At 36.4% G+C, this 72,089-nt stretch overlaps 1 protein-coding gene and 2 pseudogenes across 1 annotated transcript; 2 read left to right on the top strand and 1 right to left on the bottom strand.

Annotated features, from left to right (window-relative positions):
• The first annotated feature begins 9,074 nt into the window (after positions 1-9,074).
• LOC149826667 (uncharacterized) lies at positions 9,075-13,519 on the top strand (annotated as a pseudogene).
• An 8,186-nt stretch (positions 13,520-21,705) lies between these two features.
• Positions 21,706-27,001, bottom strand: LOC149826666 (uncharacterized). The gene is made up of 2 exons (XM_090018932.1): positions 26,572-27,001; positions 21,706-22,680 (listed from the first exon to the last, which is right to left on the bottom strand). Exons 1-2 carry the CDS (start codon positions 26,813-26,815, stop codon positions 21,977-21,979), a joined length of 948 nt encoding a protein of 315 aa, XP_089875058.1. The 5' UTR covers positions 26,816-27,001; the 3' UTR covers positions 21,706-21,976.
• A 7,310-nt stretch (positions 27,002-34,311) lies between these two features.
• On the top strand, positions 34,312-46,889 carry LOC149826665 (putative plant SNARE 13; annotated as a pseudogene).
• Positions 46,890-72,089: the final 25,200 nt, after the last annotated feature.

Genomic DNA, 72,089 nt, shown 5'->3' with positions numbered 1-72,089 from the left:
ACGCAAAGGCGAAGCCTTTCTAATAGGGGCTTCATTTGTCAAGTAGAATCTTGATCGAGGAGCGGTAATGAAATCGCATTGGTGATTTGAAGTTGATCTTTATTTGAACGCTCATTTATGCGCATTATATATAGTATAAACAGAAGCTTGAGCTTTATATGGTGGCGACGTAAAGGAGACAAAATATAATATACACAAAAATCAATATCGAACGATAGTCGCAAGGCGAGCGCGTGAACACCGAAGTGTCCTAGAGGGTTCAACCAAGGACTAGGGCGAGATACCATTTTTAACAACACATATACTGTGCATTCAAACATATATATCCGACGATAGTCACAAAGCGAGCGCGTGAACACTGAAGTGTCTTAGAGGACTCAATCAAGGACTAGGGTAAGATACTACTTCAAAAAGTATATGTCGTGTACAAACAAACAAATACTTGAGAGAGATGGATCAATGAAGTGAACTTGCTTCAAATCGGGGAAGAAACGACTCTAGAATGCTTCGTCTGCTTCAAACTGAGTTAGAACCTTTCTTCGAGAGGTCAGACTAGGTCAAATGGGTTCGACCTAGTTGAGAAAGAGGAAGAGCAGGTCAAGCTGCTAAACCTAAGTGGTTTGAACCAAACCGGGTTCGATCCAAGTCAACTGGGTCAAGCAGGTTCAGACTTAGCCCAAGTAGGCTAGGTCTAGGCTAAGTGAATCAAACCAGGTTTTAAGACCAAAAAAGACTTTGACTTTGACTAAACCCAACTAGGCTTCAGCCAAGTCAAGTGGGTTCAAACCAGTCAGGCAGGCTTAGACCAGGTCAAGTAGGCTCAGGAAGGTAAGCTAGGTAGGGGAGGTTTAGGAGAGAGAGAAGAGGAGAGAGAATGAGGGTTTGGCGATTTTTCAAGGAGGGGGGCACCTCTATTTATAAGCCAAGGAAGCAAAAGCTTCCTTGGCTTTCTAAAGGATAAGGCTTAGCCGATTTACAAAACCATCCCTTGCTTTAAAATAAAGACAAGAGGTTCCTTTGGCTGTGGGGCCCACATGAAAATTTCATGAGATATTTTGTGGGCCCCACAAGATATTTTTTGAAGAATATTTTTATGGGTCCCACCAACATTTTTGTGGGTCCTGCAAAAATCTTGAGTTTTCAGCGATTTTTTTTTTTCAAAAAAATCTAAGTATGCCATTCTCTCTTTACTGACGTAACTAAGAAAGTTGACTCGTACAAATCTTTTGATTTTACTCAGAAAGGAAGTTATGACTCCCTAGCGGTTTGAGCATATATTCGCAAAGATACGAATATCCTAAGTATAACTGGTTCGTAGAAATCGATTCATTTCGTATTTTGAGTTCGAATGCTATTTTCACTTGAAAATGCCTCATAAATTTATTTAGAAAGATGCTGAAAATATGCGGGTCTTACAAATATGAAACACATAATTTTGCGTTCTTACATAACTTTAGATGGCTATATTTTTGTTTCTAGCATGATTGGATGTACATTTGCTTTCTTACATGTGTTTACAGTATGAATCATGCCTTTATAAATTTATTTCATGTGTTTCATGGTGTTTTCTTATGCTAGCATCTTAAACTAGTTATTCTTTCTAAAAATTATGATTTATTTTGATAGTTTAGATTTCAAAGCACGCGTTATGATCATATGACATCTTTTTATGACTGTCTAAGATGTTTAGATATTGTTCATGTGTTGATGCATGCTTTAAAGTAAATATTCACATTTATACTTCAGTTTCCTTGTATTTATCATGATTTATACTGTGTTTTTCATGATGACTTGATTTTTTTGACAGACTATTTGCGATAGAATAATTATAAATCTCAAATTTGATCACCATCAGTCAAACCCTTTTATGGAAGCCTTTCAGACTTCTAGGAATTATCTCAGAAAAAAAATTGGGATTCATTGGTGGTACAAAAGTGAGGGTTATGACTGCTATAACCCAAGATAATTTTTTTCAGTGTGTAGAGCGATTCTTGATAGGTGGTTTTGTAGAAAATCTAATAAACCAAATTCAAGTTTATGGCTGATTTTTTGATATATTATGAATATCATATGAATAAATTTGAGAATAATAAAAGAAAAATAAGTTTTGTTTTCTATGAATCTTGGGGTTTCATACAAGTCATGTAAAAATCAAGATTCTACAAAAAATCTGGATTTGAAGCTATCATAGATAGGGTTCAGTCCAGAAAATCTAGAAAATTCATATAACAGAGTTTTTATGTAAACTCAGATGATTTTGAAAGATAACAAATATGGCTATCACCAAAAAATTTGCTCTCGGATTGGGTCTCGCGACTAGTTCTTCATAAAGCAATTTTCTGTTAGAATCTGACAGAACGTAAAAATAGTCTCTAGTCCGTGAATTTCTATGGGCAAACAAAATTATTTTTCTGAGATCTATCACTTGAATTTGAAAGTTAATACATTATAGTACGGCTGTGATTTTTTATGGAAACGTATCTATTAGGCTTGATGATCTGACAGACCCGTAAACAACATACAAATTCTAATTTTATACAATTCTTGATTATGGATAATATCTTGACTTATGAACTTATTTTGTTAAAATCATATGCTTGCTTATGATACGAGATGTCAATCATGTATATGCTAATATGTGATGTTTCCTGGATGTACTGTATGCAAACATGTTGATTATTTGTTTATAATGGCATATCAGACTGCATGTTAAAACATGAGAGTTAAGCATGATGTTTGGGTCACGTAATATGCATAAGGATGCATGTGTTATTTTATGAAATTCATGGTTCATGCTAAATCGAAATGAGTCTCATGCATCATGGAGTATGGTATGTGGCATGTGATATGTTTTAAGTCAAGTGAGGCATGCATATATGGGGCTTGAATGTGAGTCAGGTTCGATGAAACCAAGGGGGTGCTTGTGAGTACCTAGTTCAGCTATAATAAACATGCTTATATATATACACCTTAACTGAACTCTTTGGTGCTCATTATAAGAGAGTATGTACCTTGAGTTAGGTTCAAATGAGTTATGTTAGGATACCTCAGTAACTGTAAGAGGTGTGAGTTTATGCTTTGTGAGGAAAATATTTGAACTGCCCATAGTGCAGCTTGAGCTTATTGAGCCTGGTGCTGAGTGCACCCAGTGTTGTAGTTGAACCCAATATAATTAACACTTAATAGATCATTTGTTCCAATGACCTACTTTAGAAAGGGTAGCAAGTACATACATCGATTGACATGTTTTGAGGGAACAAACACTTCTTAAACCTGAGTTTTCGGTGTAGGAGGCTAGGGCCATCAATTTTTTCCTAGGTAGGTAGTCAGGCTCTGCAGAGTAGGAATTGATTCTCTAGACCACTGTTAAGTCTATTTCGATTAAAGACCACTTCAGTTGATATTTGGCGTGATGATAATCCATGAAATGTGCATCAATCTAACCTTTTATTCATGCATTTAGGCATCATTTATAGGCTAAGAACCCATACATAGGTGCATTTGAGTATAAATGAGCTACGGTTCGAATTTCAATTGAATCAGAGTTAAATTGAGTAAGATATTGCATTTTTAGTGTATGGGTTCGGATTTCGAGGCCAAACGGATCAAGATCAGACCCAAATAGTCATTTTAGGTCTTGGATCAGTGCATAAACACCAAAATCCAACCCACACATGATCCAACCCCATTTTAAAAAGTATTTAAAAATGACCCCCTCCAAAAAAAGGCGTTGAGCTATATTTTTCTTTTTAATCTTGTTTTTGGAATTTCGTAAAAATGGTTTTAGTTTAAATAATGGCTCAAAACCCTAGGTAGATCAGTTTTTCCCTGAGATTTGCGCAGCTGGGCCCTATTCTCTCTCCTCTCCATTGTCTTCTTCATCTTCTTCATTTTCTTCTTCTCCATGGCTTTGAGTTTTAGTTTTTTTTTTCCTTCTATTCTCTTTTGTCGCTTTTTTCTTTCCCCTTTCTTCTCCTTCTTCTTCTTCCATCTTCTTCCTCTCCATTGTGTGAGCTACCTAACGTTATTGTGCTGTGTTTTGCAGGTTTAGCAGACCAAGGAGGGCGCTTCTTCCAGCCGATGTGACATCTACACCGCTAGGAAGGTCGGTCTCTTCTTGTCGGCTTCTTCTCAACCCAAGCATGACTCAGTTTCACCCCACCATTCGGCGCACCACTTGGATGCAACCATTGTAGCACACAGCATGTTAGCATGACAGCAACAGCACCTAAACAAACCTATTGGCGCAGTTCTCTTGGTTCAAACCGCTCTCTTCTACCCTTCCATTCGTCGGACGGCCCATTTGAAGTGCGTTCTCTCTTCCCTTCTCTTCTAGTTAAATCCTATTGTGTTAGCATTTTTGTTTATTTGTAGTTTCTGAATTTTTTTTAGCCTTAGTATAGTGGTTTGTGCTTAGACCAGCACACTAAAATCGAGTCTAAGTTGGGTCTTGTGATTATTTTGACGTTTTAGTGCTAGTGGTAGTCGATTCCCCTCTTGCACCAAGATCGGCTAGAGTTCTTCTAGCCAGTTTTTGTCATTTTTCAAGAGAAATCCGTTTTGAGTATTTTTAGTAGTTTAGCATTATTTTTTTTAGCATTTATCAGTAGTTTAAGTCCTTTATTTTGTTGTTTTCAGATGCTATTTTCATTCGAAGATGCATGTTAACCCCTATGCCAAAATCGGCTAGAATAAGTCTAGCCGATTTAGGCATTTTTCAGTAGGGAATATTCTCGGTTATTTTTCGTTTGACAGCATGTTTAGTTGTAATTAGCAGTGTAACTAGTTAATACACAGTAGGGTGTGTGTTGAGTTAGCGTAATTAGCATTTTATTATAGGTAATGTGTTCGTTTTACTCCTTGTCAATCAATTTTTATGATAGACCACTTACAAGAATTTGACTGAACTTGTGACGCTTGTATCTGGAGTTTTCGGAGTGATATTAGCATTCCGTAAAATCCAGTGGATTCCTGAACAAATCAGAAATCTAACGAAACAAAAATCGCTCCGTTTGGACTTCGTTTGGGTATCCATCCGTTCTGTTTTCAAAAGTCTGCCAGGAATTACGTGTGAATGTTTGCACGAGGGTAAAATAGTCAATTCCTTTCGTAGTTAGGTGTAGCAAATTTCTGTAATGTTAGCTGCAGGTTAGCTTAGTTACAGTGGTATTTTACTATTTTACTCAGTTTATGGTGTTTAGTTAATGTGCTTAGTTCATGTCATTAGATGTTCATTTTAGTGTAAATATTGCCTTAGCATAATAGTTAATTTTTAAGCATTAGTGTAAGTTTATTTTTTGCACTTATTGTTCTAATGCATTACTAACTTTTGATTTGTGTTTTGTAGATTATACGAAGCCGAAGGTTGCCCTACGACCCATGGCTTGAGTTAATTAGAGTTTTTACTTTCGTACTTGTTCAATTTGTCTTCATTGTATAATTTCTTGCAATTGAGCAAGTGTAGACATTGTTAATATTAATGAATTGCAAATGTTAGATTTAAGTAGAATATTTCATGTTTTCTGTGGATCGACCCGTACTCACCATGAAAGTGGAAAGTTGGTTTTATTATTTGGTTGTCGATTTTCCAAAATATTTCTATTGAAAATTATGTGTTAAAAATACCAATTACAAAAGAGCAACCAAATTTTTGGTGTCGTTGCCGGGGAACGGCGAATATATTCTTTTTATTTCTAATCTTTCTGTTTATTGATATTTGTTTAGTTAGTTGTTTTATTTGTTTTAGTTAGTAGGATTAGTAAGTAAATATAGGTTTCACATAGTTAGTTCATATAGGATTCACGTGTTGTTTATTTAGGATTCACAATATTGCATGTTGCAACAGCGATTAGACAGGTGAGTTCTAGAGAACATAGTCGTGATTTCTTGAATATATACTAATTTTGTGATTTAGATTTAGCTTTGCTTTTGTTATTAGAATCATGTTTAGCATGATTAGAATAGTTTAATTATGCTTAGTTTAATTCTTGTTTTTGTTACTGCTTTTTACTTTTTGCTTTCTGCTTACGTGGGTGGGTAGCTAGATAGATTAGGTTAGGGTGCGTATATCTGGACTTAGTTCCAGTGTATGCAGAGGCGAAGGACTTTAGGTATCCTGTTGCATCCTTTCGTTGAGGACCCAGAGAGAATTTTATATTCTCCTTGAGGTTCAATCGAAATGGGGGATTTAGAACCTGAGGTTCCTACGCATCCATTGAGGGAGTACTTCCTTCCTACGGAGTACACCGAGGCGTCCTGCATTCAGAGACCTGATATAGGAGCGCCACATTACGAGATTAAGGCCAGTGTTATTCAGATGCTTCCATCTTTCTATGGCCTTAGTCACGAGGATCCCTATAAGCATTTAAATGAGTTTCTCGAAATCTGTTCTACAGTGAAGATACAAAATTTTGGGGATGACACGATGAAGTTGACCCTCTTCCCATTTTCATTGAAGGATAAAGCCAAGTATTGGCTAAAATCCTTAGACACGATAGAGATAGGGTCATGGGATCATTTACAGCAGGAGTTTCTAAAAAAGTATTTTTCCATAGGCAGAACCAACCAATTTAGGCGAGCTATAACCAGTTTCTCCGAACTAGATGGCGAGCAATTTCATGAGACGTGGGAGAGGATGAAGGATCTTCTGAGGAAATGTCCCTATCACCAGGTGCCCAGATGGCAACTGGTGCAGAGCTTCTACGATGGATTGTCTGACAAGAATCGCCAGATGATCGATGCTTCATGTGGGGGGACATTTATGTTGAAAAGCGAGGATGTGGCATGGCATTTGTTTGATACTCTTGCAGAAAATTCCTTACACCATGCCTCTACCTCTCGTTCTGAGAGAGCCACACCCAGCGGAGCCAAGCGGGGTCGTGTTTTAGAGATTGGCCCGACTGCTGAGCTGCAAAGCAAGGTAGACATGCTTTCTCAGAAGTTGGACCAACTTCTCTCAAGCTCGTCCCAACCTCATCCGGTGTGCACATTATGTGCCAATTTGGCACATGTCATCGCTGAGTGCCTGTCGACAGCTTAGTATTCTGAATTTGTCGAGCCAGGCTATCATGAACCCTAAGGGCAAGGAGCAGATGTCAGGTAGCCTATACATGACAGATTCACATCAACAGGCCAAAGCAGTTATGGCCCTTAGGAGCGGATGTGAGTATCATGTCGAGAGTAGACCGGTGACTGATGAGCCAAAGTCGATCACACCATCTTCTGCAGCCCAGTCATCATCCCCGATAGAGGCTAAGGATAGTGGTGAGTCTTCTCATAAGAAAAAGGACCCCTCCGATGTATATTTCCAAACCACCCTATTTGAAAGCCTTAAAATCTCCAATAGGTAGAAGAAAGCAAGGTATGAAGGTTCAGGACATGCTTGAGATCTTCAAGAAGGTGCAGATCAACCTACCTTTGCTTGATGTCATTCAGTAGGTGTCAGTTTATGCCAAATTTCTCAAGGAACTATGCACTCAAAAGAAGAAATCTAGAGGAAGAGTTCCTACTAAGGTCCTTCTGACTAAGCAGGTGAGTTCGGTGCTTCAGCACCAGACACCACCAAAGCTTAAGGACCCTGGTGCCTCGATTATTTCATGTATCATAGAAAATATTCGGATAGAACGCGCTTTGCTCGATCTTGGAGCAAGCGTGAATATTCTGCCTGGATATTTCTATGATTCATTTGGGCTAGAAGAAATGAGACCGACCCCGATTACACTGCAGCTAGCAGATCATTCAGTCAAGGTGCTTAGAGGTATCTTGGAGGACGTGCTAGTGAAAGTGGAGGATTTCTATTTTCTAGTCGATTTAATTATCCTTGATATGGAGGGAGTAGATAGCCAACACCAGACTCTGATCATTCTGGGTAGACCATTTTTGGTGACTGCCAATGCATGTATTAATTGCAGAACCAGAGCCATGGATTTATCGTTCGGAAACTGAAAGGTTATGCTGAACATTTTCAATGCCGCAATGGGTCCAGTTGGAGATACAGAGTGCTTCCAAGTTGATATTGTCCAGGAGTTAGTGGAAGCACATCCCGAGATGTACATGACAGACGATTCCTTAGATTTGTATTATACTGTAAAAGATAGTTATAGCAATAGTGTAGATGTATCTTCGGTAGAATCAGGTGCACGTCCCTGGAGAGGGAGTTTAGAACCTCTCCCACCACTTGTCGAGACACCAGCTAGGTCGTCGATAGAGTCTCCCCTAGAGCTTGAGTTGAAGCCCTTGCCAGATTCACTCAAATATGCATATTTGGGAGCGGGGGAGACATTGCTTGTGATCATCTCTTCGCAGCTCACTGAGGAGCAGGAGCGTAGATTGATTGATATTTTGTGAGAGCACAGGGCAGCTATTGGCTGTAGGTAGCAGATTTGAGAGGGATAGACCCTTCATTCTGCATGCACCGGATTCATTATGATGAGGAATCCAAACCAGTGCGAGATATGCATAGAAGATTGAATCTCAACATAAAAGAAGTGGTGAAGAATGAGGTGGTCAAGTGGCTGGATGTTGGGATCATATACCCCATTTCTGATAGCCAGTGGGTCAACCCAATTCAGATTGTGCCTAAAAAATTGGGACTCACTGTTGTATAGAATGAGAAGGGGAAAAGTATTCTGATAAGAACCACCACGGGGTGGCGAGTCTGCATAGATTATAGGAAGTTGAATGTTGCAATACGGAAGGACCACTTTCCGTTGTTATTCATAGATAAGATTTTGGAGAGACTTTCTGGACAAAGCTACTACTGATTCTTAGATGGATACTCTGGATATAATCAAGTAGTTGTCCATCCTGATGATCACAAGAAGACCACATTCACATATTCGTATGGCACCTTCGCATTCAGACGTATGCCGTTTAGGCTATGCAATGCCCTGGTGACATTTCAGAGGTGTATGATAGCTATCTTCTCTGACATGGTGGATGATGTCACGGAGGCATTTATGGACGATTTTTTCATGTATGGCTCTTCATTTAAAGATTGTCTCCAAAAACTTACTCGAGTACTGAGTAGGTATATGGAGACTAATCTGGTACTCAGTTGAGAGAAGAGTCACTTTATGGTCCAGGAGGGGATAGTACTTGGACACATTGTGTCCAAGAGAGGAATCGAGGTGGATAGAGCCAAGGTTGAGTCAATTTCATGATTGACTCCACCTACTACGGTGAGGCATGTACGATCATTCTTAGGGCATGCTAGATTTTATAGGCGGTTCATCAAGGATTTTAGCAAAATCTCTTGACCGCTTTGCACGTTATTGGGCAAGGATCAGCCCTTTGATTTTGATAAGGATTGTATAAAGGCCTTTGAGATACTCAAAGATGCCTTGACTACTGTGCCAATTTTGAGATCTCCAAACTGGACGCTATCATTTGAGATTATGTGCGATGCGTCCGACTATGCTATGGGAGACATTTTAGGACAGCGGATTGATAAGAAGCCCTACATGATCTACTACGCTAGCAGAACTCTAGCTGATACACAAATGAATTACAAGATGACAGATAAGGAATTGCTAGTTGTAGTGTTCACATTGGATAAGTTTAGGTCCTATCTTCTTGGTTCCAAGGTGGTTGTCTATTCTTATCATGCTGCATTAAAATATCTTTTCAGCAAGAAAGACACCAAATCTAGACTCATTCGGTGGGTTCTGCTACTACAAGAGTTTGATCTCGAGATTCGAGATAAGAAAGGTAGTGAGAATGTAGTAGCAGATCATCTTTCTAGACTGATCGTGGATTTCACTCAGGATCAGAGACCGATCAGTGATTCATTTCCGGATGAGCAGATCATGGTTGTAGGGACTTTGCAGTTACCTTGGTTCGCAGATATTATGAACTATCTGGTTTCGAGGCAGATTCCTGTGCATTGGACTAAGAACGTGCAAGAGCGATTTCTAGCACAGGTGAGACATTACTATTGGGATGAACTAGAGTTGTTCAAATATTGTGCAGATCAAATCATTAAGAGGTGCGTCTCGGAGGAGTATGAATCCATTCTTCATTTTTTTCATTCGTTAGCATGTGGAGGGCATTTTAGTAGTAGGAAGACAGCTGCAAAAGTTTTGCAGTCTAGATTTTTTTGGCCGACACTCCACAGAGATGCTCATGAGTTTTGTAGGAAGTGTCTTCGATGTCAACAGATAGGGAACATGTCCAAGAGGGACATAATGTCCTTGCTGTCGATTTTAGTAGTAGAGATTTTTTATATTTGGGGCATAGATTTCGTGGGTCTGTTTCCGCCATCATTCAGCAATCTATACATCTTAGTGGCAGTAGATTATGTGTCCAAGTGGGTCGAAGAAGTGGCAACCAAGACCAATGATCATAGAGTGGTGCTTAAGTTTATTAAGCACAATATCTTTAGACGTTTTGGTGTGCCACGAGCGATGATTAGTGATGGTGGCAAGCATTTCAGGAATGTACAAGTAGCTTCTCTTTTGAGAAAATACTTTGTCAATCATAGATTCGTCACCCTCTATCATCCTTAGACCAGTGGATAGGTTGAGGTTTTAAATAGGGAGATCAAGCGGATTTTAGAGAGGACAGTCCGCCCGGACCGCAAGGATTGGTCCCAGTGCTTGGATGATACTTTATGGGCATATAGGACTGTATTTAAGACCCCTATTGGCATGTCACTATACCGATTAGTATTTGGGAAAGCATGTCACCTCCCTGTCGAGTTGGAACATAGGGCTTACTGGGCGATTAAAAAGTTTAATTTTGATATGACCCAAGCTGGCAAAGAGCATTCGTTGCAACTCAATGAGCTAGAAGAGCTTAGGAATGATGCATATGAGAATGCCAAGCTTTATAAGGCTCGCAGTAAGGCCTTTCATGATAAGCATATTATCAGAAAAGTGTTTGAGCCTGGGCAGAAAGTATGGCTATTCAATTCTCGTCTGCATATATTCCCAGGAAAGTTGAGATCACGATGGGATGGACCATACATTGTGAGAGAGATGTTTTCGCACGGGGCAATGATATTATTTGACCCACGTACCAAAGGTGCATTCAAGGTTAATGGGCAGAAATTGAAGCCCTACATTTCAGATGTCTTACAGGCTGGTGAGTGTGAGGTCTGGGATCTCGCAAAAGAATAGGATCTGAGCGGGATGATGTATTATATGTATATAGTAAGATTAGGATTTTGAGTTTCTGTATTTTCATTCGTTTGTTGAATCTATTTTTACTTAGATCTTTTTTGTTGTCATGAAGGTATAGCTAACGCTTCAGTGTGTGAGTACAGGTTACTAGACTCAGGACACGGCTTTAGGAGCAGATAATTGGCAAGATCAGCAGAAAACTAAGCATTTGCATATGCTTAGTGGTGGTGTGAAATCAAGTCAATCATCAGCTCCAGAGGCCTTGCGCATATCAGGTTGTATCTATCATTTCTCCCGTATTTATGTTATTCTTTTTAGTGTGCATCTACATTGCATTCTTACATTTTTGCATGCCACTAGGGACAATGTCATTCAAGCATGGGGGTGGTTTTAGATACACACTATTTGTCCTGTTTTATTCTGCTTAGGTAGCTAAAACTCATAAAATTAGGTGTTTTAGAAAAAAAATTTAGTATATATGAATGTTTTTAACATAATCTGACCGTTTAGAAATTTTTAAAGCCCCATGAGGGAAATTTTTTCTGAACAAAGCTAAAAAGAGTGATTATTTATGTGAATTTCAAAGAAAAGACTGTATTTGAATGTGAAAAGTTTATTTTGAATCACAAAGTATAAGTATGCATAGTTGCGATAAACTACCAAGTAAATGAAAAATAGAAAGAAAACGTATGAGCTTAAAAGAAAAAGCACCTACGTTTAGTCGTTGATGTTTTTATATTCCTCAGTAGTTGGTCTCAGACATGAGTTGAAGTGTTTGAGTTCCATGACGAAAAGGATAACAAAGGAAATTGATTCTTGGTCTAAGTCGGCATTTGTGGCCTATTTTGTTCAAACAAGTAGAGTCTGAAGGGTATTCTACATCTGGTGCCCTAAAGCCATTTGGTTTGGGAGTCATCGGCTTAAAAGTTTGTTACATGAACTTCGTAGAAAGCCTAAGAGATGTAGACATTGCATTAGACAAGAAGAAGACTATACGTAAACTATGAAAATGGAAAGTCTAGGGGCTCAAGCAATTAAGTCTGAGGGATACTCTATATCTGATGTCCTAAGGTCATCTGGCCTGAGAGTCATCAACCCAAAGCTTGTTACATGGGCCGCGAAAACTGGAAATTTGAAATAGTGCTTAATTGAAAGAAAAGAATTAAAAAATGAAAAAATTGAAAATCCAAAGAAGAAAGAGAATGAGAGATTAATGAAAAAATCATTGCTAGAGGTAGTATGAAAGACTGTGCAGAAAACATACAAGTGATGAAAAATGAACAATAACATGATAATACATGATTTTCTGAGAAAGAATCATAGATAAATGCAATTTTTAGAAAAGTGAAAGGAAAGTTTTTACCATGGAGGCGTAGAATCTCTAAATGTGTTCTGAGAATGAAAATTACATGAAGTATTTGCTAAAATTAATTTCTTAAATTGCCTAACATTTTTTAGAAAGAATTTGAATTTCTGCATGACATTGATGTTTGTGAGTAGCATCACTGCAAACCCTCACGAGACCTTACTCGTCCACTGGGGTAACCTAGGGGTTTAAAAAGGGCTTATTGTATGAGCTAAATGCAACCGTGATTCCTACAAAAGTGAGTTAGGTCATTAAAAATTTATATTTTATTTGTTTGCATAGTTGTTAATTTTGAGTTTTCATAGCTTGGGTAGTTCATTGTTAGGGACTAGCAATCATTCAAGCATGGGGGTATTTGATAATGCATGAAATGTGCATCAATTTAACCTTTTATTCATGCATTTAGGCATCATTTATATGCTAAGAACCCATACATAGGTGCATTTGAGTATCAATAAGCTACGGCGCGAATTTCAATCAAATTAGAGTTAAATTGAGTGAGATATTATATGTTTAGTGTATGGGTTCGAATTTCGAGGCCAATCGGATCAAGATCCGACCCAAATAGCCATTTTAGGTCTTCGATCAGTGCATAAACACCAAAATCCAACCTACACATGATCCAAACCCATTTTGAAAAGTATTTGCAAAAGACCCCCTCCAAAAAAAGGCGCCTAGCTATATTTTTCTTTTTAATCTTGTTTTTGGAATTTCGTAAAAATGGTTTTAGTTTAAATAATGGCTCAACACCCTAGGTAGATCAGTTTTTCTCTGGGATTTGTGCAGCTGGGCCCTGTTCTCTCTCCTTTCTATTGTCTTCTTCATCTTCTCTATTTTCTTCTTCTCCATGGCTTTGAGATTTAGTTTTTTTTTTCTTCTATTCTCTTTTGTCGCCCTTTTTTTTCCCCTTTCTTCTCATTCTTCTTCTTTCTCTTCGTTGTGTGAGCTACCTAATGTTATTGTGTTGTGTTTTGCAGGTTTAGCAGACCGAGAAGGGCGCTTCTTTCAACCGGTGTGTCGTCTACACCGCTAGGAAGGTCGGTCTCTTCTTGCCAGCTTCTTCTCCACCAGAGCACGACTCGGTTTCACCCCACCATTCGGCGCACCACTTGGATGCAACCATTGTAGCACAAAGCATGTTGGTGTGACAGCAACAACACCTAAACAGACCTATTGGCGCAGTTCTCTTGGTTCAAACTGCTCTCTTCTACCCTTCCATTCGCCGGACAGCCCATTTGAGGTGCGTTCTCTCTTCCCTTCTCTTCTCGTTAAATCCTATTGTGTTAGTATTTTTGTTTATTTGTAGTTTCTGGATTTTTTTTAGCTATAGTATAGTGGTTTGTGCTCAGACCAGCACACTAAGATTGAGTCTAAGTTGGGCCTTGTGATTATTTTGACGTTTTAGTGCTAGTGGTAGTCGATTCCCCTCTTGCACCAAGATCGACTAGAGTTCTTCTAGCCAGTTTTTGTCATTTTTCAAGAAGAATCCGTTTTGAGTATTTTGAGTAGTTTAGTATTGTTTTTTTAGCATTTATCAGTAGTTTAAGTCCTTTATTTTGTTATTTTTAGATGCTATTTTCATTTGAAGATGCATGTTAACCCCTATGCCAAAATCGGCTAGAATAAGTCTAGCCAATTTAGGCATTTTTCAATAGGGAATATTCTTGCTTATTTTTCGTTTGACAGCATGTTTAGTTGTAATTATTAGTGTAACTAGTTAATACACAATAGGGTGTGTGTTGAGTTAGCGTAATTAGAATTTTATTATAGGTAATATGTTTGTTTTACTCCTTGCAAATCAATTTTTATGTTAGACCACTTACAAGAATTTGACTAAACTTGTGACGCTTGTATCTAGAGTTTCCAGAGTGATTTTAGCATTCCATAAAATCCAGTGGATTCCTGAATGAATCAAAAATCCAACGAAACAAAAATCACTTCGTTTGGGTATTCAACCATTCTGTTTTCAAAAGTCTGCCAGGAATTACGTGTGAATGTTTGCAAAAAGGTAAAACAATCAATTCCTCTTGTAGTTTGGTGTAACAAAGTTCTGTAATTTTAGTTGTGGGTTAGCTTAGTTACAGTAGTATTTTACTCAGTTTATGGTGTTTAGTTAATGTGCTTAGTTCATGTCATTAGATGTTCATTTTAGGTTAAATATTGCCTTAGCATAATAGTTAATTTTTAAGTATTAGTGTAAGTTTATTTTTCGCACTTATTGTTCTAATGTGTTACTAACTTTTGATTCGTGTTTTGTAGGTTATACGAAGCCGAAGGTTGCCCCATGACCCAGGGCTTGAGTTAATTAGAGTTTTTACTTTCATACTTATTCAATTTGTCTTCATTGTATAATTTCTCGCAATTAAGCAAGTGTAGACATTGTTAATATTAATGAATTGCAAATTTTAGATTTAAGTAGAATATTTCATGTTCCCTATGGATCGACCCGTACTCGCCATGAAAGTGGAAAGTCAGTTTTATTATTTAGTTGTCGATTTTCCAAAACATTTCTATTGAAAATTATGTGTTAAAAATACCAATTACAAAAGAGCAACCACCTGACTCTTCGAATCAATGGGTTAATTAAAATGCATTGCATAATAAACCCTCATCTGATTGCTGAGTTAGGATTAGGTCCTGGGTGTGTACTCCTCAAGATATGAAAGAAAAACAATGCATTAGATCAAGTTCATAAGTGTTTAAATGATTCATTGAATGTTGACATAAAATTCTATGCATGTCATGTATAATTTTTAGTTCATGCATATGTTGGTATATATGGATCTATTTTATTGTGATCTTGATTACTAATGATATAATGCAGGTTTGTTACTTGATGGTAAGAATGATTATTGTATAATCTTGCATGATTAAATTATCATTGTTGTGATCATTAACTTTGTTATATTTATATGTTATGACATGCTATGATTTGTTGCATTGGAAAAGATGAACGCTTTATGTATTTATATTTTTTTCATGCCCATGTACAGGGCGTTTTCCTACTGAGGCTATGGCTAATGATCTTGCTTTTAATATTTCATATAATAAATAAGCTGAAGGTTGATGACAGGAGGCTCGGGGTGGTGCCAAGAGGGTCACACTCCTTTAGGTTAATGGATGGATTGTATCATTTTTATTTACTTTATTATTTCATTAAGTCTTGTAAACTCTGATATTTGAAAGACTAGTATTTGATTTATTGCAATTCAAATGATGGCTTGATTCAGTTATTCTAGTCTTACACGTGTGAGTTGTAAATTATAACTCACCCAAGGCTTGAATCGTACTTAAAAGGAGTTTTCGTTGTTTCTTGAAAATCATGTTAAGAAAATTTTTAAAAAAATCCCTAAAATTTTGATTTCAAAACATTTTTCGTTGGTAGGCGAAATCCTCACATAGTTTCACGTTCTTATGTAATTTTAAATGGTTATATCTTTGTTTTCAGCATGATTGGATATATATTTGTTTTCTTTCATGTGTTTACAGTATGAATCATGTTTCTACAAATTTATTTCATGTGTTTTATGGTGTTTTCACATGCTAGCATCTTAAACTAGTTATTCTGTGCAAAAATTATGATTTATTTTGATAGTTTAGATTTCAAAACATGTGTTATGATCATATGATGTTTTTTTATGACTGTATATGATGTTTAGATAATGTTCATGTGTTGATGCGTATTTTAAAGTAAATATTTCATGTTTATGCTTCAGTTTTCTTGTATTTATCATGATTTATATTGTATTTTTTATGCTATCTTGATTTTCTTGACCGACTATTTGCGATAAAATAATTATAACTCTCAAATTAGATCACCATCGGCCAAACTCTTTTATAGAGACCTTTCATACATCTAGAAAGTATCTTAGAAAAAAATTGGGATTCATTAGTGGTACAAAAGTGAGGGTTATGACTGCTACAACTTAAGACAGAAATTTTGTCCTATATACAGAGTAATTTTTGATAGTCAATTTCGTAAAAAATCTAATAAACCAAATTTGGGTTTATGGCTAATTTTTGGATATGTTATGAATATTATATGAATAAATATGAGAAAAATAAAAGAAAAATAAGTTTTATTTTTTATGAATCTTGAGGTCTCACACAAATTGTGTAAAAATCAAGATTCTACAAAAAATCTAGATTTAAAACTATCGTAGATAGGGTCCAGTCCAGAAAATCTAAAAAATCATATGATGGAGCTTTTCTATAAACTCAAATGATTTTGAAAGATAACTAGTATGGTTATCACCAGAAAATTTGGGAGGATGAAATCCTTCTCAGATTGGGTCTAGTGACTACTTTTTTATGAAACAAGTTTCTGTTAGGATCTCACAGGACAAAAAAACAGTCTCTGGTCCATGAATTTCTATGGGCAAACAAAATTATTTTTCTGAGATCTATTACTTAGATTTGAAAGTTAATACCTTCTAGTACGACTGTGAATTTTTATGAAAACATATCTGTTAGGTTTGATGATCTGACAGACCCGTAAACAACATACAAATTATAATTTTTTATAATTCTTGATTATGGATAATATTTTGACTTGTGAACTTATTTTGTTATAATTATACGTTTGCTTATTATATGAGATATTAATCAAGTATATGCTAATATGTGATATTTCACGAATATAATGTATGCAAGCATATTGATTATTTGTTTATGATGGCATATAAGACTGCATGTTAAAACATGAGAGTTAATCATGATGTTTGGGTCATGTAATATGCATAAGCATGCATGTGTTATTTTATGAAATTCATGGTTCATGCTAAATCAAAATGAGTCTCATGCATCATAGAGTGTGGTATGCGGCATGTGATATTTTGTAAGTCAAATGAGACATGCATACATGGGGCTCGAATGTGAGTCAGGTTCGATGAAACCAAGGAGTGTTTGTGAGCACCTAGTCCAATTATAATAAACATGCTTATATACACACAGTTTAACTAGACTCTTTTGTGCTCCTTATAAGAGAGTATGTACCTTGAGTTGGTTCAAATGAGTTATGTTAGGACACCTCAGTGATGGTAGGAGGTGTGGGTTCATGCCTTATGAGGAAAATGTTTGAATTGCCCATAGTGGATCTTAGAGATGTTGAGCCTGGTGTTGAGTGCACCTGGTGTTGTAGTTGAACTCAATATAATTAACACCTAATAAATCATTTGTTTTAATGGCTTATTTTGAAGAGGGTAGAAAGTACACATGTCGATTAATACGTTTTGAGGGTATAGACACTTCTTGAACCCGAGTTGTTGATATAGGAGGCTAGGGATGCCAATTCATCCTAAGTAGGCAGTCAGGCTCTGCAGAGTAAGAATCGATTTCTTACGCCATTGTTAAGTTTATTTCGGTTAAAGACCGCTTCAGGTGATGTTTGGTTTGACTCTTTGAATCAATGGGTTAATTAAAATGGATAGCATAATAAACTATCATCTAATTGTTGAGTTAGAATTAAGTCCTGGGCATGTATCCCTTAGGATAGGAATGAAAAATAATGCATTTGATTAGGTTCACAAGTGTTTAAATGATTCATTGAATGTTGGCATAAAATTTTATACATGTCACGTATAATTTTTACTTCATACATATGTTGGCATATATGGATCTATTTTACTGTGATCTTGACTATACTAATTATATAATGCATGTTCGTTACTTGATGGTAAGAATGATTATTGTATAATCTTGCATGATTAAATTATCATTGTTGTGATTTAACTTTGTTGTGTTTATATGCTATGATTTGTTGCATTGGGAAAGATGCATGGTTTATGTATTTGTGTTTTTTTCATGCTCATGTTTAGGGTGTTTTTCTACTGAGGCTATGGCTAATGTCTTTACTTTTAATATTTCATATAACGAATAAGCCGTAGGGTGATGACAGTAAGCTCGGGATGGATTATATCATTTTATTTACTTTATTATTTCATTAAGTCTTGTAAATTTTGATATTTGGAAAACTAGTATTTGATTTATTGTAATTCAAATGATGGTTTGATTCAGTTATTCTAGTCTTACACGCGTAAGTTGTAAACTGTAACCTGGCTTGAACCGTACTTAAAAAGTGTTTTTGTTATTTTCTTGAAAATCGTGTTAAGAAAATAATAAAAAAAATCCCTAAAATTTCTATTTCGAAACATTTTCCATTGGTAGGCCAAATCCCCACAAGGACAATTGTTCTAAAAATGTGTACCCTGTTTGAATCAGGTCAATGTGTATTGGACAGATCCGATCCAAGATATATCAGGTGCTTTTTGTCCTCGAGATGAATGGCAGCAAGGGGTCCATGGGCTGAACACTGACAACCATCATCACAGTCGATGGCTTAACAAACTTAACTTCACCATCAGACTTATTTTGAAAGAAAACAATTCTACTCCACTACAAAAGCTGTTTCACCCATTGATTAGAAAAACTTAATTAGCTACGTTTTCAAAGGCAAGCTGGGGTTAGGCAGACCCCTACCAGTTACACAACGACACCATTGGGATTTAAACTTGCAACGTGCACTAGCTGCTCCTACCAGACAAGCGGAGGCTTCACTTGCTCCAAAGACAATCTTAGGCCCTTCCTTACAAGAAATGAAATAAGGTTGAACAAATCCAAGAAAGTAGATACAATGATCTGGGCCCCAACCATGTATTGCTCCTTGCCCACCACCACCACCCCACCCCCCAAGGAGGGGACCCATGCTTGCCTGCCTATTCAAAAGGGCCCAACACCTATAAGGTTGCCGATCATACAATCATGTCTCTCCACGTCCACTGTTTAAATGTGGGTTTGGAGAAGATGTCCTTGCTCTTTTCTTTTCTTTTGGCTAGGCCAAGTCTTTCAGTTGGTAAAAACCCTTGAAGCATAGGCAGAGCTGGGGGGGGGGGGGGGGGGGGGAGGGCAGGACTGGGATGTAGCCCAGTCCTGGCTCCTGAAACAGTTAATTTTTTTTTTTGTAAAAGCCCAGTCCTAGCCCAGCCTTGACTGCAGCAAATAGTTTGATTTGTCCATATGAAATAGATTTTTATTAATAATTGTAGCCATTTTTTTATTTTATCTCAAAAAAAAAATTGGGGGGGCACTACCCCCGAACTCCCCCCCCCCACCACCACACACACAGACATGAATCCTAGCTACGCCACTGCCTTGAAGTCCCCTCTGCCCACCGAAGAGTACACCTACTTTTTTTTCGACAAAGAAAGCTGGGTTAGTCTGACCCCCTGCCAGTTATACAACCATAGCATTGGGATTTGAATGACGGGCATTAAATATATGAGTCTTATGAAGGTAGAGGTGATGATTTAGACTGGACGTAACCCCAAGGAGGTGTCAGTTTTTTTGCACCAATTGAGGTTCCCCCTCTATTGGGACAGTTAAATTCACCATTGAAGCCTTCTCAAGTTGGCAATTTTTAAACCAACAGGGGCTCCGCTTGTCTGGTCCCAATGGTATAGTTGTATAACTGGTAGGGGTCTGCCTAACCCCCAGCTGGACTTTCAAAAAAAAAAAATATATATATAGAAATTTTTAACATTAAGCCATGAATTGTCAATTAGGACCAATGTTACCAGAATTGGTTTGAATCAGCTGGTCCGAATAAAATCAGCACTTCACCTATTCAATTGAAAATCAACCTGGAATATCTAAAGTTTTCCAATGAGTTCTTTCTTTCTTTCTTTCTTTTTTGGATAAACAAGCCGGGGTTAGGCAGACCCCTACCAGTTCATTTCAACAAAACAGTACAAAAAATGAGCTAGAAGCTCTTACAATTGCCCTTTGGAAGGGTGCCAATCAGGTGGCTTGTCCTTCCATTGACGTATTCCAGCTGAAGAAGCCACAGTGTGGACAAAAAAATTAACTACTGAATTACATTGAGACTTGGCTACAGAATTTCTAAATCTGTTGAACCTGTACAAAGACGATAGAATATGCTACGGTATTAAACCGGGCCTTTAACTGCAATTTTCATAATTTTAGTCATCTCACTGAGCCCATGCCTTTCATTGTTGAACTAATCTTCTGACCCCTGTTTTTCAACCCGATTTGGTTCTTCAAGTCCCCAAATTGAGTTTTGAGTCTAGCACAACTCAGCTCTCTGCATTACACTTTCAAATTCCCTCTTTTACCGATCTGCCATTTTGTTTGATGGACCGGTCTCTCAATGATCATCAACTTACTCGTGCCACCCACCCCAAGGGAGCTTGGCGTATTGAGGTGAGGCCTAGGCTTTCAAATGCGCAGGCGAGGTTCAATTCCTGAGTGTCAAACTCCCTTGTGCTAGCCAACGTTCAACATAGGCCTTGGGGGTGAGGGTCCTAGCTTCAGAGTTTTACGCCTCTGCAGCTGCCACCGATACGGTTTCATCGTACCCCTCAGGGTGCAACAAAACTGTCCCACCAAAGTGGAACTCAAGGACCTCAAGTCCTGCTTTGGTGGGACATCCATGTCCCTTGTTTAATGCAGGACATGGAGCATATGATACTATAGACCATCGTGTCCCACCTATCAAAGGTCACCTAAAAGTAGTGGTGGCAATCGGGTCGGGTTGGCGGGTCAGCATACCTCAACCCAAACCGACCCGTTTATTAAACAGGTCAGCTGTGGCAAACACGAACCCTACCCGTTTATTAAACAGGTAACCCGACACAATCCGCCAACCCGCTTAATAAACGGGTTGGGTCGGGTAAACGAGTTGGTGGGTTAGCGGGTCGGATTGGCGGATGGGTTAGCGGGTTGACCCGCCCGCCTAACCCGTTTATTAAACGGGTCAGCCGGGTTGGCATAACCCCTAACACGAACCCGACCCGTTTAATAAACGGATTAAGCGGGTTGACCCGTTTATTAAACGGCTTCGTTTTTGCCAAACCCGAACCCACCTAAGAGGCGGGTTGGCGAGTCTTGTCAGGTTTTGCCACCCCTACCTAAAAGAAGAATGAGGGGCAAAATTTTTGAGTTCTAGCAAAGTGCAATTAACTTTGCATCCAAATCCGGTCACACTTGCAAGTGGTCTATTTGCATTACAAAGCAAATGCAAATATGCAAATATTGGTTTTGCTGGCATCTGAACATCACGAGTACAGCTGGCCTGATAATACCAGAGATTAACCACCATGGTTACACATAGTCAACCTTTTCTTCGATGCTCATTAGTTAATTAAGCCATTGATACTAAAAAAAAAAAAGCAGCCCTTATAAAATGGAATGCCTTAAACTAGCTTAAATTCTGATATCAAAATATGAAGGTAGAGTTTTTAATATTACATAAAAGATAGAAATCCAAATTACACTGACAAGATAACTAATCCATAGAAAAGCTAACTAAACCGACCATTCATGAAATTGCAAATAAAACATATCCAAATGTGCAAAAAAAGGGAAGCACTATTACTGCTAGTCATTGTGTTTCTGTAATGCACAAAAATGCTATAATATGCATAGAGCATTCAAAGAAGCAAGGTGGTAAGGTTGATCACTAAAGCATACAGGCTTACAGCTTATTTTGATTAGGAAGTTTACTTTGCTGCTTGACCTTCTTTTTCTTTGAATCAGATGGGGCATTCATTTGATTAGGAATTTTACTTTGCTGCTTGACCTGCTTTTTCTTTGAATCAGATGGGGCATTCATTTTATCAGATTTGTCCGAGCTAGTGTTTGCATATTGAGCTCTGAATTGAGCTGGCTGACTTTTAGGGCTCCCACTTTTTGGAACATTTGATTGTCCTGTGTTTCTTTTGACTTGTTTCCCTTTAGTCTTATCAGTAGCCTTATTACCATGGAACTTCTGACTACCTGAAAAATACTGTGTATGTTCAGTTTCTGAATGCACAGACTGCTTTTCTTGCTGAGTTTCAGGAAATGCAGTTCTGAGCTTATCAGCGTTGTACGCATCGACTGGTTGCACTAGGTCACCTGATACACCTTGTGGTGCTGATCCTGCACCATTTGGCAATGTTGGACCACCAGCCAACAGGCTTGCCCATAACCATACAGTCTTTGCAGCAGCAAGAAGGGGAGCAGAAACATTCCGAGGCTGTGCTAGTAGAATATTATATCTTCTCATGCGTAATTGGTGGAGTGCATTTGAGAAGTCCCGATCCCCAGAAATCAACAGAAAATTTGCAGGGGCAGGATTATCTACTGCCCAGAACAGCATATCCACCAGAATTTTCTTGTCGCTTGCATCTTTAACACCTATAAGATGCCACAAAGAAAAATACTACTAAATCAAAATGACTAAACATCAACAAATCGTATAAAAGAAAATCTACAGTAGAACTGAACTGCTAAAGACTAGGACCAAGTAGTGTCGACACCAGCACCCAAATGCCCAATTTTAGAAGAGTATACAAAATGTCAGTGGTTTTCATTTATGTTAAAATATAAACAAAACAAAAAAACTTATCAGTAAAAAAAAAGCATAGTAGAAACACAGAATAAACGGATGGAGATCCTGGAGGGAAAAAAGGAACAAGTAAAAGATGCAACACACATCAGTAAAAGTAAACACAGATAAGATGAGCTATGGTGAACAATACCAAAGGGTCCTGCTCTAGCAGAATCAGGTGCAATACCAGAAAATAGATCTTAATCCACAATCAAAATCAAGTGTATGATAGAAAAATAGCCAGAGTAAGAAAGAGCTTGAGGACCCAGCAGGGACAAAGAAGGGATCATGCCTCGTGCATGTATGCTCCAATTTACCATAGGAGGAATCAGATATTGGGTGTTGTCAATGTGCATGAGAATGCCAGTGCACATGCAACAGAAAAGAAGCTCAATGAAGCTAAGGACATTATTTCATAATTCAGCATTAGCAAGGGAAGGAATGTGTGCTGCCTAGGAAGGGACACAAAGAAAGAGAGTGGTTTTTCATCAGACGCCTGCTGTGAGCTGGTCATGCCCCAAAACAGTGGCATCCAGGAAGTACTGTGTGTGCACCAAAAGCAAAATGCAACAAGACTAGCATAATATAAGATCTAGTCAGAGGGCATATGGCAGCAGTTGGAGCTGAAGTCAAAAGAGAAGAGAAGGGAGAAAAAATAAAGATATAGCAACAGGCAAACCTGAAGGGCCACATAAATAGAACCCAATCAAAGAATTGCTAGTTAAGCAAGCATACCATGACAAATATGGGAGAAACGTTAGAGGCAAGGAAAGATCAGATAAGCCAAGGAATATATGACCCAACTTGATAATGAGGTTAAAGCTTGGACTATTTCTTCTCAATATCAAGGCTTCTGGCATTTGAAATAAAATGGTCTCACTGAAATTGAAAAACTAACTCCAAAATCAATCCAAACAACAGAAAGAGAAGAAAACAAAGAACAAAATGGTTACCATCTGACTCTCATAACAAGCAGAAAGATAAATTGACAAACTTTCAAATTAACCAACTTTTGTGACATGCTAACGGTCAACCAAAACAAAAGCCAAGAGCAGCATCCAAAGGTCAAAAATCATCTAGAAACAAATGCAGATAACCTACTATGTCGAGGTTGGATTCTGTCAATTCTGTTAATGGCTTAGGCTGACCATAAAACACACTTCATTTTCTTCAACGATGAAATCTTAAAGGATTTTTAGTGATTAAAGATCCTCCTTCTGACAAAGAAATTAATCACCAAAATACAGTCACCTACCTACACAACCGCATCTTCTAACAATCACACGTATCAACCTGACATTCTCCTTGAGGATTCTATTGGAACCCTGATCATACGGTGATTCACACATTGAATGGTGCCAATTAATAATAATTTCCTTGCATCCTTTAGAAAACCTCGAGGCAGAATAACAGAAAAAAACTCTTTGTTTTTACAGCTTTCAAAATATGGAACTGACTTTTCCCTCCAAACAGAAGAATAATACTTTTACATACAACCATCACGGTAACAAGAGAGAAGGCCCAGGTATATCCAAGAAAAGAACTATCAACACAATAACTAGGACAGTTTTAAAATACGTCCAAAGTTTCAAATGACCAAAAAAAGTGAATAATTTGAAATCTAAATAACTCTATATGACCAAACAGTAAAGCTTCCAAACCATGAATGAGAAGCATGTCTCAGACCATATATTGCTTCTACACCAATAAGACCATTATTAAGTCACTTTCTGAATACCTTGAAGGTTCTTCCACACATGCTTCATCCAAACTTCCAACACCTACTTAATAGAACTCCCATCTTTCTGTCCTAATTGTAAAAAAAAAAAATAGTGCATATGTAATTAACCCATTTGGACAAAAGAATAAAATGCCTTATCCTAATCAATTCCTTCCTCACAACTACAGCATCATGCTACTAGCCATGCATTACAATGGTCTACTATTTCATCAGTTATGAATTTAATTTTGTAAACCACTTGCACCCTTCAGCATTTCTTGTCAATGATACCATCTACTATTGCCTCATGGAAGGCTTGTATTTCAAGATCTCCTGCATTCCATCATTAATTTAGATGTCTTTTAACATTGTGGGTTATATGTTTATTTCAACACCAGGGAAATGTTTGAATTTCAACTCAAAGGGTTATTATGATCACCATATATCTAATGAATGTCTTGCACATCCAAGTCTTAGCATATAGCCATCCATTTTTAATCATGCAATTTATTTGAAGATGGTATTATCTACTATCTTAAATGATGTGTTATTACCATTTGTTGATTTACCTCTTTCACACAAACAGGGCAGCTTATGTTTTCCATGTTGTGCCATTTTTTGTTACCATTGTCCATTGGACTGACAGCATTCAACATTTGGTGATTTGTTGGCCAGTATGTACACTCTTCTTTTGAACACCAAGACATTCAATTGCCATCCAATGCACGAGCTGTGTCCAGTCATACATCTAATTCCTTCCACGTTCCCCAACAACCATTCCCAACCCCTGCCACAAATGCCCGGGGAACCAAATGAAGGAATGATCATGCACATATCCCAAAGGACAGAAGTGCATCTAGACCTTTCACAAAACTCCCAAGTTGGCATCTCACACACTGTCACACGGATACTCCATTTTCACTCCCATACCATATCCCCTTATATCTTAGTTATATTGGATAAGTTAAAAAAAATGGTTGCATTCCCGTATCCACACCCATTATTTAATAGAAACTCCAATACCGAACCTTGACCTATTGTATCGATTTTTGAACTTAGCATAGAAAAGAGAAGAGAAGAGTGGAGCACTGCAACTTATTTTGACCCAAATCTCTAGATCTCATATCAAAGACAGTAATCTCAATACTTTTGTTCAAGAAAATCTGCATAAGGTATATAAAATGTCCTACCAACTAAGGATGTTCATCAACGAGATTCATATACCTATCTAACCAGTTACGGTCCACCACACCAACTACCTGTAACCATTAAAATTCATAGGAATTCAAATATTATTCCCTAAAACACACATCTAAGAGCTACAGTCTTACCTTTCCGCACTTTTTTCCTTTTTATGGGAGCAGATCAAAAGCATCTACTGCAAAGATAAAATTTTCTGTTTATAAATTCCGTTATAATCGGTTAAGCATATGTGCAAAGTTATGAGACCAAAACATGTACAGAAAACTGGCCAACAGGTCAGACCTTAAAATCAGAATGAAATGAAAAAAATTATCTCCTCTACACTCTCTCGCCCCAGTTATCAAATAAAACAAATAAGATAGCAAACAGAACGAAAAGGGAAATACAGCATCTCGTTACTCGCTGAAGAACCAGAAAGTTAGGGTTTTGCCGAGCTAACGAGAGAGAGTAAACGATAATCACAGCAACCTGCCATCTTACCTAGACTAAATTCCCGGAGAATTAGGGTTTAATTATGCAAATCAACCCCTAGAACTGCACAGGGCATTGCAAAATCAACTCATGCAAGTAATAGATAGAACGATCCAGAAGAGCAGAATACCAGAAATCAGCGCCTCTCACCGACCGATCGCACATTCAATTCAGGAAGAAAGAAAAGGGGACATGAACTAGGGTTTTAAGGAAGCAGATTCGCCGACCGACCGATCGATAGATCGGGCGGAACCAGGGCATATAGATATAGGGTTTGAAGTGGAAAGGGGAAGATGGAATTTACCGGCAGGGACGTGGTTGAGCCCGACGCCGGTGCTGGAGAGGGCGTGCTGGACGGAGGACGGGATGCCGGTGGTGTCTCCGTAGGCGGAGATGGAGACGGGGCCCCTGTAGCCGACGTGGGCGAGGCCGGAGCTTATGTTCTGGGCGATCACGTGGGGGTCCGCCCCCCTCGGCACCTGGCAATTCTCTATGTCCCACCACACTGACGTCTTCGCCGTCGAATACTGCGCTTCCACCATCGCCATCTGCTTCTTCGTCTACTGTAACTTCATCGACTCTCTCTACTGCAACTCCACCATCGACTCTCTCTCTACTGTAACTCCGCCATCGACTCACTCTCTCTCTCTCTACTGTAACTCCACCATCGACTCACTCCTTCTCTCCACTTTCTCTCTCTATTGTAAGTACTACGCCCTCGACTCTGTTTTCTAAACGACGCTGTTGGTTGGGCTTCCTTTCTTTTAATGGGCCTCCTTTTCTGTAATTCACGAAAAGCCCAATAAACATCAAATATTTACATAAGGTAGCAAAAAATTTGCTTATTATGTTTAACCTGCCCTTTTAGTTTAATTAATTTCACACAGCCGACTATCATATAAAGATGACATTATTGTACTTACCTACTAAAATTTTCTCGACAAATACTTTATCTTTATCTAACTAACTAAATAAAGGTAAACTGTGAATGGAAAAAAGGAAAACAAAAGATCTGGCTAAACGTAATAACTGAAACGTTGTTCAGTTAGTTTTCTTAAATTCTTATTCTTTTCTTAGCCACAACGTTAACGTTAAGGGTAAGTTTGATAGCACATTCCGTACAGGGATGGCAGTAGACCGGAGCGGGGCGGGGGACAAGGTCTCCACCCCCGCCCCGTCTCTAAAATGTAACCTTGATCTTGGGTCCACCCTTATGGTAGGGGAGGGAGACTTTAGACCTCCACTCCTGCCCCGTCTCAAAATACTAATCTCCATCCTCGTCCCCTGCCCGTCTCCATCCCCTACTTATGCAAGCCATCTAATAAGTTGGCCACAAGTCATCTAATAAGTTTTTTTGGAGTCGGGAGAGGAGGATGAGGTGGATGCCGAGGAAGAGGATTCTCGATGTTGCTTGGTCTGGGAAATGGGTGGCGGGTGTTGCTGGCCATTTATGAAATAGAGAGTCGGAACTTTGAAGATGAAGGTCATGAATTTGAAAAAAAAAATTGATGTTGGTAGTTTGAATTTTGAAGGAAAAACGAAGATGTGGACCAAGAATTTGAAAAAAAAAAGATGAATAGCAAACAACATATAAGTTAAACTGATAAAAAAAATGAAAATTATTACTAGAAGGGGACATAATCTCTTCCAATAGTTCAGAGCCTTTTAGAATATACTCGTTCCCATTTGTGGGGTAGATCAAATCGTCTTCATAGAGATCGTGCCACACGAACCCGTTATAGCCTATGTTTTTTTCGCAAAAACAAAAGAAAGATTCACAAAACCCTAATCTTTCCAATGCAATATTTAAAGAAGAAAAAAGAGAGACAAAAATACCTAATTAGCATTGCTAGCCACAGAATCAAAGAAAATAGAGGTGTCTGAGAATAGCATTAAGTGGGTACGAGAATTTTACATTTAAAAGATGAAAGAATGGAGAAAGAAATGGTGCCAACTAAAGAAATCCCAGTTTCGTGTGTTCATTTTCATACCTTTTGCAGGACCACGAGTATAATGCAGGCATCCCCTTCCCTCTTAAAACATTTAGACGGCATACAAAATCTGAAACAAGATAACCACTGGTAAGAATCAAGAATCTTGAAAGAAAAAAAAAAAGTAAAAACATAGAAACCCATCTTGAGAGTTCCTGTTTGGGGACTCGATTCCGTTCATGATCACCTTTAAGGAAGAGGCCGTGGGAGGAGGAAAGGGGGATCTCGATGAAGTGCGGGTGTTCGAGATGCTGGTTCTTGCAGAGGTAGTAGAATGCAGATGGGGAAGGGAAAGATGCAACGGTGACGGCTCCGACTGATAAAATAGGGTTAGGGTTAGTAAGAGAAGATAAAATATGAATGGGCGGGGCGGGGGAAAGTGTCAGTCCATCTCTGCCTTCATCTCCCTTTCCTCCTCTCTGGCATTTTCGTCGCCGAGTTCCGACAAGTTGAATCGCTTCTCCATCTACAACAAGCGGGTGGGTCTAACGGAGTTCAAGTGCAGGTAGCACATTTTGTGCATCGCATCGCTTGCCCGAGAAGCACGTCTGCGTGTTCGACTTAAAGGTTGCCGAGCTGGAAGCCATCGCGAAGGCCAATCCCGTAATCAAAGTGAAGAAACTCGAAAAGGTTTGAATCTCCGAAAGTGTGAAGAAGAAAAAAACTTAGAGATGGGAATTGATCGATCCCCTCTTATTCTTCTTCTTCGTTCCTTCTTTTTTTTGGGGGGGGGGGGGTTCCTGAGTGGAAATTATGGTTTCCTTGGTGATTGAATAAACTGTGTGTACACTTAAAAGGCTTGTTGGGTTGTCCATAGATGTGCTAGCTGGTGTAGGCCTTTGTTGTACCTTGGGAAAGGGAGTTGAAAAAAAATGAAATGGGAAGGGAAAATGAAAGTGAGTGAAATGAAATGGCTGCTAATGTGAAAATTGGATTGAATTTTCAGATTGAAGAAGAGTTCCACATGTTAAAGAGGATCTGATGAAAGCATTGTGCACAGCTTCAAATTAAAAAAAAAAAAGAGGAAAAGAAACGCTTATGAGAAGATAATATAGAAATTGAATAGGGTCATTCAATCCAAAACAAAGTAATTTGACCCATTATCCATGACTGTCAAAGTGATCGGCACTTTGTCATCAAACAACCGACATTTGGAACATATAATATGAGTATAGTCAAAACGAACATTGAACTTGAAGCAGTTGTTAGGGAACGATCAGAACCAATGTTATGTTCCATCTTTTTTGTTCATTTAGTCCAACCCTTGACAAGCCATCAAACATACCCTAACGGGATGACTACGGTCCAGTCAGTCCCACACCAAGAGGTCAAAAACATTACGATATGAAAAGTGATGTCAGATTCTTAAGAGTGCCTGTCAGGTCACACAACCACTAACTAACCCACCAATGCTTGCTCTGATGCCGTTCATCCATCTCATGAACGGCATCCCAAATGAAATAATTTTCAGCCGTTCATTGGGGACATCACCAGCTGTAAAAAAAAATGTGGGACCCATCTAGATACCGTAGAATCGATGTTGTTCATCGCATGGATGAACGGCAGCCCCTCAGTGCTTTGCTCTGACCTGATACGACTTAAATCTTAAAAACATTGATACGAGATTGCGGGAATACAAAAAATTCTTTACTCAATAATGAAGTTCCTTACCCACCCAGACCAGCACCCTACCCACCACTGAAATCTACCAGTCCTCATCTTTTCACAAATAACTAGTTTGCCATTCCTGCCGGCTATTGTACTAGATACTACCATAGAAGCACTCACATATATATATATATATATATATATATATATATATATATATATATATATATATATATATGCATTTCTTAAGTTTCCTTTTTACAAAATGGTGATAAAGTTATCAATTTTTTCTGGCTCAAAAAAATATGTTTTTTCTTTGAAAAAACATGATCCAAAAATCGATTCTCATTAAATAGAGCATGCTAAACACATCTAACGGTTAAGATCTATCATAAAACACTTTTAACTTACCAAGCAAAAAGAGGCATTACAAGAAATAAGGCCTAATATATATATATATATATATATATATATATATATATATATATATATATATATGAGTGTGTGTTTTAAAAGCTTACATATTCAAAAGGACTATCCTATCACTTTGCTTTGTGGTTCTAAAGTGGATACACACTCATTAGTGGTGGTATCTTAACAATAAGGGTTACCTTTCTCTTTGATGTATTCGTTGGCAGTGGCGTAGCTAGGATTCATGTGAGGGGGGGGGGGGGGGGCAAACAGGGGTGTAGGAAAAAAAACTGGTTTGATAGTCGGGGGTTCGGGGGCAGCGCCCCCATTTTTTTTTTTGAGATAAAATAAAAAATGGCTACAATTATTAATAAAAATCTATTTCATATGGACAAATCAAACTATTTGCTGCAGTCAGGGCTGGGCTAGGACTGGGCTACAAAAATGGATAAAAATCTATTTCATATGGAATCCGGGCTGGGCTAGGACTGGGTTTTTTAAAAAAAAAATTAACTGTTTCGGGAGGCATCCGCCTATGTTCGTTGGATTCATCTCATTTTCGCTAACTGCCCTGATCTTCTTGTAAAGCTAGAGTCGATACCTCATCACCCTAAGCTTTTTTTTTTTGAACTTATCTTTAAATAAAACTAAGTTTCCTCCCTCAAAAAAAGAAAAAAAAAACAATAGAAACTACCTTTAACAGCTAACACTGTCGTTGCTTTTAGGTCGGCGGGAACACCTAGTGATGTTAATTAGTATCTTTGTCAATCGATCTAAATCAGCCCATTCTTGTTATATCAGCTCAAAATTGATATACATATATGTAGGGAGTAACTGCCTACTTTGATCTATGCCAGTATACCGAGCTTCTAATTAAAGTGTTTTATTTCACGTTATTCTCAATCTGACATGTTTGATTTTATAAAATTAACTCTCGGGTCCTCCAATTTCAACACATGAGTAGGTATTTATAAGGTTTGAAAATAGACAGTCTAAAATTTTCTTAAATATTCAAGCTTAAAGTTTCATGTTTTTTCATTAAAAAACATGATCTAGGTATAGTTTTTTAGCAAATCAATGTATATTGAATCTATCTTCAGATTTGAAAAAAAAAACCTAAAAGCCATTGTTCACTTGGGTTGGGTACCTCTCTCTCTCTCTCTCTCTCTCTCTCTCTCTCTCTCTCTCCACATGCAGTGCATTAATTAAAAAAATGGTTTCCAATAAAACTCAGCAATAACTGTAGCCGTCAATAAAATGATGCACTTTTGCTTTCTTCGACAAGGAGTATCGTCGTCCATGGAATTTTATGACGAAAATTTCAAGTTCCCACTATTTTAAGGGCCTGTTTGGAATCTAAGAACTGGGATAAGAGTTAATGCATTTCGTAAAAAGTTGGTCAAAGAGTTAATGCATTTGAGATGGAAAGTGGCATTGTATTTATACTGAAGCAGCATCAAATTGACAGCTACGCACCTGCTAAATCCAGGATTTAGGAGCTGCCAAATCCTTAAATGCCACTACTTTCCAAAGATTTTAGTTGAGTTAAGTAAATGAGACCCAGATCACTTACCGCCCTAATTTTCTTTACCTTTTTATGAAAAAGTAATCAATCTATCCATGTTAAGATAAAGCTTTCTTAAATGAGAAAAGGCTTGCTTTTAGAAAAGTTGCTCAGCCCAAAGTCTGTCTCTTACACAAAAAGGCTTGCTTTCAGGAAAGTTGATCAGCCCACGTCTCTCTCTCTCTCTCTCTCTCTCTCTCTCTCTCTCTCTCTCTCTCTCTCTATATATATATATATATATATATATATATATATATATATATATATATATATATATATATAAGAACTCAACATATTAGGCTTCATTTTCTTGTTTTGCCCGGTTCTGCCATATGTTTTGAAGTGTTTTATGATAAATCTGAACAGTTAGTATTTTTTAGCTTAGAAAAATTGATGCTTTCGTAACCATTGATTTTGGATCACTGAAAACCTCTATACAGGTTAGATTACGGTGATCCAAAAGTCTGTTCCCACTAAAAAACCTATAGATCATATCTATGGTGTTAGATGTGAGAAAAAAATATCAAAAAACTATGATTTTGAAGGAGCAGAATGGGTCAGAATGAGAAAGTGGGCAGAACCAGTGCATTACTCTCTCTCTCTCTCTCATATATATATATATATATATATATATATATATATATATATATATATATATATATATATATATATATATATATATATATATATATATATATATATATATATATATATATATATATATATATATATAGTGTGTGTGTGTGTGTGTATGTGTGTGTGTGTAAATTGGATTTGGATCCAATGGCGCTGCAATTTGTTATGATGATTTTGGTGAATGCGTACACCAACTTATTAACATTTCTTAAAAAACAGTTTTAGAAAAAGACATTTTCCAATTAATGACAAAAATTGAAGAAGCAAATATGACAAATATATCTAACATAAAACTATAATATCATCATATAAAGAATGAGTGTAGAAGGATTGGATCTTACCATATTGGCGGGCTTAGAAACATAATTCTTTTGTATAAAAAATTTATGTTCTACCAAATTTTAACAGATGATGTGCAAGAAGCTAAGGTCCTACAAAAACTTATAACTTCTGATATTTAAGTTGGATATGGACCCAAATTTAAACCCAATTTTCAAGAAAATGAATGTAGTATTGGATCAAGCCCAACTCGAGCCCATATACATCTCGCTTTTTTTTCATATCTAAAAGGTAACTTATCTATAGGAATTTCACATTATATAGTGCTTCTATTCATGAACATAGAAAAATCTTGCATGTATTTGTTGTAAAGGTAAAATAACAATTCTGAACCATAAGTTTAGGCATCTAATGATCTAAGGTCAATCAACCTAATTTTTCAATAGGGTAACTGCGATTGGATTTCTACAGTGTGGCGAAAACAAATAATTTTAATCAAACATGAACCCTATGTGTTATTTAATTATTCAAGGCTAAAATAGTATTTTTTTGAATATGAGTTTATTGCTAACTAACGTCTGTTTATGAATGGGGGTATTTGATTAACAATGAAGAAAACTTTGATGGGACATTGTAAATCTCCAAAAGCTTGGTGTAGTCATGAATTAGACTAAACATTTTGGTGGGCATTTGAAAATTTTCCAAATTCATGTTAACCTACTACTGAAAAATAAATGTAAAGAGATGTCACGAGCATACAAAATATAAGGTGTAGCTTTCATGCACAACTTGTCATGGAATATCTAAGCTGTATCTTTCATGCACAGCATGAGCTTAACTATATCCAAAGCTCGTTAAAGTGTTTCTTTTATTTTTTTGATGTATGGAAAAAAAAAACTACATTTCATTCATTGTGCTAAGCATGAGCTTAATTGTATCAAGGTTCATTAAAGTTTTCTTGGATAAGAAGAAAGAAAAAATGCCTTGCTCGCCAAGTTCATTGGTGTAAAACCCTAGGTCCTCTCTCTTCACTAGAGAATACAACTAGGCCTAGTCATTAAAGTTGGATAGAGATGAATGTCCAACGTGTCATCTCTTTATAATGTGTTATGGTCAAAGGTTTAATTACAATAATATCCTTGCAATACAAAACTTCTATTAACATCGACAAAAATAATAACAATGCAAGGGTAAAACTATAACAAAAAATAAACATTTAGAATTTGAGTGATACTTTAGTAGCAGCCGAAACAATAGTTCCCACTCACAACACAGCTGCATTCTTTGACTTGGTAGATGATTAAGAAATATTTGTCCTAATATACATACAATACTTTTTTTTTTAGAGAATGTACATGCAATACTTGAGCTTAGATGAAGAATTAAATTTTATGCAAGTATGTTATATGTCATGTTTTATTTTATTTTTATATAAGTTATTGTTAGTTGTTTAATAATAATATTTTTTCATAATGATATATCTATTTACCGAAAGCATATGATAAAATTGTATAAACATGAGAGAAAGAAGATATGTTTACAGAAGGTCAAAGAGATGTATGAGGAAAAGGAAGAGAAGGCATCAAACAATGAGGTGTCAGATGGTGAGGAGAAGTTAGTTGAGTTTTGGACAATACTTGGTCATGTATATTATATTTTGATAATAAATAATGTGGATATAATTTTGACCGAATGAACAAAAAGTTAGATGTCATTTGGATGTAAAGTTTATTCATGATTATATTTAAAAACTTGGTTATAATTTTGCATACTATATTGAAAGAATTTGTTGTTTTTTGTTATGTTTAGGGATGAATTTTAGTTGTAAATTTTAGTAGTTATGTTAGTATGTATTGTTATTTCTATAATCGTAAAATTTAAAGAAAAAATATTGCACATTTGATGAAATTTTGTACATAAGTAAGAAATTTATATATATATATATATATACGTATGAATTTGCATAGAAAATTTACATATATATGTGTACATTTATAAAAGAAATTTGTCTGTATACGTATGAATTTGCATAAGAAATTTGCATATTTAGTTAAAAAATCACATGTTTTTTATATGTGCAATATGTTTCGTATATGTGCGACTTTTTTACCCTTTTGTGAAATTTTGTACATAACGAGAAAATTCGCTAACAAGATAATTTGTATAAAAAATTTCTATATTTAAGAGAATTTTTCATGTTTTATACACGTGATATGTAACGCCCCAATTTTTTAAAGAAAAAAATTAGGATTTTTTTTAAACTCCTTTACATGATTTTCAAGAAACAGAACGAAAACTATTTTTTAAATATGGTTCAAGCCTTGGACTGGTTACAAATACAACGCACACACAAGTAAGGCTAGAATAACTCAATCAAACCATAATTTGCATTGAGATAAATCAAATACTGATCTCAAACATTATTAGAGTTAACATCACTTAATCAAATAAATAATAAAATATCAAGCCCTTTCAAAGTTGTAAAGAACTGTGACCCTCTTGGTGCCACCCTGAGCCTACTTATTATCTGAAATATTATAAGTAGAGGCATAAGTCCATAGACTCAATAGATAATCACCAAACACGTGAACATAAATATTTTGATCACAAAAATAAGCATTGTCATATTTTCAGATAACATGTAAATCTTGCAACATCACAATATCAAAATTAAGCATAATTTGCATATACATAACTAATCATGCTTGCATTCATGTTACAGAAATAAATATGTTGCAATGCATCATGTAAATAAAATAACAATTTAGGCACAAACTAAAATATTTCAATGATTCCATTTTGATTTCTTATGTTTCACTTTTTCTCTTGGCCGAAAGTACATTCTTGGGTTCTTAAATTCGATCCAATCAATCCAATAAGGGGTATATTATGCAATATATTTTATTAACCTTATTAAACTGAAGAATCTGCAACCTCATACCGAGGTTCTAGTGGAGTGGTCTGTAACTGAGAGAAAATCTCAGTGGTCCTATGCGAGAATAATTCCTACTCTATAGAGATTTTGGACATACCACCTAGGACACATGGTAGTTTGAGCCTCCTACGATCAGAGATAGGGGACCAGGAGATGTCGCTGCTCTAAAAAATAAAACAATGGTCAACCGGTTGTGTGTACCTCCACTCTCTTCAAAATAAGCCTCAGTCCAAATGACCTATTCTGAATGGGTCATGGGTGTTATTTAATTATTAAGCTCAAAAATTAAATCATATGTGCTCATAGCACACGCATCCAGACTCACAAGCCCAATTTCTCCACTGGAGATTCCATAAGCGAGTCTATTTTGACCCAATCAGATCCTACAGTTCACACTGTGAGCCTAGCCCCCATGAAGCAATTATGTGATTATGTGCATGGATATCTTTTATGTCGATGGTGCACCACAATCACTCCTTCATCAGAATATTAAAAATCAACATCTAATGTTAGGACATCAAGAAAATCAATATCCACTGATGTCACTTTCTTGGTATACCAATAACTACAGATGAGTCAACAACACCCCTAAGCAAAGTGGTTGAATCTCCCTAAAAACATGTTCAGGAGGTAAACCATAATATCAGGTTCAAGCACACAATCACACATGAAGTTTTAGTATCCTCAAGGTTTTCCAAAATCGTTATTCAAGATTCTCACATTGTACAAGGGACATCAAGGATGAGATTAATTACATTGTTTGGTTTTTTTTACCTTTTTTAAATAATTTTAAGTTCTTTACATAAGAATCGTTTTGCAAATCAACATGCAAAACCACTTCGGGCCCTGGCCCACCATATTTTAATAGTGCAATTAATTTGAAAAACCATTAACTTTCTAGAAATAAATTTTACAATGCATAAATAAGATCAACACAAGTAGGGCAACACATGCTCTTGGCTTATACGACCCGCAGTGGTTCACATTTGACCACAAAAGCACTTCAAAAGTGATTTATGCATCTTTTATCAAATTTTAGTTAACATGCAACACACACTTTGTTTCAAAACATGTTTATAATGCACATTAAAACACACAATATGAATGCACATTTTAATGCCTCAATTTTTTAAACAAAAAAATTAATTTTTTTTAATGTAATAATGCAACGGTCTCATCAATAAATTTGTTCCAACCGTACCAAGTACTAAATAGTCTGCTTGAGCGTAAGCACGAACGTAATTTTAGCCTCCTAGTACCAGATCTAGTACAGAACCACCGTCAAAGAATCTGATTGAACTATTACATATAAGAAATTCTTTATAACCAGTATTTCATTATTGGCCTTGCCTTAACCGAATTTATCTTTAGAAAGTCAGCTTGTGCATGTATTGGTGTTAAATTGCTCTGTAGAACCAAGTTTGAAATTAAAGCATCCAAATGATAAAATCCTTAAATTATTTTTTTTCAAGAAACACATCGAAAACTCTTTTTAAATATTGTTCAAGCCTTGGGTGGGTTACAAACACCACACACACGTATGAAACTAGAATAATTAAATCAAACCATGCATTTAATAAATCAAATACTAGTCTCAAAATTTATCAGAGTTAACAAGACTTAATCAAGTAAATAAATGTCAAAATATTAAGTCCTCTCAAAACTATAAAGAACTATGACTCTTTTGGTGCCACCTCGAGCCTAAGGTCATCACCCATCAGCTTATTTTTTAGCTGAAATATTAAAAATAGAAGCATAAGTCCACAGACTCAGTAGGCAATTACCAAACACGTGAACACAAATATTCAAATCATATAAATGAGCATTGACATATTTTCAGATATCATCTGAATCATTCAATATCACAATATTAGAATAAAGCATAATTTAAAACTACACAACAAATCATGCTTGCATTCATGTTTCAGAAATAAACATTTACAATGCTTCATGCCAATGAAATAACGATTTATGCACAAGTTGAATATTACAGTGTTCTCATTTAGATTTCTTATGTGACACTTTTTCTCATGCTTGAAGGTACACTCTCGGGTTCCTAACTTTGATTCATTCAATTTAATTAGGGGTATATTATGCAATGTATTTTATTAACCTCATTGAACTTAAAGAACCTGCAACCTCACCTCAAGGTCCCATTAGAGCGGTCCATCACCGAGAGAACTCTTAGTGATCCAGCGCAGAGTTGATTCCTACTCTGCAAAGATTTTGGACGTACCACCAAGGACACATGATAGTCTGGGTCTCCTATGACCGGAGACAGGGGACCAAGAGACACTGCCGCTCTCCAAAACAAAACAATGGTCACTCGATCATGTGTACCCCCACTTTCTCAAAAGTAAGTTTCAGTTCAAAGGACTTGTTTCGAATGGGTCATGGGTGTTATTTAATTATTAGTCTCATAAATTAAATTACATGTGCTCACCGCACACACACACACACGGACTCACCAGCCCAATCTCTCCACTGGAGATTTCATAAGAAAATTTATTTTTTACCCATCCAGATCTCACAGTTTACACTGTGAGCCCGACCTCCATGATGTAATTATGTGATTATGTGTATGGATATCTTTTTTGTTTCTAGTGCACCACAAGCACTTATAAGTTTCACCAAATTCTGGCTCACACCAAGCTCCACAAACATGCTCATATTACACATCATTATCACCATGTCATATGCGTATATGCATAAATAAATGCTTCAACTATAGGCAATTCATGATTATGCTTAAACAAGCAACATGTATAACAATTCACTTTACATTGATCATGCCTTATAATATTCAATATTCATCAACATGCATGTCATATGAATAGTTATAAAACAAGGGTAACATGAAATACTTTCAGTTTGCATGCATATTAGCTCAAATTTTAATATAACATCAATAATCATGTTGCATAATGTAAAATATATTCAAGAAATCATACATGGCCTCATGCGTAAATTTGGATCCATGTTAACCCATTTTTGGAAAACCCATGAAAAAATTCAGATACTTCTCATTTTAAATAGGGTATATTCTATTCTTGCTAGTCTGCTCCAAGGGATGGTGAAGGAAAAGTTCTTGTTTTTCATATCAAAGAATGTGGCCTTAGGGATTTCAGGTTCCAAAAGTCTTGGATGACCAAACTCTGATAGGGTTACTCCTATGTTCTATTCTAGCTCTTGCAAGTCAGGACTAGAGGGGATTAGCATTGATGACATTTCCCCTTGTTGATCCAAATCCATCCATTCCTAGTTCCAGCCTACTTGTATGGGTTGAATGCTATGTCACAATATCAAAGATATTTTGAAAATATTGCATTTTAATCACTATATTAACACAATAAAGATATATTTTTAATAATTTATGTTTTTTATATTTGTTTTACAAACATTATCAGATAGTTTTGTATTTTATGTACCAATATTTTCTAAAGAAAAAAAATAATTTTCATCATCAAGATTTTCCCAAGAATGCTATTTGTGACAATAATCCACCCCAATACCAGAGCCTGCATGTAAAATCCTACAACTTGAACTTGAACTGATCTATCTTTGATTCTACTCAGTGTTATTAAAAATGCGCCTCAAGGCATAAAAAATGTGCCTTGCCTCAAGGCGAGGGGCTTTATGCCTTGAGGCACGTATATAAAGCTCAAAACCCTCGAGGAGTGCGCCTCATACGCCTTGAGGCGCATGCCTCGAGGCGAGGCGCGCCTCAAACTGAGGCATGTATGCCTAAGGCTTTTGGTCAAATGGGGGTCAAAGCCCTCATTTGACCAAAAATTAGGGTTTAAAGTTTAAACAAACCCTAATTTATCATGAATGCTCGAGGTTGTTCATGAATTTATTTTATTTTTTATTTATAGCATTTCTTGTACGAAGGAAATGCATGTGACTTTTGTTTGGTTGATGCACTGCTATGGATGCGTCTATGGCTGGAGGAAATTCTTCCTGTATTTCTCTTTAGAAATCGTGCAATTGGTGTGTTCTTGTGCGGCTGCATTCTGATTTGGACTGTGATTTGTAACAAGTGTGGAAATTGTGAGTTACAGAAACCAGAAAAAAAGAAATAAGCGATTAAATCACATATAGTTTTTTAATCAAGTATTTGCTTCTCTGCAATCTGATTTACCTGTGTTTCAACATTACTTGTGTTTCATTTGTAAAATGTGCTTTGGTGTAGCATGTTGTTTGTTGACAGTTCTGTATTAAGTTATAAACTTTGCGTGTGTGTACATTCGTGTGCAATGGGGAAATATTGACTACACTCGACTGTACTGTACACTCTAGCAGAAACATGTGGTGCAATCTGTGTATGAGAAATCTGAACCCACATGTATTCAACACATTTCGTTTATTGGGAATAACTCTTTGGATGTAGTGGTTCCAGCACAGTTCCATAATAACCTTTGTTTGATTGTTACAAGAGAGAAAGAAAAGAAAGAATTTATACAAGGCAAGGGTGACAACCCTAAACCTAAACAAGTCGGGTCAGATCCATAAGAAATCGGGTCTCAAACATAAGCCCAAGAAAAAAAATCTTTCGGGGGGCGCTGCCTTCTTAAGGCCCCTCCTGGACCCCCGCCGGGGGGATCCCCCGGACCCCCTTACTGCAAGGGCAAAAACTCTGAATCAGACTCCACAACTTAGTCTTTGATCTGATGGAAATAACGAGTGTGATTGATTTGGTTATGATTTATTTGAGATTTTTTATTTCTTGTTGGTTGTTGCTTTATCAATAAAGCATTTTTTATTTATTTATAATTTTAGACATTTTTTATAGTTTTTTTAAGTTTTTAAAAAAAAAATAGGCTTACGCCTCGCCTCATATTTTGGTGGAGTGCCTCGCTACGCCTCAACGCTTTTCACAACACTGATTCTACTTCTTTGTCATTATTCTGTGTCAACCATTGGATTCTTGTACTTGTTTTGGAAAATGGTAAACTGCAGGTGTCTTCAGGTGAACTTTTCTTCTTGGACAGCCATCTGTGAGTTGCAAGTGGTAGGTTTGACCAGCTTTTCATCAAAAAACAGTGTAACCAGTTGCTTGTGAAGAATGATGAGAAGAGATTTTTGAGAAAGCATGGAAACTATTTAGACGGGGAAAAACTTTTTTTTAAGAGTAATCCCAATTTCAGCTATTCGTGATGGATCCCTATTTAAGATTGCATGTTTAATAATAAAATATTCAACCAAGTTATGACCCTAAAGTTAATTATGCCCTTAATGTCATCCTAATATAAACAATAAGAAAATATGCAAATAGCACAAAAGAACTCTGCATTCATCTCTATCACATCTCTGCAATTGGCATGCATTTTGAGTCCTAACATATCTTTTTTATTTTTATTTTTTTGAAATAATTTTGAGTCCTAAAATATCAAACTATCGAAAAACTGTTAAGTGCTGAGTAAAGTGTTGAAAAGTATATCAAATATGAACACTTATAGATATTGGAAATATCTTTGAATGAAATATATATGCATCATTGGAGGATGGTATGGATGAAAATCCAACTGTCACTTTGAAGAGGCTTCATTGCTATCAATTGAGTGCACTATGTAAAACATGTTTGTTTTGCTTTAGGTACATGTAGTAATGACTTTTGTTACCATGAGATATTGCAATTCGATATTTTTTCTTTATATGGAGGGTAGGTCACCTTGTTTACTTGGGCACGATGCTGACATTTGGATGCATAGGTACTAACCTTTTCTCAATTCCTTGTATTATGAATGATGCTTTGAGTTAACCCACCTGTTCTTTGTACATGAAGAAATTTGCTCCCAGCATTGAAGGGAAAAACAAAAGAGAAGGTGGTTAGTCATGTTTCATTGATAAAGTTATAATGGTGATCGTGGTGAAGGATTCTGCATGTGTTAGGTGTAAAGAATTGGCCTGATTCTGTTTAGTGTTATCAAATGACCTGTTTGGTTATCTCAATTGTTCTGTTAAGCAGCCCATGGATCTATCATATCTATTGGAGCACATTTTCTGAACACTTTTTGAAGCTGTCTTTTTTCTTTCTTTCTTTCTTTCTTTTTCTTCTGGATTTTGAATAATCTTCATGGATTGTTGCTGTTATTTGCAGAAATGGCTTTCAGAAACTGGATAAGATTAAAGACCCTAATTGGCAGAGCAAGCAACTGGAAGAACTGACTGGAAAAATGAAAAGAGTGTAAGCGGTATGTCAGTTTTGCTTTTTCATTATTTTCTTTTGTGTTAACAAATGTCAGTCTCGCATACTTCTTTTTTGTTATCATGTTAATGTGTTTGACAGATTCTAAGGTTATGCCTCTCATATTTCCTCTGTTTCCTTTTCACCTTTTATATTGGAATACTTGGTCACGTGTTCCCCCCATAGTATGCAAGAGGGTTCTTTGTTGCTGTTTTACATTTTACATATTATATGTTGTGAGAAGAAGAAAAGAGGTAGCATTAGTGTGTTTGTTTGAAGTTTGGAAGGTGCATCTTTGTCATATTGATTTTACTATTAATTTTCCACTTTTAGTGCTCTGGGCAGTTTAATTATTTTTCTGTACAACTAGGAACCTTGTCCAGTTGCCTGCATGGACCTTTTTCAAATTGGACTTTGAAACTTTCAGACCAGCATAGCACTGTCTTAAAGACAAGTCACTTTATTCTTCTTGTTAAATGTCATTTGAGAAATAAACCTTGAAATTCAGTTTCCCAGTGCAGTTGTTTCCTTTTTTCCTTTTCACGAGTGATAATATATGGATTGAAGAATTAGCATTCATGTTGACTGCTTTTTGGCCTTTCTTCTTGTTCAGTTTGATCAAAGAATTTGATCGTGAACTCAAAGAGGAAGAGAGTGAGAATCCTCCTGAAGTGAATAAACAACTCAATGAGAAGAAACAATCCTTGGTCAGCCATGCCTTGTGCATATCTCAGGAGTATAATTTGCCCGCTTGTTTTGCTGAAATTAATGCTATGCATTGTTTTGCAGATTAAAGAGCTGAATTCTTATGTGGCGTTGAGGAAAACGTATGCTTCTTTTTCTTCTGTACTCCATTTGATTTTAATGTCACCCCTACTCTAAGGCTTTAAAGCAGATTCTGTCTGTTCTGGTTCATACGGCAGCGGCAGTGAATATTGTTCTAGAAACAGCTGTGCTATACTGTGAGGCCTTTAGTCTCCTTGTGTAGTAGGTCTTTCTTTTCCCAATAATAATAGGTCTACCAACTGGGTGTATGCATCAGTGCTAGGTATCTTCTGATTCTAACACGTGAGTCCTCTTCTTCATTGCAAGAGCCCTTGGCTTTTCCTTGGGGTACAAGTCCTGTTAGGAGGTAATGGCAGACATCTTTTCAGAAGGAAAATAAGAGATGAAGATTAAGTGGAAAGAAGTTAGAGATGCCAAGTTACAGTATAATGTATAGCAGCTGATGTAGTTACGTCTTGAATTCAATTGTGAAAAGAAAGAAAAGGCTAAGCCTTGTACATTTTCTTAGCCACCTTATTTTAAGGCATAGTTAAATGAAGCGTTAGAAACAGTGGTATTGGAAACATCAGGCATGTCAAGCTTATTGAATAAAGAAAATTCATTTGGAGCACAAACATCATTAATGACAGTAGAATGATCTTTCCACAAGCTGCTTTGCCTGTGCGTCAGTTGAACATGTTAGCATGTGCCAAGAAACCATGGTTCATCTGTTACAGTTTCCCCTCATTCAAAAAAAAAGCATATGGCAGTAAACTTCCCCTATGTGCTCTCTAGGTAATCCAGTGAGATGAAGTTGTCCACTTCTATTGAAGCTAAATAAATTTTTAGTTGGAGGGCAAAATGTTCTAAAGCATTGGCAAAATTGTCCTTTTGCATGTGTATCTTTATTGTTATTATTTTTGTTGGTCAAGCTTCATTTTGTATGTGCTTATTGGCTGAATCTAACCTTTCTATCAGTGGCAAATTTTCAGTCAGATACTTGTTGCTCTATTTATTTATTTTTTTATGACCAGCTCTTTCATCTTTGTTAGCATTCTGTGGTGCCTTTTATCATTTCCAGTTGTCACTGACTCACTTGCCCCTAGCCGTTCTTCTGTTGTTCTTAAGATGATTTTACTCAGCCTAGTGGATGTACAGGTACATGAGTAGTCTTGGTAATAAGAGAATTGAGCTCTTTGATATGGGTGCAGGAGGTAGCGATCCTACTGCTGAAAGCAATGTAAAAATGGCTTCAGGTGAGATGATCAATTTTATTCTGCAGGGAAAGAGAATGTTTACATGCCATGAGTAACTTTTTGGCAATGGATGAATGCTATATCTTTTTTCTTATTGCCGTTGTTTATATTTGGTAGCATTGTCTTAGATTCAGTGAAACTTGCTGGGTTTTACCTAATGTAACCAACAAAAAAGTGTAGCATTTGCTGTGTTTGAAGAAGTGCAGCGGCTAACACTTTTGCTTTATGAAATTTTTTCTTCTAACACATTTCATTAAGTTAATTTTTTCATTTTCTTCAAAAATGTTTCTTTTGGTACTAAAAATTTGATTTTAGCTTTTTTGGTTCTATACCTTTTATTGTATCATTCTTTTGCTTTTGCCTGCCTTGTAATATTTCCCATTTTTAATGTTCCCTATTTATTTTTTGAGTTATCTTTTAATTTTTTTCCCAATAAATACTAGTCCTACTTTTGGGTTGTAGATTCCAAAATCCAATCCATTCAATTTTTATTCTAAGATGCAGTTGTGCTAAAATGGAATATTTGCTTAAGATATACCGGGATACTTGCACGCTATCTTTTATGTGCTGCTTATGATTATCAAACTGCTTATGTTTGTGATTATACAGTTTGTTTTGCTTGTTGCTTTTGCATAGATTTCATTAAAGTTACTCTTTAATTAACTTGATTTAGTGCTAATATTGTCATCATTTCAAAAATAGATATGTCACACCAAGAGCTAATTGATGCTGGCAAGAAAACAATGGATGAAACTGATCAAACCATCGAACGATCGAAAAAGGTGATGCATTTAACAATAGTTCTATCTATGATCTTGCTGTTTTGTTGGTTTCTTACTTTGGGTATCAAATTCTTGTTAGGTTGTTCAAGATACCATTGAAGTAGGAGCTCAAACAGCTGTTACACTAAAAGGCCAAGTAGGGTTTGATTTGCTACAAGGAGAAATTGATGGATCAAATGAGGTAATGTAGCAGAGGAGGATGATGTGCAAAAAAAACTAATCGCACTTTTTTCTCACTATTTTTACTATTGATCAACATGAGATTTTAAAGATGAAAAAAAAACAACTGAAACGTAACCCACGATCCCACGTAAGGGAGTGGTTCCAAAAGAAAAACAAAGAAACTACCACCACTAAATTTTAACATGCTAACTCAGTTAGCTACCCACGCACGATCTTACCCAACAGAAATAACAATGTTGAAAGAATTTTTCCTTGGATCTCATGGCTATAGGTTTTTTATTTACTAACCTAATAATTCACAGACTGAACAAATGGGTCGAATTGTTAATGAGCTGGACACGATCCAATTCTCAATCAAGAAGGCCTCTCAGCTTGTAAAGGAAATTGGTAGGCAGGTGAGGCATGCATTTCAATCCACCAAGTTACATTGACTACAGAGATGCCTTGCACTAACCTTTCTATCTTGTTTCACAGGTGGCTACGGATAAATGTATCATGCTGTTTCTGTTGTTGATTGTTATCGATGTTATCGCTATCATCGTAGTCATGGTCCTTTCTCTCTCTTTCATCCATGTGTGTGAGTTTAATCAAGGCTGAAATTCAGCAGATTTAACAAGCCCAGCCTAAGAAAACATATCCTGTCCTGGTCCCCAATATGCATTGCTAGTAGATACCATTGGCATTGCATTTACTTCCTCTGTTCATAAAATAATACCCTTATGGATATCCTTAATGATCTAATATTCGTATCTTTCCATCTGCCAATCTGGTGAGTTTTTCTGATGAATTAGTTTGTATTTGCAATTGGCGAATGCTTTGGAGTTCTTTGGAATCAAAACTTCTTCTCAACTGTATCAATTAATCTTCAAATTCGCTAGTGTGCATTAGTTGGTTTGGCCCAAAGGTAGTTGGTTCCATAAGTTGGCCAGCTGTTTGCAACGCAATATTGTAAGCATGCCAGATTGCTTTCTAGTTTAAATTAATTCACCCCAATGTACTAGGGTCTTTGGGCTTTGGTGACTGATGACCTGCAACCAGCGAGCATAATGACTATGCTTCAGCTTAGCCCCTGCACTATCCTAAATCTCATAAACTTGATGTACTAAATTTTTCTTTATATTGCATCCAAGCTGAAGAAATTATGACTTTGACCATTCTTGTAGTCCCCCTTTCGGTGAAGAGATATTACTTTACCATCATTACACAAAAACTTACTTGATTTCCGTGTTCCATTAGAAAAATTATGCCTAACCATCTTTTTGAAACAAACACAAACTTTTTTTCAGAAGATTCTACAAAATTACTAAACTGTATCTTTCTAGAAACTTGGTGATGGCAACCTATGGAGACTTGCATGGCACTTTAAGAATAGTTAGGAGGGGGGGCAAAAACCTAGTGGTTTAAGCTGTTAATGTCAACAAAATCCATGGACTTCGCATGTGTGTGTATGTGCATCTTCATGCATGCATCTCTGCGTGCAGCCATGGTCATCCTATTAGCAAACTATCATGTATTTTAAATCAGAAAAGCCCTGTTGCAATTCTTAGTGCTTAAGAGGCTGGAATTGGTGGAGGCTTCTGGATTCTGACTGACCAACTTTGAAGTTTCATCACAACCACACACTGGAAAATCAGCCAACTTGGGGTGCTTGTTCTGGTGCTTTAAAAATAGGGGACGATAATCTTAGTGCTTATATGTTTCTTGGGCCCCACGAGGCAACATCTCAAGGTATAGCTGGCAAGAAAGTGTCAGTTCATGCCTGAAAGCTATGAGGGATGTTTGAATGAAGCACCCCACTGTGTGGATCACTTGGACACTGGCATTAAAAACTTCCATGGAACTTGTGTATGTTATTATTTGTGTGTGTTTTGTTCTTTTAATAACAGATTTCTCTTTTGCATTTCTCAGTCTCTATGTCTCTAGATTGTTAATCCAGACAACAAGAACAGAAGAGACATACCAGGTTTGGCCCCGCCAGCATCCACAAGGAAATTGTTATCTGTACAGTATGACGCGGCTTATTAAAAATTCATTGTTTGCGAGAGTAGTTATACAATTTCCACAGTGCGGCATCCTTGGAGACAATGTTTCGAAGACAAGACTGGTAGTGATGCTGATGGTCCCTGTTCATTCATGTCATTACACTTTTTTGTTTATTGGTTGTGATTTATTTCTTTGGTTTCCTTTCTTTGCCTGTAAAGCATATTGAGGTTTGTATTTTACCCTACAGTCTCTCTCTCTCTCTCTCTCTCTCTCTCTCTCTCTAGGGAGGTGCTTGTACATGTTTCTACGACGTGTAAATGACAAGCTTTGTTCGGTTCTTCAATATGCTTTGTTACATAATAGTCCTATGTGGGGTTGGGCTAGCCTGACTAGCTTCGTTTCTAGCAGAACTTTGTCCTAATTGTTTTTGGCTTGCACTTCAGTAACCGAAAAATGTGGGCCGCCCCGCAGAGCAATGTGGGGGCATTAGCGTGAACCTATAGCTATATGGTACAGATCCTTTTTTTTTTGTTTTTTCGATCCACCCAGTTCCCGTGATAAATCTGATTGAGAGAGAGAGAGACTTTGTAGGTTAGGTGCTCAAACTGCAATAGTTTCACATAGTTCTGTAGCATATAGACGGATCCATGTTCTTGGTGTGATGAATTCAGAAGGGTTGGGTGTAAAACACTGTCCAAATATATAAGCATCATCCAGATTATACACTGAAAAAGTAAAAGTGAAACTGTTTCGTTTGTTTCATGTGAAGAAAAAAAAGGAAAACACGTGTACCATTGGTGATGAAGCATGAACTTTTTTTTATAGGCAAGCTGGGGTCAGGCAGACCCCTACCAGTTTTACAATGATAGCATTGGGATTCGAATTTGCAACGTCCCAATACAAGGTGACATGCGCTAGCTACTCCTATCAGACAAGTTCATGCGTGATCATGCATATATTTTGCATTTTATTCATATTATTTTATGCATGATTCAATGAAAAATTGAATTAAAAACCTAGTCTTATCGTTGTTTTCGAGAAACCGTATTGAAATTGAATATAAAGGTAAAATCACATTTTTTTAAACTCTTGCATTTTTTCAATGTTCTGTTTAGTTTAGGATTTTTCTAATTCGTAGTCTAATTAGATTGGGAGTGTAATGCCCGTAAATTTTATCTGATAAATAAACTTGAAATTTAGGTCGTTAAGCTGCTACGAGGTTATTCTTATTGTTTATTTGTAATTGGATCTCAAAAATCTTGTTTGGATCTTCAATATCAAATCCCTAATATTCTATTCGAATCGTAGATATTGGATCACAAATATATGATGTGGATATCTAACAGTAAATGTCAATCTCTTGTTTGGACCTCTGATTTGAATCCTCAATATCCATGCTAAAATTGATATTGGATCATGGATGAATTGTAAGGATCCACGAATTTTAAAATGGGTCTTAAGAAAAACCTTAAATAAAATCCATAATAGTCTATTTTGGAGCCATATTCATCTACTGAAGGTTTGGATCCAAATTACATCATTTGGATCCATAGTTTCAATCATGTAATAAAGAGAAAAAATTTTGATCCAGGATCCATATCAACTAGGGGTCCTTATATATATAATATCATACACATGCATTAGAAAAATAAAATAAAATAATAAATAATATAACAATAAAATATACTTGGATCCACAGTTGGACCCATATAGATCCGACCTGCAAACCCAAACAATCGTTGAGTCGCGGATCCAACCTGTAGATCCATAACCCAGACGAATTACGGATCCTAATATGCATTTCAGACATGGTTGGTTCGCGAGTCTCAAACCTGACCCATGCCCCGTGTAACAAAAAAAAAAGAGAACCTCAAGTTAAAAAGGGTAGGACCTGTCGATAATAAGAAAAAAATTTGTAGTTAGGGTTCTGAAGGAACCCTTACTCGATAGATGCAAAGGGCAGGAGCGTAGAGCCGCCAGAGAGAAAGTTGATCCCCTCTTCAAAAGGGGGTCTTGTGTCTCTTCCTCCTACTCTCGCTCCTCTCTTCCATCCTCTCTTCCTCCCGTGCCCCCTCATTTCCTCTCACTCTCTCTGTGACCTTCGGCGGGATGCCGATGACCCATTTTTCTTGAATCCCCCACTGACCCCTTCGTCGCCACCTGAACCTGCTGGCAACCCGAGTCATTGTCCTCTATATCCTCCTTGCAACTTTTCTCCTTTGTGAGCTTCGATGACATCACTGCCACCTTCGCTTCCCCTTTCTCTGGCAGCACCACCCGACGACGACTCTCCTCTCGTTCCCTTCCATTCTCACACTCATCGATGAGCACGAGTTTGGCTACACCTAGATTCACAGCAGAACAAGAGGGAAAATCATCAAACAAGGTAGGATTTACTGTTGTTTTCCTTGTTTGGTATGTCATGGTTCGAGCATGTTGTGTGGGTGGCCAAAAAAAATCCTTAACGGAAATCGAGGATTTTGGGCTTATGGTGCAGGAAATCCCAAATCGATTGAGTTGGGAATTTTAGATACCTGAAAGAGGGATTCAATTGAGCTAATACCTTTCATGTTGAAATTTTATGTCTAAGTCAATTATACAATAGATGACATCGTGTGTTAAATCGATGCTAGGTTTAGATTAATCGTGTGTTTTAGCCTGTGGTAATCTGTGTTGAAACCCCAGTCCTTTGAATTTGATTGGGTATAACTGCATAGTTCATTTGATATCATTTTTCTGTTTAAATGTTGTTACCTGTGAGCAGGACCATATAACAGTAACACTCGGGTGTACTAAGTCTTTGGAAATAATCAAAGGATAGAAAAAAAATAGGGAATTAAATTAATTCGCGCCGACAAGAGAAGGGAATCTAACGTGTATCTTTAGTTGTATTTTTGTAGGTCTGGTGGGTTAATTTTTTGTATCAGTTTCTCTAACATAAACAGTTTGTGTTACTATATGCCTTGTAGATTCAAATTTTGTATGCTCTAGCTTTGGATGCAATGTAAGTTCTACTATTTATTAATATGTATGCTTAACAGGGAAGTTCAGTCATGGTATTGTCTCAGTTCTGATAGGGTAGGGGTGAGTGTTGCTATTAATATTAGGGGTTGAACTGGCATCGTTTTATACATAGTAACTTATACAGACTGCTCCTGACAAGAAAAATTATAGGTTATCATATTATACTTTATGCTGTAAAAAAAAGGATTAGTCATTGGCATAGCTTGTCTGCGATATTCAAATATAGATATATATATACCTCTGCATACTGAATTATGCAAATAAAAGGAAATTACTTTAGAATGATGACTCGTGGGGCATATTGTGGTTATTCGTTGCTAATTAGTTTCGATGTATAATTTGTTGCGATTCAGATGAACCATAGTGGTGCAATATTTCTATTTAAATGTCATGATAGCTCAGAATTTTGTTGACTTTTCTGAGAAATTAAGCAACAATAACTTCTTTGATATATGTGGGCTAAGTGTGTCTCTGAAAATGTAGACTTCTCTTAATTGTTGATTCCTGTAAAATGGTCATACTAGCTATACTATTATTGGACCTCAAAGGAGGATCAATGTTAATTTATTTTACTATTTCATCATAGGATTCTGGAAATTTAGTTTGACTAGCCCTGTATGTGATATCAGTGTTCTTTGTTAAATGAAATCTATAGGTTCATAACATCATGTGATAGGATTATGAATCAACATGCTTATTTTGTGTGATCGTTAAAAATATAGATACCTGGTAATCTGTTATGGAAAAAATCTTGGAAGCATGTATAAATGAGAATCTAGTTGGATTCATGTTAAGTTGAAATTTAAGTTAACATTTACCTGCATGCATATTCAGTTGATATGTAAATTCCTATTTAGATGTTGATAGGTGGATGCTTAGTTCCATATAAAGTTGCATATTAGTTAGATGCTCAATACCTATGTAACTGCATAGTAAGTGTATGTTCAGCTTTGTACAAAACTACATATCGAGCTAATATTCAATGCAAACTTAATTACATATTAGGTTGTTATTCATTGTTACATGAAGTTGTATATTAAACTAATGCTCAAATGCATATTTAGTTGCATGGTAAAATGATATTCACTTTTATATACTAAGTTGCATAATTTAGTATGTTCAAATGCATATTTCTTAAAATGTTGAAAATGCCCATTAAGTATATATCTTTTAGAATGTTCAAATACAGATGTTTTGGGAGAAAGGTATCTAGTTGTATTGCCAAATCTCTAAGATTACACTGCATGCTCAATAAAGGACAAGTGTCTTTGCTTGTTTGGCAGAGCTTTTAGTACATGTCACCCTATATTGGGATGTCACAAGTCAAAACCTAATGGTACGTTGTGGCAATTTGTGAATGAAGAATAAATAAATAATAATAATGATGACGAATGATGATCTGATAACTAAACCTATGGGTCGGTTTGTTGTGGACATATGAATGTCAAGCCAGTGTGTTGAGGGTCATGCATAGACCATCGAAGTTATGATATGAATTCACATGAAAATGAGAATATAATATTGATGCCCGATTGGTTTAAAAGCACTGGGCATTCGTGCTTGACGGGTTTAAAGGCACCGGGGCATTTGTGCTTGACTGGTTTAAAGGCACCAAAGTACTTTGAGTGGGTTTGTGTAATCAATATGAAAAAAATTGGGATGTGTATGTCTTGGTAAAATGACTAAGGTTGGAGACCTAGTACTATGATAGTAGGAGATAATTTGAGAAAATGCCCATGTACATTGGGTAATTTAAATAAATAAAAAGATTAACCCACTCAGATTCGGGCTTACCTTGGAGAGGGTAGGTGGTACAAAACTCTGGAGACATGTGCTTAACTATTTCGAGCTAAAGTGACTCGTTGGTCCTCAGTCCTCAAAGTTGGGGACCCGGACTACCAAATGTGTCCTAGGTGGTAGCTCCATGTTCTTTTGCAGAAGTTAGGGATGCATCCTGTTTTGGTTTTGATCTTTATGAGGTTCTCTAAGTCACTGCTCGCTCTCTTTGGATTACAGTTTTGGTTAGAATGTTCGGGTTAATAAGACATCCATGAATAATAAACCTCTGAATGTTCTTTTCCATTACGGGTGATTTGGCCCGCGCGTACCCACATGATAATTAAAGATAAATATTTAATTAAAACATTTTAGGTATCACACTGAGTAAATTGCTAGATTTATAGCTTCATAACTCTTTCAGAATATAGTTTTGTACTTTTAGCATGCTTTAGAAATTGTAACATGTGAGATATTTGAATCATGTTGATGTGTAGCTAAATGTTATCCATGCTAATGTTGTGGTTGTTAGATTAAATGATATACATATTATTGTTGTTGATGAGTTTTTTTTATTTAATTCTATATATGCTGAAAATCACACATGACACCCACATCACATACTTGACACATGATATAACTGCAAGAAAAATTACAGTAATTCCTACTTAGACAGTTGTAGTCTAATTTCTATAAATTTATCATTTTTTATGTAAAGAATAGAGTTATAGGCGACTGCGGGATGAGGCTTCGATCGAGACTTTGGATTTATTGTTCTCGGGATATTTTGGTTTTTATTTTTTATTTATTAGAACATGTCATTAAACCCTGATGTTATTATTCATGTGAAAATGAAATGAAATAAATGATTTGGTTTACTCTCCACTGTAATATTTCAAAATGTTTAACCTCATAGTAATTGTTGTTTCCGCTGTTTTAAAAAAAAAATGGGTTAAACTTTTGGGGCGTTACAGGGAGTGTATTTACTAAATTTGATTAGTTTAGAAAAACTTCTTTTGAAAAACATGTTTTTATAGGAAGACCTATTTTGAAATTTCTAAAAAAAAAATCAAACTTTCATAGAAAAAATGGTTTTGACCTAAATTGTAGTATAGATATTAATTTTCAGCTAGAAGCCAATATGTTTTCTCTTTTGTAGCCTGTGCCCCCCCTCTCTCTCTCCTCTCTACCTCCTCTTCTTCCTTTCTCTCCCTTATTCGATCGACTGGTTGCCTACTTTCTTGTTCTTGCTTCATATTCTTTTCACTACTTCTTTTAAACCTCATCGTCGTCGGTTCTTCTCATCCTCTCTGTCAGAGAGAGTTTGGAGCTCGTATGATTACAACAGAAAAAGTCATTCTTCTTCTAACCCTTCCATCGGAGCTAAATCGCACAGTTTGCTTCTTCTCCCTCGTTTCATTATAGTTTCATAGATTTACGTTTTTGCATAGCATAGATCATATCATTGCATATAGCTTCGTCGGATCATTACATATTCATCATATTTAGATTAGATTAGATTAGTTTTAAATTCAATATTTAAAAATATAAAAAGAAAATAATATATATAGTTTCATCTAGTTTACCCAATTTTCTTGATTTGTGCATAGAATAACATTATTTTAGTCAAATCGATAGCTTAAGCGTAAAGTTTTCTGTTATTTTCTTAAATTTTACTTAAGTTTAGGTTCAGATCTAGGTCAGATTTAGTTTAGATTATGTTTTCTTTTATTTCTAGTATTAATTATATTTAATTTATTCATATTCTTGAAATAATCGATTTAGGAATAGTGTGTTATTTTATTTATTTCTAAAATTTGGTTCACATCAATACTGCTCATTAGAGTAGTCTGTTAGCTAGTTAATTCATTAGATTAAATTAGCTTAGTTGTTAGAGAATTAATTTAGTGTAATTTCTTTAGTCATTATCGTTTTTATTATTTTCTTGATAAGTTTGGTCATTAACCGATTACACAGATACAGTTAGTTATAATTAATTGATTTGTTATCAGTCATGATTCACCTTCAATTTTGTTTTTGTTTTTTGTTAACAAGATCAGTAGTATTTGGTTTAAATTCATTACAAGTCATGATTCTCGTTCATTAGCTAGTATTAGTTAATTAAAATCCCAGTTGAGTCCTTGCTTTTGATTGTTAACTCAGCAAAGTCAATAGCTAGGTTAGTTATTTTATTATTAATTTATGTTTGTTAGTTAAATTAGTGTAGTTGTGAATTCTGTATAGTAGGGTCAGATATTAGTTAGATTCAATTTATATTGCTTCATTTTAATTGAATGTAGTTAGCCTAGATTGTTTTTATACTTATTTATTGAATTAGATAGATGGTCGGTTTTTGTTTTTATTAATTTTATTGATTATTTAATAGCAGGTTAGTTATTATATTATTTATTATTTTGAAAAATTCATACAACATATAGTTTATTAGGTTCATTAGTTGCTACAAATTAGATTCATGTTTGTCATAGTTAGTTTTATTATTTCGTCTTTTAGCACTTTAGTTTGTTATAAGTTAGTTCATAGTTGTTACATGTGGTTAGTTTTTTTCATGTAAGCTTAATTCATGTTTTTGTGATTTTTGACTGAAACTATCATTGAATTTTTATGAGTTTTTGCATTTTGTTTTGTGTTTTATTTTTTTATTCTTGCAGGAAAGTGTTCAGACGTGCGATGATCCCTCAAACTAGCCCTCTGAAGTCCCAAAAAGGTCTCCTCAAAAAGCTCTTCAGGCCTCTTAGAGCCATTCAGAGAGCCCTCAAGAAACAATCACAAAAAAACTAAAAGAAAACCAAATGCAAGAAAGGGACTAGAAGCTCAAAGCACTGAAGATCTTTTTTTTAGCTTAGGGTTTATTTTATTTCAATTCAATTAATTTGGGTTTGTAATAAGGCACTAATTATTATTTTTGTTTTTTTAAGCCCTTTGCAGGGGGCATAATCTCATATATTTAGTTAATTATTTTTTATTTTTAAGGCAATAAAGAGTAGTTTAGCTTTTCTGTGGAATACAAAGTATTTTTTTCATTCCCTGAGATTGACCAAGACTCCATCACTCATGCGAGCCGGTTTTTATTTATTTGATGCATGGTTTGCACAAACATTTTTACTTAAAATATATCTCAAAAATACTTTATTGAAAAAAATGCATGAATGTGTATGCATAAAACTGTTGACCTAATTTTGCAGCGGAGATGCGAGGAAAGATAGATTATGGTCAAGGTAGAGCCTGCAACACAACATGAATATCCTATTGTAAATGACATAATTTGGATGAACAAAGTGTTCGAGATGAGCTCAAAATCCAATCTCTGCATGGTAGAGTGTCTTTCTTCCGCTCTCATACATGACGAATTGACAGTTGCCATGGTTTTTTAAGGCAAAAAATGTCTCGCCTTCACCAGAATCTGGTTGTACGAGTGAAGGAAGCATCTCTGTGTGTTTCGCCGATGCATTGAACATTACGACTTTCAAAATCGGGACAAGTTCATCTTCTTCATCGTCATCACCTACTCTGCCTATGTTGATCGCTTCCTTAGCTTGTGGCCCCAACAGCCAAATGTCAAAGATCCTCAAACCGGAACTAAAAAATGTGAGTCCCAGTAAGCACCGACAATCATGCAGTTGTTGCGACCGCCGAAACCAAGCCCATGACCATTAAAGCTCCAGCTCTCTAGTGAGATCTCGGTGTCTGTCTCAAATGTCCGTACATCATCATCAAACATAGGACATTTGGAACACAACAATCGAGTACGGTCTAAACAAATGCTGGACTTGGTATAATGGTTATGGAACGAACAGAACCTGTGTTTTGTTCTAGTTTTTTTTGTTCATTTTTAGCAAACATACCCTTAGTGTTAACAAATGGTTCTTAAATTGTCGTACTTCCAGTTCATATTCAAAAGTTTGTTCTACATCCTTCGATGATAATTACTTTCCAATCTAAAATTTGAGTGACCGTAGTTGCAAATGGTATACGAGTAATTTGATACAATTCCTTAAAACCTTTATAATTTTTTATATTCTCTCAATGTCTAAAATCATAAATGTTTGACAACATTACCCACTTTTTACCCTTTTCAACTATGAATTTAGGCATCGAATATATCCAATACCCACTTAAATCCAGAATCACGGGTGTTTTTATGCAAATTTAAACCTCATGAACTCGCATAAATTTATTTGCAAAATCTCAATGAAACTGAAACCATCAAAATCGTAAATATCCTATTCTTTCGCATATATTTCATATTTTGCATATTTTTTGCATATATTGAATGCTCTAGGATGAAATTATTTGAGAATCTTCAGATATTGCAAATAGCACACTTACATATTTGCAAAATTATGACAAATATGGGAAAATATTTATTTTTTGCGAATTTCTCAAATCATATATAAACTTGTTGGGGATTTTTGCATATTAGGAACCTAATAACAATGAATTTAAGCAAATAGACATTCAAATTATTTGAAACCATATAAACATATAAACAATGATGTTATATACAAATCATTCAACATTGCTTTCAACTTGAACATTCAAATTATTTAATCATTCAAGAGTAGTTTTAGTTTAAACATTCAACACTGGTTTTAATTTTAATCCAAACTATTTAAACATTCAATAGTTACTTCAGTTTTACATTCAAATCATTTAAATATTCAATCAATCAATTACATTATATACAAATAAATGACTTTATATAAAAAATCTTTTATAGAAACATTCAAATGACATTATATACAAATCAATGACAAAAAAACAACTTTATATAAAAATTCATTCATAAAAATATTCAAATGTTATATATAAAACAATGACAAACAAACAACTTTATATAAAAATTTAGTCATAAAAATATTCAAATGACATTATATACAAATCAATGAGTAAGTAAATGAGTTACAATGTTGATCTTCGAATATATGCAAAAAAATAAAATAAATTTCTATGGTTGAGGATGTTGTAATTACCGCGATCATAGCTCCTTAATATCCCTATTTGAATTCTACAGAAGGCCAACTTGAATGCGTATCATATCCTCTTGAGTATGTAGCATATTGTTCAACATGCCGATTTCTTCAAGTACAAGAGCTAACTCTTCCTTTGATCCACTTATGGTTTTTCTCTACCTCTCTCCAATTTTCTTTTCTCCCAAAAGGTCCTCTTTGTTATTGAAGAACATGCAACCTGCTGAGTGGCTACAAAATTGTTATTGATGGCACCGCCATCATGCTAGTCTTGAAGTTCGGAGAGGAATACCATTGGGTAATCTTTCATCTAATCTTTTGTAGCATATGATAGAAATTTGCTAACTAAGCATGGGTGATTGGTTGGTTACTGAACAAGCCCAAACTGCCGAATGACTTAGCTGGCCAATTGGCGCTCAAATTCATTCATGTTTGCCATCCAAATGTCATTCTTAGAGATGTCCTTTGCTACCACAACCACATCAACATTCTTCTCCTCCTCCAATGCGCCTTCATGGGGGCACCAATGTACCTACATTTTCTTTATAGTTAGGCTTACAAACATGCATTTATTTAAAAAAGATATAAATTATACACAACAACACTTACATTTGTCATAGTCAGACTATACAACAATGCAGTGTGGTCGACACGTGACATGCGAAAACCCACCAATCTTCAATTACAACCTTTTTTATTTTATGACCAACTCTATATTGGAGCACGTAAAAATTTAAGGGCAACGTCACACATTTGAAGCCTTTCAATGGATATATGCTTTCATATTTAAACCAGCATAATAATGATTAACAAGGATTAATACACAATATGTATCAAAACACAATATATAAGTATATGAATAACTATAAATCAAAAGTTTAGGTATAATGAATGAATAAATACATTCAATAATACCAACATCTTGACAAAGTTTTTTCTTTCACTCCTCGTGCTACTCAAATTTGTATACAGGTGTTCAAGTGTGGTTGCTCCTCATGAGTATTGATCAACGTGATCCATGTCTTCCAATAGTTTGTTATATGATGTATAAACTGACTTTCCAGCAGTGTCGGTGAATAAGTATAAGCCAAAGAAGTATAGCAAGAATGCTCTTACTGTCTTATTCACCATACTACCACAGTTTTCTCCAACACATGATAGTTTTGTCTTCATCCTCCTTGTCTTACTGAGGTCATAATTGCTCCTAAGCTATAAAAACTTAACCTTGTCTGCTTTTAACACAATCGCATATACTCGCAAATAAATATCAACATAATTGCTTGAAACATTTTCACTGTTGTCCACTAATTGGCTCCTCATGACACTTCAATCTGATTATTAGTGTCACATCCCCCAACGTGATTGACATCTCAAGATCTTTGAACTAGAATATGTTGGTTGTCAGATTTCAAACCTATACAACCTCTAAGAGGGGGTGATTGATGTTATATGGTGTGATCTCTAAGAATTTACAAAAATGCACTTGATCCGACAACTCTTTCGCTTCCTCTGTTAGTATTAAAAACCATTGGTGTGCTTAGTTTCAGTAAAATCGTTGCATGCAGGATGTTGGCTCTTCTAGATCAATTGCCTGAGAAAACTGCAATTTAAATTAATCAATTAGAATGAATTTCTATATTTTACACACATATATGACAAACTAATCAATTGCATTAATATATATATATATATATATATATCAATTTAATCAATAAAATCAGCCAATTAAAATAAATTTCTATATTTTGCACACATATATGACAAATTAATCAATTACATTCACATATATATATATATATATCAATTTAATCAATGAAAACAATTAATTAGAATGAATTTCTACATCTTGCGCACATGCACAATAAACTAATCAATTGTATTCATGTATAGTTATAATATATATATATATATATATATATAATAAAAACAATCAGACAATTTTAATGAATTTTTACCTGCCCATGACTACCAGACCTTTTCACTGTTCCGACCTCTTCGACGGAGAATGCACTTTGTCATGTGCATGGAGAGTAACATTGGACTCCTAAGTGGTGTTTGCATATGACCCTTACTTACATCTAGTTCTTAAGGAGGGTCCATATTAACCTCAACCCTTTGGTTAGGTACTTCCTCTGCCCTCTCACCATTGTCAGGTGGCTGCATCTTCAACTTCATTTTTTCAGGCATTATCGCCAGCTAATGGGTTACACTCTCCCTCCTTAAATGCTTTTAGGATGAGAGATAAGATTGTGCCTACAAACTGCTTAACTTTTTCTGCATATTATACCTTAGATATGGGCCACTTTGAAATTTATAGTTGTTCATTGTATGACAGGTTTGTTTGTTTTAGTTCAATGCTTGAACACAATTGTATGTGATTATTGATAGTGTATTTTTTGTAGAAAACACCAGCCACCCACATTTTTTTGCAATGGATGTTGCTCCCTCTCTACCTACATATGTGCATTAAGCCATGCTTTCAAGTTACCAAGCTAACTCAGTTTGTAGTTCTTTGTTTTGCTATTGTGACCATATTGTATTAATAAACAAATTCAACAGAGAATATTAAATAAGGATTGTAAAAAACAAACAACATATTTGTGTTTCAAAAAACATTTAAAAAAATAATAAATGTGAATAATGTTTCATTCAACAGTTAAACAAAATGGAACACTGTTTGATCCAACCGTTAAACAAATGAAACAATGTTTGATTCAGTTGTTCAACAAAATAAAACAGTGTTTGATTCAGCCATTAAACAAAAGGGCATATTTTGCTTACTGAAAAAACATTGTTGCCTTCTATGAATAGTTGCCAACAATAGTTGTCAAAAATAGTTGACGAAAATAGTTGTCAGAAGGAAAGTAGGTTGGTGACCACTGGTTAGGGACAAAAGACAAAAAAAATCCTATATTTTACGAAAATAATCAGGTTGGTGACTACTAGTTGGAGACAAAAGACAAACAAATCCTAGATTTTACGAAAATAATTAGGCTGGGGACAACATCAAGTTTATATATGATTCAAGAAAATATTTTGCAACAACTAAACAATATTTCATACATGTCATAGTTTCACAAATAGTTATGTAAGATATTTGCGATATAAAGCGATTCACAAATTACATTATGCGAGAACATATAGTATATGGGAGTAAGTAAGATATTTGTGAATTTAGTGAGTTTCACAAAATGCGAAAATAGTTATAAATTTATGTGATATTGTATCATATATGCAAATAAGTAGGATATTTGTGAATTTTGTGGTAAATGGTAAGTGCAGTTTTGCTTATAAATTTATGCGATTTCGGAAATTATATGTGAAAAGTAAGTTATTCACGAAATTAATGGTAAGTGAACTTTCACAAATATATTTATGTGAAATATGAAATTTATGCAAAAAAAGTAAGATATTTGTGATTTTGGTGATTTCAATTTCACTTTCAGTGAGATTTCGTAAATAAATTTATGCAAGTTCATGAGGTCTAAATTCGCATAAAAAAACTGTGATTCTGGATTTAACTGGGTGTGAACATATTCGATGGGCGGTATAAATTTATTAGAAAAATACCTAAATTTATAGTTGCAAAAGATAAAAGTGTCCTAACGAATATTTATATTTATAACGAATATTTATGATAAAAGTGTGAAATTTTTTTCCCTTCATAATATCACTGTAAGAACCTCATATGGTGGCCTACCGAAAGCCTCGCATTCCTCACATGTGCCACTAGTCATCATTTTTTACTTTTTACACTTTCTACTATTTCACGAATTTTATAATCAGTGCCAGATGATGATTCATGCCGAACTTTGATGGGAACAAGGTCTCCCTGAATCTAAAGCTAATAAAAATTTGAGTATGCTTGATGGATAAGATTTAATGTGACTAGGGATGCAAACGGACCGGATCTCAGATAAAAACTTTTTTTTTTTTTTTGCTGTTCCGGTACCATCCTGATCCAACTCTCCAGTGTATTTTGCTATCAGAAATCCGATCCGTGCATCCCTGAATGTAACCATCGTTAATATCAAAGTCAGGAAAAGAATGATTAATTTTAACCTGCTGATGCACTTTTCCAGTTATGGAATTGGGTACATGCTAACTTTGAGTGGTAGTGGTTGACCATTCCAGTCCAGTGCATATACAAAAGCACCTCAACTGCCTCCTGACCCCAGCTTCTTAATCACATCCTAACAGTCAAATATTGCACACACAAAGATTGTTTGTTGCAAGTGACACATATGCCTATTTCTTTTCCCACACCTTAAGTTCTGTCCTCTTTCTTTCCCCCAAAAAAAAACCTCTCTCTCTCTCTCTCTCTCTCTCTCTCTCTCTCTCTCTCTCTCTCTCTCTCTCTCTCTCATGCAATGTTAAAATCTTTTTTGTTTCGAGAAGTAAAAATTAAATTGATATAGCAGTAAATACATATGTAGTAAAGGAGGGTGTGCTAAAACAGATGATCCCGAAAGTGGTCCTGGAGCTTGAAGACCATCGACCAACAGACAGACGGGGAAAGAGCAACAATGATCAGCTGAAACTCTGAACAGAAGCAGAAGGAAGAAAATACAGGAGCTGCAATAGCAGGAGTGACTGAAGAGGCATCAAGAAAAACATTCTTTTACTGCTAATCCAGTCCAACGAGTGATCAGGCCATTTAGAACGCGCTCTGTTCGTTTTGAATTTACCAACTTTTAACTACAGAAAGACACGTCAAAAAATTTTAAAAAAACAAAATTATTAAAAAACTATTTATAAGATTTATTTGAAAATTAGTGGGTTCGGGTCTGATTAGTATCAATATCCTGCCGATACGAATCGACAAATTCAGGTCAATTCACAACATTACTCCAGATATGATGTAGAAACTGACCTTTGGATTATATTTTTCTGGTGCATATGTTAGATTTTATGAGGGTTGAAAAATCAAAGGCCTCAATGTACCAAATTTTCAAACCTTAAAAGAAAACATATTTTTACCACAAAAATATATGTTCTAAGTATCAAATCCTACTATTTTAACCATGTTGAATACATCCATGAGATCAAATTTGGTCAAAACAATTTCTCCTTATGAAAGCAAACGCTATCCCACATTACATAAATCAAATTGTAAATGAAAGCAAGCAATGTGTGGCCACATTTCTTACTAAAATAAATTGACTTACGTGGTTCACAAGATTAGCTTACATATATATCAAATGACTATACATATATATATAAAGAGAGAGAGAGTTAATATTTGGTGCTATTGAAGGCACAAGACTATTGAGTTGAAAATAATATATTCAAGCTTTATTGACAGGACTGACCGCCTGTCTTTCAAGACCCAACCCTTGAATTTTTCTTAAAACTTGGTTTAAACCCTTTAATTTGAAAAGGCTACAGCAAAGAGAAGAAAATGTCTTTTGTATTGCATTGCTTTGGAGATAGCGGAGTAGGCTATTTATAGGTTGAACAACGTACAATGATTTACATACACGAAAAATGATAACTCTGAAATTATAGTTCTTAATAATAATTATCAAAAACGATAATCAACAATCTTTAGTTGCACTCTTCATTGACCGGACTCTTCACACGTTAAACTGTTTGAGTTCTTTGTTGACCGAACTCTTCATGTGCTGAAATATTCTGAACACCGGAGAGGTTCACTATGTTTTGATGTTTGCATAGAAATGGTGCTTCCTTATCATGCCCCTGCGAGCTCAATGTGGGGTCAACGATGTTGAGCTTGTCATGGAAAAAGATGAACCTTGAGAACGGAAGAGGCTTTGTGAGCCCATCAACTAGTTGGTCAGGCAAGGAGAGAAATCAAACCCGAATACGACCCTTTTGTACATGATCCCGTACGAAGTGAAAGTCAATTTCAACATGTTTAGTGCGAGTATGAAAGACTGAATTTACAGCAAGGCAAAGCGCACCCATATTATCATACCAAAGTATGGGTGGTGAAGAGGGAGCGCGACCAAGATCAGTCAAGATAAATTGTAGCCAGAGAAACTCTGACGCAGCGCAGGCTAGCGACTTGTACTCAACTTCAGTGCTGGATCAAGCTACGGGCCTTTGCTTACAGGAAGACCAAGTGATCAGATTGGTGCCCAAAAACACAACAAAACCACTTGTGGATTTGCGGTCATCAAGACTCCCAGCCCAATCGACGTCAGAATAGGCGGTGAGTTGAAACGAGAAGGACCGTGAGAAAAATAGACCATGCTGAATGGTGCTTTTAACATACTGAAGAATACGCTTGACTACCGACCAGTGAGTCACAGTGGGATGATGCATGAATTGACACACCTTGTTGACGACAAAAGCAATATCAGGCCGAGTGAAGGTGACATACTGAAGGTCATTGACTATACTCCGGTATAGTGATGGGTCATGGAACACAGAGGCATCATCTTTAAGTAGTCGAGTAGTGGAGCTCAAGGGAGTTGAAATGGGATTTTCATCCGCCATAAAAGCATGACGAAGGAGATTCAAGGCATAAGTATGTTGGAACAAATGAAGACCTGAGGAAGCATAAAGAACTTCAATGCTCAAGAAATAGTTTAGACGCTCAAGGTCTTTGACGGAGAAGGCACGACTAAGCTGTTGAATTAACTGGTTGATGGCATTGTGTGAACTGCATGTAATAATGATAACATCAACGTAGACAAGAACATACATAATCAAATCACGATCTCGAAAGACAAATAGAGAAGCATCAGAGAGAGACATTCAGAATCCGCATGACTGAAGATAATAGAGTTGAGGCGGTGATACCAGGCACGCGAAGCCTCTTTGAGACCATACAAAGCACGGTCCAGCTTACAAAAATAAGGAGGATGAGAACTGTCTTCAAAATTGGGAGGTTATGCCATATAAACATCTTCTAAGAGAAGACCGTTGAGAAAGGCTTTGTTAAAATCCAATTGATGTAGAGGCCATGCGAACGAGACTGCAAGGGCAATAACCACTCGTATGGTGGTAGGTTTGACCATGGGGCTGAAAGTCTCAGAAAAATCAATACCTTATTCTTGGTGAAACCCCTTGACAACAAGTTGAGCTTTGTATCAAGCAACGGAGCCATCAGCATGACGTTTAATCCGAAAGACCCATCTGGAGCCAACGACACTATATTGAGGAAGAGGAGGAACAAGGTGTCACATGTGATTGAGTTGTAAAGCATTAAATTCTTCTTGCATGGTTGAGCGCCACTTAGGATCAAGATTGGCTTGTTTGAAGGAGGTGGGTTCAAGCGTGAGTAAAACTGGGCTAAAGAGAGCAAGTGAAATCGGGTAACGAGAAGAATAGAAGGTACACAGTTCAAGGAAGTTGGTAATAGACTGAGTAACCATAGGATGAACATGATTAGGGAGGCGGTTTGGAACGAGTTCAGGAGAGTCAATGGTTGGTAGAGAGAGAGGTGGTGAGGCAAGTTCAGGGAGACCGGCATTAGGAACGGGACACATACCATTAGCGGGAGGCAGAGGGGGAAGAGAGAAATCGGGTGGAGGTGGTGGTTTAGAAGCCGACAAGGGTAGGAAATCCAGGGAAGGAAGAACGGGTGGGAAGAGGCTCCAGGCAGAGAAGGAAGGTGAAGAGGAGCAGGGTTCAGAACGTATGGGTTCAAGAGTGAACTCATCAAAGTAAACGTGGTGGGAGACATAGATGTGGTTACAAGACAAATTAAGACATAGATAGCCCTTGTGGCGAGAGGCATATCCAAGAAAGATGCAGGGGACAGTCTTGGGGTGAAATTTGGTGGTGAGATATGGTGTTAACAGGGAGTAGCAACAGGCACCAAAAATGCAAAGATGATCATAGGTAGGTGGTTTATTAAAAAGTAGCTCATAAGGTGTTTTACAATGAATGACTAAGGTGGGGAGACATTTAATAATATAAACAACAGTACGAAAGGCTTTGATCCAAAAAGAGTGTGGTAAAGACGAGGAAGAAAGTGGGCTCAGGCCGGTTTCAACAACATGCTGATGTTTTCGTTCAACGAGACCGTTTTGCTCGGGAGTGTGTGGGCATGAAAACCGATGTAGTATGTCATGGTCTTGTAAGAAGTTTTCAAACTCACAACTAGTGAACTCTCCTCTATTATCAGTTTGAAAAGTGTGGATGGTGGTTTGCAATTGTTTTTCAATAACAAACTTAAAGGCTCTGAAACATTCAAAAACTTGTGACTTAGTGCGCAAAAGAAAAAGCCATGAAAACTAAAAAAAGTCATCAACAACAAGAAGATAAAAACGAAAATCTTCATGTGTGTTGACTAGAGTGAGTCCCCAGACATCTGTATGAAGAAGTTCTAGAGGAGATTTTATGGATGATTCTGAGTGTCCAAAAGGCAGTTTATGAGCCTTGCCAATAAGACAATTTTCACACACCTTTGTTTTATTTTTATTAACGAAAATAACATGACTAGAATGTAAATGAGAGATAATTGATCATGCATACATTTTACATGTTTATTCATCTTATTCTATGCATGATCCAGTGTAAAATTGCATTAAAACCCTGTCTTTATCATTGTTTTCGAGAAATTGCTTCGAAACCCAATTTTCAGAAAAAATTGTATTTTTCAATTCAACCTTGTGTTTTTTTGTATTTTTATTAGATAGAATTTTTCTAATTCATAATTTAGTTAGATTAGGGCTTACTTTATTACTTTGAATTAGTTTTAGAAAATACCCCTTTGAAAAATACTTTTTTAAGAGGTCTGTTTTGGAAATTAAAAATTATTTTAGACTCCTTTTGAAAACTTTGTTTTTAACCTAATTAGGCTTATAAATAGTAGTTTTGATGGCTGAAAAAATATTTTTTTCAGCAGCCCTCTTGTCTCTATCTTCCGTTCTCCCTTCTTTTTCTTCATTCTTAGTTGATTTCTTTTCTCCTTCTATTTCTCCTTCTTCCTCTTCTTATTCTTTATTTCATCAATCCTCTAAACCCTGTTTTCATCGATTTTTCTTACCTTCTTCGTCAGAGAGGCGTGTATGCAGTTGGGATGAACCACTTTTTCTTCTCAACCAGTCCATCGGAGGTGATCCGCAAGGTGATCAACTTCTTCTCCCGCATGCATCTCTGTAGTTATTTTTAGATTTATGCACCTTATTTTATTTTCAGCATTACATATAGTGTAGTTTGAACGTTATTTGCTTGATTTTTGCATAGATCATATTGTTTTTCATCTCCTCTGTATAGGCATAACGTCAGAAAATAAATATTACCGTTTTACATCCAGGTCATCTTAGATTCATATTTTTGCATATAGGTTAGAAGAAATTTAAAGTTGTGCAGCATATCGTATATCTCAAATAGGTTGGTTTTGTTTAGTTAGTATTCTATTTTTTTATTACACAACACATCTTTATTAAAGTCAGTCTGGGTATGTGAAGCATGCAAGATCAGCGTGAACCAGTTGATGCACGCACCTTTGATCGAACCCAATGTAGAGACGTTGATTGGCCCTTGTGAACGTCATTATTTTCTTTGGTCGATATGATCTGTTGCTCACGCAACCTTGTATGACTTGCAATCGGCAGAGAATTGCAAGTCAACATGGCCATAACGATCATGAGTTTTTCTTTCCTGTTTTGGGTGTCCGATTGACCGAAGTGAAACCGAATCACACTGATCGAAAGTGTTGATGCCTATAGAGTCACGGTCTTTGCTGCATCAATGGATGCTTCCTTAGACTAATCGATCCAGATCCCTTTAGTAAAGATAGTCTGATTAGGTTGTTTTCATATAAATTATTAGGATAGCTTATTAAATTTAGTTGACTTAGTTTTTTATTAGGTACATGTAGTTTTAACATTAACATTTTTTAGTTATTTGTTTGCTTTGAATAGCTTCATTACATATATAATCAGTCTTATTAATCCTTGATAAAAAGTTTAGTTGTTTTAACTCGTTGTTCTAATTCACGTTTAGCTTAGTTGTGTTAATTTGTTTGATTCATTAGAACGTTTTACATAGTCAAGTTAATTGATCTGTAGTGCAGTGTAGTTTATTTGCTATTGTAGTTTTTAATTCCATGTTTTAGTTTAAATGAGTGTTAGTTAGAATTTTTTTTTAGTTAGTCCAAATTTGCATTGCATTCATTATTCGTTGATTTAGTTCTTTCCAATTGTTGTGTGTTTAGGCTCGTGTTATTCCTTCATTAGTTAAGTTCTTTAGCATTAGTAACTAGTTAGGTAGTTCCAGTATTAGTTAGTTTATTTTAAATATTTCAAGCAATTCATTAGATGCAAACTTTAGTTAGTTATTTCAGAGTTTGATTCATTAGTTGAGGTGATTGAAGTTGTTATAGTTAGTTAGGTTGTTTTGTTATTTTGTCTTTTAGTGTTAGGCTTTTAGTTTGTTCATAGTTTAATTCATGTTTTGTTTTGTTTAGTTAATTCAAATCTTGTTTTTGTTAAATTTTTTTTAGTCATTAGCTAGTAAATTCTTGTTTAATTTTCATCGTACTGCTTTGTTTCTTGTTTTTGTTTTTTGTTTTTTTGTTTTGTTTTTTTTTTTTTCAAGGAAGCGTTGAAACATGCGGATAGCCCCTTTTTGTACCCTCGAAGTACCCTCTGAGGTCCCCTCAAGCCCTCAGAAGTGCCCTTAGGGAACCCTCAAAGAAATAAAAAAACCTAAAAAGACAATCAATCAAGGGACACAAGGGGCCAAGAAGTCTCAAGCACTGAAGACACTTTTGCTTTTCTTTTTAGAATAGGATTTTATTTTTTTATTAATTGGGTTTTAATAAGACCATTTATTAAATTTTGTTTAAGCCCTCTGCGTAGGGCCATACTCCCTTAGTTAGTTAATTATTGAATTAATTCTTTTTATTTTGGCAATAAAGAGTAGTTTAGCTTGTGTGTTTGAATACAAGTATTTTCCGTTCCCTGAGTTCGACCCAGACTCCACCACTCATGTGAGCTGATTTTTATTTTTTAGTGTCTAACTTTCACATTGTTTTTACAAAAAATATTGTTTTAAAAATTATTTTCATAAAACTCACACCAATAATCTTCTTATTTGCTTGACCGAGACGTTTGTGCTAAATGTCAAATGAAGCTACTTTGCCTATACATGCCGCCACCTATATATGGGGATCCAATTTAATTGGGTAGAGCCCCGCATGGGATTTCGGTCCTCATAGATAAATTTTTCATGTCTGACGATCCTTGACAAGAAATTCAAAAGGAATAAATTAAAAAATGTAGTCATTATCTTTAGTAAACTTCTCCACAGATAAAAGATTCTTCATAATAGCTTAAACACGAAGAACAACTTTTAGGCGAAAAGTAGAGCCTTGAGAATTCAAAATAAGATTACCGGTGTGGGAGATAGAGAGCATCTTACCATTACCCACCATAACCTGCTCACCACCATGATATTGCAATTTTTGAGAAAATTGTTGATCATCCATGGTTAGATGATTTGTAGCACCAGTATCATAATACCAGTAATCATCTTTGGATTGTTAAAGAGTCATGGTTGAAAAGGCTTTAGGAATGTCCCAGCAGGTTTTAGCAGTGTGTCCTCATTTTCTACAAAAGTGACAGGTTATGGTGTCATGCCCACCTTGATAACCGGGGTTGTTATTATTGGTCGTGTTGGGAGAGAGACTTCTTCCTTGACCCTTTCCATGACCTCTATTAAAATTATGGCCGCAACCTCGGCCTCTAAAAGAGGTGAATGTTGTTTGCTGGGATTCAGATATTGTTTCAAGAATCTTGATATAAAATAAAAGCACATGTTTTACCTGATTGAGAAGCAGATCATATAAATTTGTAAAGGAGTATGATATTGAATTAGTTGTGACAGATGTCACAAAGGTCTCATATTCATGAGGTAGACCATTCAGCGTAATTTGGATTAATTCTTCATCATCTACGAGGTGATTTGCGATGGCGAGTGAGTTGGCTAGAAATTTGATGTGATCCAAATAGGACAACATATCTAGACTTTCTTTCGTAATGAAAGTTAAGTCTTTCTTCAAAATCATGAGTCTTAAAGGAGATTGAGACCTATATGATTTTTCTAAAGTAAGTCAAGCCCCACGTGCTATTTTGGTTCTTATAATTTAACCAAGAACAATTTTTGAAATGGTAGCTATTATCCAGCTAGGTGTCAATTGGTCGGAGCAAGTCCAAATAGGATAACTTGGATTCTCTGTCTTATTTCCGTCTGGCATGGCAATAAAAAGCTCTAGTTGAGGAGACGACCCATCAACAAATTTAAGAAGGTTCTGAATGATCATGACGGACTCAAGCTGAGATCTCCACAACAAATAGTTGTCCTGATTGAGCTTAATCGAGACAAGGCTTGTAATAGTGTTCCACTGGGTCATATATATAGGGCTGGGAAGAGACGACGATGAGGCCATGTCAAGCTCGATGAAGAGTCGTGGCTTTGATACCGTGAAAAAGCTACAACAGAGAGAAGAAAACATCTTTTGTATTGCATTGCTTTGGAGATAGCCGAGTAGGCTATTTATAGGCTGAACAATGTACAATGGTTTACATACATGAAAAACGATAACTATGAAATTATCGTTTTTTATAATGATTATCAAAAATGATAATCAGCAATCTTTAGTTGCAGTCCTCATTGACCGAACTCTTCACACGTTAAACTGTTTGAGTTCTTTGTTGATGGGACTCTTCATGTGCTGGAACCGGACTCTTCATGTGCTAGAATTTTCTGAACACAAGAGAGGTTCACTATGTTTTGATGTTTGCGTAGAAACGGTGTCTGCCGTTTCCTTATCATAATTGCACCCTTATTTTTCTTCCCAAAGTCCTTACTTTTTCGTTTGTTGCTGGTAAACATGGGCGGGTTTGGATTGGGATCCAGATTCAGGTCCAGACTCATACCTGTTTGGTTCAGGGGTCCGGGTCCAAATCCCGACTCGCTCCTGTTTGGTTCAGAAATGAACCCAAATACTCAGTGGGAGGGAAACTAAACTCAGGGTATTTCCGGTATTTGGTCCCCTTCCGGATTTGGTTGGGGACCACACTTAATATGCAAGAAAACTGGATCGGGGAGGTACATACTTGGTAACATTGGAATTCTTCCATTGGCCGTTTGGAGTGGTTTCCCAGCTTTATGGTTCACCGTGTCCTCAACTTCCAAGACACGGTTATGGCGATTGCCTGTCGTGGCCCTCCCGTCTGTCCAGCCCAGCTTCCTTCCGGGAGGCTACTTCGAAGAACCCATGGGGCCGGGCCGTCTCCCACACACGAGCGTTATCGGTGGGAGCCTGGGTCTGTTCTTATCCTTGGGGCATGACCTTGTTCAGTTTGTCATTCCCGCTTGGGACCTGGCCTGTCTCACTCGTTCCTGCTAGACCGTCCTCCATTGTTCCCAACAGAAGCTCAGGATGGTTAGCTTGCTTCGCTTCTGGTTCGGTCCTGCCCGCCGGTGCCAAGGTTGTTTCCGGGTCACCTTCACCTAGTGCCACCCATCGTCTTCGTGTTGCTGCTCTCCTCCTGTGTGTATGGTCATTCATGACATCGATCAGAGGAATGCGTGATCGCCCCATAAAGCCCACAATATTGTATGTTGTTCCTGTAAACGACCTTATGATAGATAATCCGACGCTTCTCAATATCAATTTCGACACACGGGGCCGGCCTGAAATCCAGCGGTGCTTCGAGTTTTACTGGAGCGTATTGAAGTCTTTCTTTAGTTCTGGTGTAATAGTCGACCTCGACGAAGCCACCTCTCAAAGCTTTTGTTATGCCCTCGAAGATGTCTGTCGACCATAACTCAACGTAGAGTTTCGGCAATCAGACCCAGATTGGCACCGTAGTTTGAACCTCCAATTTCATGGACATGCCCGGCTTCCACGGGTTTGTAACCTGCCCCGCCACTCGCCATGTGCCCTTCCTAGAGATGTGCCGGAGCTGTTCTTCGTTGCTTGCCGTAATGAAGAAGAGACCATCCCTTATGCATCCATCGGCTTTCGAGCGCTTTAATCATGAAGCGGTATTCCGTTTGTTTATTGGTAAGGCACTAGACAAAACCTTCGCCCATGAGCAGTCTCGAAGCGTTCCAACCAAACGCCCTTCTGTTGCCTTGACTCCTTCCATCTCACTGCTAGCTTGTTTCCCTGTGTCTGGCGGTGGCCACTCCTCCACCCCCGCCGGGATCCCCCCTATTGTATGTTTCCTCTACCTCCATGGTTCAACTTAGGCGTTCCTGGAAAGTTGCCAAACTCATATCCGCCTAACACTACTGGAGGGAACCAGATCAGGTCATGCCGAACATGAGCGTTTTTGGTCATGCCGACATCGTGGTCGTCTGTTTGCATTTTGGATGAATGCCACGTGGTTTTGTTGACTTTTGAACTTTTTAAAATGCAAATGGGATGGCCACGATGTGGGCATGAGCAGTCTGTTTTCATTTTGGATGAATGCCACGTGGTTTTGTTGATTTTTGAACTTTTTAAAATGCAAATCGGATGGCCACGATGTCGGCATGAGCAAAAATGCTCATTTTCAGCATGACCTGATCTGCTTCCCTCCGGGAGCAGCCCATATTTACCTGAGCCAAAAAAAAATGCTTGCTTGTCACCATCACATTAAAAAGTCATGTAGATACATCCAAAAGGTTCAATTAATATAATCTAAAAAAAAGTGGTTTACACAACCGTTGGAGATGGGGTTGTGTGTTCTCCCCCTCACACAAATTAGTGTGTTCGGGTGTGTATCTTGGGACCCGCAAAAATTCATATGTCAATGTTATCCATGATGATTTATAATAAAATAACATATAAAAAATATAGATAACATATAAAAAAATGATAGATATGCGTTTAATGCAAATGTTCTCCCGTAAGATAGATATAAGTTTGACAGAAATGTTTTCCCATAAATAGCTTTACACATTCCCGCGAGTCCAGGTTTTTAGCTTGTGTTACAACACATTGACGCCTTCTCGTTCTTGCCTTGTGTTACAAAATATTCCCAGGTTTGTTCATACATCGTATAGATAACTATAAATTGATTGACTGGTTCGATCATTGGTGGGCATCATAGGAAGATTTGTCAGCCATCTCTTTTTACAGTATTCTCTTTTTTTCATTTTCATTAGGCAGTATGAAAAAAGCAATGACGAACAAACATTCTAACAAGTGCCATTAAGGCGTCGTGAGTACCTTTTCATGTCATCATGTTATTGTTGAAGAATGTATGTCGTCCTGAGTGCTATTAAGGCATTGTTTTGTTATTATAAGTGAATGTTGGCTTTTCAACAGTTGAAAAATTAAAGATATTTGTAAGATGTTGGGACCTGTTGACAAGAATGCTTGGTTACAGATATCAGAAAGGGTCTCTATCCCATCCGATATCGTCCATTCACTTAGCATATGCAATATAACGTAAATCGCAGTTGTAGTAACATACTACCGATTTCTAAGATATTGTTTTGTTTGTTAATATTGATTTGTAAGCTATTATGTTGAATT

The sequence above is a fragment of the Nuphar pumila genome, chromosome 10 (assembly GCF_984573655.1).
Source record: "Nuphar pumila chromosome 10, dmNupPumi1.hap1.1, whole genome shotgun sequence".
NCBI classification, from domain to species: Eukaryota; Viridiplantae; Streptophyta; class Magnoliopsida; order Nymphaeales; family Nymphaeaceae; genus Nuphar; species Nuphar pumila.
This window is presented reverse-complemented; position numbering and strand designations above follow the sequence as displayed.

Excerpts from the sequence above, each read along its gene's own strand:
- LOC149826666 (XM_090018932.1), bottom strand. The coding sequence starts at position 26,815 with ATGGCGATGGTGGAAGCGCAGTATTCGACGGCGAAGACGTCAGTGTGG. Across the intron at positions 22,681-26,571 it reads GCTCAACCACGTCCCTGCCG|GTGTTAAAGATGCAAGCGAC; the intron begins GTAAATTCCATC and ends GGCATCTTATAG.